Source organism: Anolis sagrei, chromosome 2, assembly GCF_037176765.1.
Source record: "Anolis sagrei isolate rAnoSag1 chromosome 2, rAnoSag1.mat, whole genome shotgun sequence".
NCBI lineage: Eukaryota > Metazoa > Chordata > Lepidosauria > Squamata > Dactyloidae > Anolis > Anolis sagrei.
Genome location: NC_090022.1, coordinates 177,602,459 through 177,674,547, shown reverse-complemented (window position 1 = coordinate 177,674,547; position 72,089 = coordinate 177,602,459). Strand labels below are relative to the sequence as shown.

Below are 72,089 nucleotides of genomic sequence, written 5' to 3'. Positions count from 1 at the left end.
AGGCGCGATGTCTCCTGAGGCCATGGACAGGATGTATCCTTCCAGACACTGCCAGTTCCATACATGGAAGCTAACTGCAATGGAAGCTGAAGCTGACTTTGGGAGAATATCTTGCATCACCTCCATTAGCAGCAGATGATTTGTGGGGACAGGAAAGATGACGTGGCACAGACAACTGTGACCTCTAGCGGAAAAAAAGTACCAAGGGAATTGGGACAAACTGACCTTGGAAATGTTATTGTTTTTTGAAAGCACAAAGCAATTCATTATTCATTGTTTGCAGGGAAAAAGAACTAATGTGTCACATTTGAATTGTTTTTAAATCCCAAACTGAGCCCAAATCCCTGAAATACATTTCACGGTCAGAAGCAAATACTTCCCATTCATTACACCAATGCTAGTCTGTATTATGTTATTATCCAATTTAATACTGCTGCTCCTTCTTAGCCCCTGAAGTCATCTATTACAGGTAATAGATTGCTTTGGGGTCTAACAAATAATATATTACTATAATACATTATGATATTAAAAATAATATATTGCAGGAGTTGGTGTAGTTGGGGCTTTGATTCTGGAGAACAGGGTCCGAATTCCTGCTCGAAAGCAGAAACCAACTGGTTGACCATGGACAGGTCATACTCTTAGCCAGGCATGTAGCCTGGGGGGGGGGGGGGGAGAGGCTTGAGGGGTTCGCGAAAAGGCCTTACTGGTGCATTATTTAAACTGTTATGTTTATTCATATCATGATCTGATCACCATACTCAATATATCCCATATGCATGGGGGTATTGGGGTAATGATACAAAAGGTTTGCTAGGGTAGACCCTCTTTCACTCACTCAGCCCCCCCCCGAAACCCAGCCCCCCGAACCCCCCCTGAAAAAAACTCAGCCCCCCCCCCCCCCCCAAATCGAAATTCTGGCTATGGGCCTGCTCTTAGCCTTAGGTCCCTTCCATGCAGCTGAATAAAATCCCACATTATCTGCTTTGAACTGGAATATACTTACTTTTTACCTAGGCGATCCCTCGTTGAACGAGTAGAATAGTCTTCCATGATCAGTATTCTTGTGGATCCGTAGGTGACTGTGGAGCCCTATTCTTGACCTGCATCTTCTCCCACAGTGAGGGCATTGGTTTCCAGGTGGAAGGTGGTCTCGGTCGGGGTTGACTTGATGCGCCTTCCTCCTGGCACATTTCTCTCTTTCACCCTCCATTTGTGCCTCTTCAAATTCTGCAGCACTGCTGGTCACAGCTGACCTCCAGCTGGAGCGCTCAAGGGCCAGGGCTTCCCAGTTCTCAGTGTCTATGCCAGAGTTTTTAAGGTTGGCTTTGAGCCCATCTTTAAATCTCTTTTCCTGCCTACCAACATTCCGTTTTCTGTTCTTGAGTTCAGAGTAGAGCAACTGCTTTGGGAGATGATGGTCGGGCATCTGGACAACACAGCCGGTCCAGCGGAGTTGGTGGCAGAGGACCATCGCTTCAATGCTGGTGGTCTTTGCTTCTTCCAGCACGCTGACTTTGTCCGCTTGTCTTCCCAAGAGATTTGCAGGATTTTCCGGAGGCAGCGCTGATGGAAGCGTTCCAGGAGTTGCATGTGACCTCTGTAGACAGTCCACGTTTCGCATGCATATAGGAGGATTGGGAGGACAATAGCTTTATAGACAAGCACCTTGGTATCCCTACGGATGTCCCGTTCCTCAAACACTCTCTGCTTCATTCAGAAAAATGCTGCACTCGCAGAGCTCAGGCAGTGTTTTATTTCGGTGTCAATGTTGACTTTGGTGGAGAGGTGGCTGCCAAGGTAGCGGAAATGGTCAACATTTTCTAATGTTACACCATTAAGCTGTATCTCTGGCATTGGAGAGGGGTTGGCTGGTGACTGGAAGAGCACTTTGGTTTTCCCGATGTTCAATGACAGGCCGAGCTTCTCGTATGCTTCTCTGAAGGGGTTTAGAGTGGCTTGTAGATCTTCTTCTGAATGCGCACAGATGATGTTGTCATCAGCATACTGGAGTTCTATAACAGATGTTGTAACCTTGGTTTTGGCTTTCAGTCTGCTGAGGTTAAACAGCTTGCCATCTGTTCGATAGATGTGTCCTCATTTTGCAGACATGTGTGACAAGAGTGACAATTATCCTTCTGCCCAAGATACATGATGGTCCTTTGTGTTCCCATTTTTCACACATGTGCAACAGAGTAGAGCAGGAGTCCTCAAACTAAGGCCCGGGGGCCGGATACGGCCCTCCAAGGTCATTTACCTGGCTCTCGCTCAGGGTCAAACTAAGCCTGAAACAACTTGAAAGCACACAACAACAACAATCCTATCTCATCTGCCAAAAACAGGTCCGCACTTCCCATTGAAATACCAATAAGCTTATATTTATTTAAATTGTTCTTCATTTTAATTATTGTATTATTTTAAAGTGTTTTTTGCACTACAAATAAGATATGTGCAGTGTGCAAAGGAATTCATTCATTTTTTTCTCAAACTATAATCCGGCCCTCCAACAGTTTGAGGGACTGTGACCTGGCCCTCTGTTTAAAAAGTTTGAGGATCCCTGGAGTAGTCATAGAATCATAGAGTTGGAAGAGACCTTGTGGGCCATCCAGTCCAACCCCCTGCCAAGAAGCAGGAAAATCGTGTTCACATCATGCATCATCCTTCTCTCCAAGATCCACGATCAAATCACCTGTCTCTCAGCACCCTTCTACACTGCCATATAAAATCCAGATTATCATCTTTGAACCGGATTATATGGCAGTGAAGACTCATATAATGGTTGGAGTGTGATTTTGGAGAACAGAGTTTGAATCCCCACTCAGTTATGGGAATCTCCTGGGCGACCTTGGACAAATCACACTCAATCTCAGAGGAAGGAAAGGCAAACTTGCGTGCCAGCTGCGTCTGTACCGTGGTCCACGCTCTCATTACATCTAGGATAGACTACTGCAATGCACTCTACGTGGAGTTGCCTTTGAAGACTGCTCGGAAGCTTCAAATAGTCCAACGAGAGGCAGCCAGGTTAATAACTGGGGCGGCATACAGGGAGCATATAACTCCCATGTTATGCCAGCTCCACTGTCTGCCAGTTTGCTACCGGGCACAATTCAAAGTGCTGGCTTTGGCCTATAAAGCCCTAAATGGCCCCGGCCCAAATTCCCTTTCCAAACACATCTCTCCCTATGAACCATCGTGAAGATCCTCCGGGGAGGCCCTGCTTTCCTTCCCGCCATTGTCACAGGCACGATTGGTAGGAACGAGAGACAGGGCCTTCTCGGTGATTGCTCCCCGGTTATGGAACTCCCTTCTTGGTGAGATCAGGTCGGCCCCTTCCCTCCTGTCCTTTAGAAGGATGGCAAAAACTTGGCTGTGGGACCAAGCTTTCAGGACGGAAATAAAGCAACAATAGAAAAGATTACCAGGCCAATTAGATTTGACATGGATGACTAGGACTGTTTTAAATGGTGTATTTTAATATTTTGATAAATGTTTTAATGTTTATGTATGTATATAAGAATTTGTGTCCCGGCATTGAATGTTTGCCGTATATATGCTGTGCTCCGCCTTGAGTCCCCTTCGGGGTGAGAAGTGCAGAATATAAATGTTTTAAATAAATAAATAATAAATAAACTCCCACTGCACAAGTCTTGCCAAGAAAAGATCTTGCAACAACAAAGTGAACCTATCAGAGTTTTCTTAGCTGGATTTATTCTGAAGGACCTTTCCATTGCCTATATGTAAGGCTGAGGCTGCATCTACACTGTAAAATTAGTGCAGTTTGACACCACTTTGACTGCTTTGCATTGTTTCTCAACCTGGGGGTCAGGACCCCTAAGGGGGTTGTGAGGTGGTGTCAAAGGGGTCACCAAAGACCATCAGAAAACATAGTATTTTCTGTTGGTCATGGGGATTCTGTATGGGACGTTTGACCCAATCCTATTGCTGGTTGAGTTCAGAATGCTCTTTGATTGTAGGTGAACTATAAATCCCAACAACTACAACTCCCAAATGTCAAGGTCTATTTTCCCCAGACTACACCAGTTCTCACATTTGGGCATATTGAGTATTTGTGTCAAGTTTGGTCAAGATTCATCATTGCATGAACTCACAGCACTCCTCTGGATATAGGTGAACTACAACTCCCAAACTCAAGGTCAATGCTTACCAAACCCTTCCAGTATTTTCTGGTAGTCATGGAGTTGTGTGTGCCAAGTTTGGTTCAATTCCATTTTTGGTGGAGTTCAGATGGTCCAGATCCATAATTGTTTGACTTCACAGTGCTCTCTGGATGTAGGTGAACTACAACTCCAAAACTCACGGTCAGTACCCACTAAACCCAGTATTTTCTCTTGGTCATGGAGTTCAGTGTGCCAAGTTTGGTTCAATTCCATAGCTGGTGGAGTTCAGAATGCTCTTTGATTGTAGGTGAACTATAAATGCCAACAACTACAACTCCCAAATGTCAAGGTCTATTTTCCCCAGACTACACCAGTGCTCACATTTGGGCATATTGAGTATTTGTGCCAAGTTTGGGCAAGATCCATCATTGCATGAACTCACAGCACTCCTCTGGATATAGGTGAACTACAACTCCCAAACTCAAGGTCAATGCCCACCAAACCCTTCCAGTGTTTTCTGATGGTCATGGGAGTTCTGTGTGCCAAGTTTGGTTCAATTCCATTTTTGGTGGAGTTCAGATGGTCCAGATCCATAATTCTTTGACTCCACAGTGCTCTCTGGATGTAGGTGAACTACAACTCCAAAACTCACAGTCAGTACCCACCAAACCCAGTATTTTCTCTTGGTCATGGAGTTCAGTGTGCCAAGTTTGGTTCAATTCCATCGCTGGTGGAGTTTGATTGTAGGTGAACTATTTGATTGTAGGTGAACTATAAATGCCAACAACTACAACTCCCAAATGTCAAGGTCTATTTTCCCCAGACTACACCAGTGCTCACATTTGGGCATATTGAGTATTTGTGCCAAGTTTGGTCAAGATCCATCATTGCATGAACTCACAGCACTCCTCTGGATATAGGTGAACTACAACTCCCAAACTCAAGGTCAATGCCCACCAAACCCTTCCAGTGTTTTCTGATGGTCATGGGAGTTCTGTGTGCCAAGTTTGGTTCAATTCCATCGCAGGTGGAGTCCAGAATGCTCTTTGATTATAAGTGAACTATAAATCCCAGCAACTACAACTCCCAAATTACAAAATCAATCCTCCCCCCAACCTCACTAGCATTCACATTTGGGCATTTTGGGTATTTGTGCTCAATTTAATCCAGTGAATGAAAATACATCCTGTATATCAGATATTTACATTACGATTTATGACAGTAGTAAAATGACAGGTATCAAGTAGCAACGAAAACCATATTATGGTTGGGGGTCACCACAACATATGGAACTGCATTAAGGGGTCACGGCATTAGCAAGGTTGAGAACCACTGGCTTATGGAATCATGGGAGACATAGTTTTACAGCATGTTTCGCCTTCTCTTCCATAGAGTGTTGGGTGCCTGGAGAGTATGACTTGAGCAGGGTCCACCTAACTGAGTTCCAGGCAAGGATATGAACCTGGGTTTCTCAGGTGCTTTATGCAATGCTGAAGCTGCTTCTCTTTCTCATAGACACACTGCATAGAAACGTGCCACAAGCAACTGAAGAGCCCGGAGCTGTCTGCTCCTTCTGGCACAAAGCATATATACCTTCAATCCTAGACAGTTGTGTATGGGGCCAGTTTTTCCAATTGCCAGAATCCATTACTGAAAAAGCTTTTTCTTGACTTTAATTCAAGCTGCCAGTGAGAGGTGATGCATTTCTATTATTTCCTATGATGAAGCCAGCAAGGGCAAACCACTTCAGAATAAATTCTCTCAAGAAAACCCTGTGATATATTTTTTTTATGACTCAAAGACATGTAACGACAACATATAGAGAAAAGGTTAAGCTTAGCCTTTATCCTCTGCGTGCAAATAGCAATGTTTTCTATTTCTACTTTCATTTACGTAGAGGAAGGAGCAATATTCAGACAGGCAGTCTTTTCTAGAGTTGGCACCACTGGCTTAAAACAAAACAGTAAAACTCTTCCCAGATCTGCCGGAGATGCAAACGGACTTGGTTCATATTTATCTCTTTTGGACCCAAGTTTGTTTCATGCCCAGTTGAAGGTGAGGCACTGAATGTGTGAAGGTGCTCAATAAAGAAGACTGGTGTTAGAAGCAACACGGTCTGTAGCCATGGCCCATCCACACATGCACGTCATCTCGCTTGACACTGCAGTCATCCCTATATTTATGTAGTCTGCTGCTTGGGAGCCACGTGCTCCAGTTAGTCTCATGTTTCTCGGCTAGCTGATGCAAGCGTGCCATCTATGGACCACAAGCTGCACAACACACACTCTCTGTCCATTACTATATAGAGATGCATTATTTTTCGTCCTCTCTATGTGTATCTAATAGTATGTGCCCTCAAGTTGCTTGTTGACTTATAAACTTCATCGGCAAAGAATACTCAGAAGTTGTTTTGTCATGTCCTTCCTTGAGAATATAACGTAGTATTTCTATGGTATATTGTCGAAGGATTTCATGGCCGGAATCACTGGGTTGTTGTAGGTTTTTTCGGGTTATATGGCCATGTTCTAGAGCAGTATTTCTCAATCCGAGGGTCGGGACCTCTGTGGGGGTCGCAAGGGGATGTCAGAGGGGTCTTCAAAGTATCATCAGAAAATGCAGTATTTTCTGCTGGTCATGGGGATTCTGTGTGGGAAGTTTGGCCCAATTCTATCATTGGTGGGATTCAGAATGCTCTTTGATTGTAGGTGAACTATAAATCCCAGCAACTACCATACCCAAATGTCAATGTGTATTTTCCCCAAATTCCACCAGTGTTCACATTTGGGCATATTGAGTATTTGTGCCAAGTTTGGGCCAGACCCATCATTGTTTTAAGTCCACAGTGCTTATTTATTTATTTACTAGCTGTACCCGCCATGCGTTGCTGTGGTTAACCTTCCCTCCCTCTTTCTCTCCTTCTTTCCCTCCTTCTTTCGCTCTCTCTTTCCCTCCCTCCCTCCCTCCCTCCCTCCCTCCCTCCTTCCTTCCTTCCTTCCTTCCTTCCTTCCTTCCTTCCTTCCTTCCTTCCTTCCCTTTTCTTCTTTCATCCTCTCCTTCCTTCTCTAACTCTTTCCTTCCTTCACTTTTTGCTTCCATCCTTCCTTCTCTCTAGTCGTTCAAGAAAATTAATAAATTTTGTGAAATGACCTAAACAAAACTGAATGATTATGGTATTTTATTTATTTATCATGTCAGGCAACTGTACAGTTGTATTACATTTTTTGACAGAACAAACAAACAAGCATACAAAAGACACAGAGTTTGCAAGCTTGGTAGTTGATTAAATGTCCTTTGACCAGTATCTGGCTACTTGGAGTGCTTCTGGTGTTGCTGCAAGAAGGTCCTCCATTGTGCATGTAGCAGGGCTCAGGGTGCATTGCAGCAGGTGGTCAGTGGTTTGCTCCTCTCCACACTCGCATGTCGTGGATTCCACTTTGTAGCCCCATTTCTCAAGGTTGGCTCTGCATCTCGTGGTGTCAGAGCGCAGTCTGTTCAGCGCCTTCCAAGTCGCCCAGTTTTCTGTGTGCCCAGGGGGGCATCTCCCATTTGGTATCAGCCATTGATTGAGGCTCTGGGTTTGAGTCTGCCACTTTTGGACTCTCGCTTGCTGAGGTGTTCCAGTGAGTGTCTCTGTAGATCTTAGAAAACTATTTCTTGATTTAAGACGTTGACATGCTGGCTGATGCCCAAACAAGGGATGAGCTGGAGATGTCTCTGCCTTGGTCCTTTCACTATTGGCTGCTACTTCCCGGTGGATGTCAGGTGGTGCAATACCGGCTAAGCAGTGTAATTTCTCCAGTGGTGTAGGGCGCAGACACCCCATGATAATGTGGCATGTCTCATTAAGAGCAACATCCACAGTTTTAGTGTGGTGAGATGTGTTCCACACTGGGCATGCATACACAGCAGCAGAGTAGCATAGCGCAAGGGCGGATGCCTTCACTGTGTCTGGTTGTGATCCCCAGGTTGTGCAAGTCAGCTTTCGTATGATATTGTTTCTAGCACCCACTTTTTGCTTGATATTCAAGCGGTGCTTCTTGTAGGTCAGGGCACGGTGACTCCCAAGTATTTGGGTGTGCTGCAATGCTCCAGTGGGATTCCTTCCCAGGTGATCCTCAGAGCTCGGGATGCTTGTCTGTTCTTGAGATGAAAAGCACATGTCTGTGTTTTAGATGGATTAGGGATCAGCTGGTTTTCCCTGTAGTAGGCAGTAAGAGCACCTAGAGCTTCGGAGAGCTTCTGTTCAACCATCTCAAAGCTCCCTGCTTGAGCAGTAATGGCACGATCATCAGCATAGATGAAACTCTCTGTCCCTTCTGGCAGTGGCTGGTCATTTGTGTAGATGTTGAACATGGATGGGGGAAGCATGCTCCCCTGAGGCAGGCCGTTCTTCTGTTTCTGCCATCTGCTTCTCTGGCCCTGGAACTCAACAAAAAGCTCCTGTTTTGTAGAAGGTTTCCTATGAGGCGGGTGAGGTGGAAAACTATTACAGGCCCCACAATGAAGACCCATTTAGTGAGCAAACTCTTCAGGCAGCGCAGAGCATTGTGTCCTCCATCTCTAAAGCCAAGAAAGAACAGTGGATAAAGCTGATCACAGAGGTCGACATGGGCAGGAGCAGCCAGAAGGCATGGAGGCTGCTAAGATGATTGCGCAACGACCCCTCACAAACTAATACTCATGCCAACATAAAGGCAGATTAGATAGCACACCAACTCTTGAAGAATGGGAAACCCAACTTTGCCACCAAACTAAGAAAGAAACCAATAGCCAGACAACAAGATATTGAGAACAACAACCTTCATGAACCCTTTACATCTACTGAATTGGACATGGCTTTCAATAAATGTAAAAATGGCAAAGCAGCTGGCCTGGATAACTACGGATGGAACAAATCAAGAACTTTGGTCCAAAAGCAAGGTGCTGGCTGCTGGAGCTGATGAACAACTGCACTGCATCCTGTCAGATCCCCAAAATCTGGAGGAAAGCAAGAGTTATTGCCATCTTGAAGCCAGGCAAAGACCGTAATGACCCAAAAAGCTATAGGCCAATCTCCCTGCTGTGCCACCTCTACAAAGTTCTGGAGAGACTTATTTTGCATAGAATTATGGAAAAAACAGACCCATGTCTGATCCCACAGCAAGCTGGCTTCAGAAAAGGCAAAAGCTGCACATCGCAAGCAGCTGAACCTGACCCAGCACATAGAAGATGGCTTTGAAAGGCAGCAGATCACAGGAGCTGTCTTCATAGACTTGTCAGCAGCCTATGATATTGTGAACCACCGCCTCCTCCTGAGAAAAATGTATAATATCACAAAGGACTATCACCTCAACCGCCTCATAGGAAACCTGCTACAATGATTATGGTTAAATCAGAAGAGTTTTTGAAAAAGCCAAATTTAAGAAATTAAATTGGGCTCCAATATTAGAGGCACGGAAAGTTTGGCTTTTAATCAAATAATTATATATATATAAAAGCAGGAAAATGGGAACCCAAGAGATGTAGATGGAAAATATTATTACTATTAATATTGTATATTTGCATTTTGTACTAGGCACCCACCCAACATTTCAGAAACTTTGTGAAACAACATTAAATAATAAGATTGAGATGGGTTATAAAAATTTGATTGGTTGTATAGAATGATATACATTTGATGTAATACAAAAAGAGGGAAAGCATGAAAATAATAAAATGATGTAAATACTAACTTACTAACAATTTAAATGAAAATTGTAGACTTTTCTTCATAATACCGTAATGAATAATTTAAAAGATTAAATGTGAAGCAATCTGCTATGAAAAATTAAGATCAATTTCCATTGAAGAACTCGAAAAGAATATCTGAAGATCATATTTATTTATTTATTTGTCGTGTCAGAACAACCAGTCAAATTATATTACATTTCTAACAGAAACAAAGCAAACAAGCAGATTACAGAATTTGTGAGTATGAGAGTTGATTAAATGTCCTTTGACCAGTATCTGGCCACTTGGAGTGCCTCTGGTGTTGCTGCAAGAAGGTCCTCCCTTGTGCATGTGGCAGGGCTCAGGGTGCATTGCAGCAGGTGGTCAGTGGTTTGCTCCTCTCCGCACTCGCATGTCGAGGATTCCACTTTGTAGCCCCATTTCTGAAGGTTGGGTCTGCATCTCGTGGTGCCAGAGCGCAGTCTGTTCAGTGCCTTCCAGGTCGCCCAGTCCTCTGTGTGCCCAGGGGGGAGTCTCTCATTGGGTATCAGCCATTGGTTGAGGTTCTGGGTTTGGGCCTGCCACTTTTGGACTCTCGCTTGCTGAGGTGTTCCAGTGAGTGTCTCTGTAGATCTTAGAAAACTATTTCTAGATTTAAGTCGTTGACGTGCTGGCTGATACCCAAACAGGGGATGGGCTGGAGATGTCTCTGCCTTGGTCCTTTCACTATTGGCTGCTACTTCCCGGCGGATGTCAGGTGGTGCAATACCGGCTAGACAGTGTAATTTTTCCAGTGGTGTAGGGCGCAGGCACCCTGTGATAATGCGGCATGTCTCATTAAGAGCCACATCCACTGCTTTAGTGTGGTGAGATGTGTTCCACACTGGGCATGCATACTCAGCAGCAGAGTAGCACAGCGCAAGGGCAGATGTCTTCACTGTATCTGGTTGTGATCCCCAGGTTGTGCCAGTCAGCTTTCGTATGATATTGTTTCTAGCACCCACTTTTTGCTTGATGTTCAGGCAGTGCTTCTTGTAGGTAAGAGCACGGTCCAGAGTGACTCCCAGATATTTGGGTGCGCTGCAATGCTCCAGTGGGATTCCTTCCCAGGTGATCTTCAGAGCTCGGGATGCTTGTCTGTTCTTGAGATGAAAGGCTCATGTCTGTGTTTTAGATGGGTTGGGGATCAGTTGGTTTTCCCTGTAATAGGCAGTAAGAGCACCTAGAGCTTCAGAGAGCTTCTGTTCGACCATCTCAAAGCTCCCTGCTTGAGCAGTAATGGCACGATCATCAGCGTAGATGAAACTCTCTGTCCCTTCTGGCAGTGGCTGGTCATTTGTGATCTGAAGATCATGAGACAATGTGAGGAGACACAAGAAGATACAACCAATGGAATTAATTCTAAAATTGTTAGAATCTTCAGTATTTGATGAAATATGTGTTAAATAATTAGAAAGGAAGACTTAGTTGTAACAATGATAATTTTGTAAAAGGACTCCCCATATCCCAACAACCCCCACCCTCTTTGTTTTCTTCTTGTGATATATTAGACATTTGTAAAGATGTAACTAATTAATAACAAATCTATTGTCCCCAATATTTTCTTTTTCCTTCCCTTTGTTCCTTATCCACTAGGATGTGGACAAGATACTTGGAGGAATGAGGCCTACCACATGCATCTTAGACCCCTGCCCATTCTGGCTTTTGAAGGAAGCCAGAGGGGGATTGGCCGAGTGGGTAAAGGTGGTGGTGAATGCTTCCCTTCGGGAAGGCAGCATTCCAGCGAGCTTAAAACAAGCTATAATAAAACAGCTGTTGAAAAAAACCATCACTGGACCCCACTCAATTCGTCAACTATCGGCCAGTTTCCAATCTCCCCTTTTTGGGCAAAGTCCTGGAACGTGTGGTGGCTTCACAACTCCAGGTATTCTTGGAAGACACTGGTTATCTGGATTCGGCACAGTCTGGCTTTAGGCTGGGACATGGTACCGAGACAGCCTTGGTCGCCTTAGTGGATGATCTACGCTGGGAGCTAGACAGGGGGGAGTGTGTCCCTGTTGGTGCTGCTGGACCTCTCAGTGGCCATCAATACTGTCGACCACGGTATCCTTCTGGGATGCCTCGCGGGAATGGGTCTTGGAGGCACTGTTCTGCAGTGGCTCCAGTCCTTCCTAGAGGGTCGATCTCAGAAGGTGTTGCTGGGGGACACCTGTTCTGCCCCACAACCATTGTCTTGTGGGGTTCCACAGGGATCAATATTGTCTCCCATGTTGTTTAACATCTACATGAAGCCGCTGGGAGAGATCATCCGGAGTTTCGGGGTGCGGTGTCATCTGTACGCAGATGATGTCCAACTCTGTCACTCCTTTTCACCTGCTACTAAGGAGGCTGTCCAGGTCCTGAACCGGTGCTTGGCTGCTGTAATGGTCTGGATGAGGGCTAACAAATTGAAATTGAATCCAGGCAAGACAGAGGTACTCCTGGTCAGTTGTAAGGCCGAACAGGGTATAGGGTTACAACCTGTGTTGGACAAGGTCACACTCCCCCTGAAGACGCAGGTTCGCAGCTTGGGTGTGATCTTGGACTCGTCGCTGTGCCTGGGACCCCAGGTTTCAGCGGTGACCAGGGGAGCATTCGCACACTTGTGTGCCAGCTGCGCCCGTACCTTGGGAAGTCTGACTTGGCCACAGTAGTCCACGCTCTGGTTACATCCCGTTTAGACTACTGCAACGCTCTCTACGTGGGGTTGCCTTTGAAGACTGCTCGGAAGCTTCAAATGGTCCAGCGCTCGGCAGCCAGGTTGCTAACAGGAGCAGCACTCAGGGAGCATACAACTCCTCTGTTGTGCCAGCTCTACTGGCTACCAGTTTGCTACCAGGCACAATTCAAAGTGCTGGCTTTAGCCTATAAAGCCCTAAACGGTTCTGGCCCTACTTACCTCTCCGAACGCATCTCCTCCTATGAACCGACTAGGACACTAAGATCATCTGGGGAGGCCCTGCTCTCGGTCCCGCCTGCATCACAGGCGTGCTTGGCAGGGACGAGAGACAGGGCCTTCTCAGTGGTGGCCCCTCGGCTGTGGAACGCCCTGCCTGCAGATATCAGATCGGCCCCCTCCCTGCTAGCGTTTCGGAGGAAAGTGAAGACCTGGCTGTTCGAACAAGCATTTGATTAAAAACAGTATAATTGAACATAGGAATACAGAATAATGGATGACGAGACGGGATTCTGATTTTACTGTTGAGGTGCTAATGATTGTTATACTGATGTTAATGATTTATGTGATAATTGTTTTTAATTGCCCTATACTTGTTTTGTGATATTTTGTACTGATGTTGTTCACCGTTTTGAGTCGCCTGAGGGAGCATTCTGAAGGAGCATTCTGAACCTCACCAATGACGGAATTGGGCTAAACTTCCTACCCAGAACCCCCATGACCAACAGAAAATACTTAAGGCCATCCAGTCCAACTCCCTTCACCAGGACAAGAAAACGCAAACAAAGCCCTCCTGACAAGGAGTCATCCAGCCATAGATATAGATAGATAGATATGATTCACATACACAAGAGAGATATAGTATGATATATTTGAAAGGGACCCCTAAAGAAGGACAATAATATGTTACATGTTCCAGAGTAGGCAAACCAGGCGATCTCTACTGACAAAGAAACAACAAAAAGTACTGTTTATCCACAAGCATAAAGGAATTACATATATTAGAAACCAACACTTTCTCATTACTTTATTTTCGAGATCACCAGACTGGGCCACAGCAATGCATGGCAGGGGACGGCTAGTAGTAGTAATAATAATATCTGCCTGTGACAAAAAAACTGGTGGGATTATAAGCCTGAAAAGGTTACACAAAATTATTACATCAAATTATTCTGGGACTTCCGAATTTAGACTAACAAGAGTTTTGGAGCACACGACCATGGAAAAAACCAAGGATGGATTGTCAATGTTGCTATTCCAGGTGACAGTAGAATTTATGAGAAGCAACTGAAAAAGCTTACATGATATGAGGATTCAAAGAACTGCAAAGACTCTGGCACAAGCCAGTCAAGATAGTCCCAATGGTGATCAACACACTGGGTGCAGTGCCTAAAGACCTTTAAAAACAATAGGCGCTGACAAAATTGCCATCTGGTAGGGGGCCACCACTGAGAAGGCCCTCTCTCTCTCGTCCCCACCAACCGCACTTGAGACGGTAGTGGGACCGAGAGGAGGGCCTCCCCGGAAGATCTTAGAGCTCGTGCCAGTTCATAGAAGGAAATGCGATTGCGGAGATAGATGGGCCTCAAACTGTTTAGGGCTTTATAGGTCATGACCTGCACCTTGAATTTGGCTCGGCCACTTATTGACAGCCAATGAAGCTGTTTTAATAAGGGTGTTGTTGTTGTTGTTCATTCGTTCAGTCATCTCCGACTCTTCGTGACCTCATGGACCAGCCCACGCCAGAGCTCTCTGTCGGCCGTCACCACCCCCAGCTCCTTCAAGGTCAGTCCAGTCACTTCAAGGATGCCATCCATCCATCTTGCCCTTGGTCGGCCCCTCTTCCTTTTTCCTTCCACTTTCCCCAGCATAATTGTCTTCTCTAGGCTTTCCTGTCTCCTCATGATGTGGCCAAAGTACTTCAACTTTGTCTCTAGTATCCTTCCCTCCAATGAGCAGTCGGGCTTTATTTCCTGGAGGATGGACTGGTTGGATCTTCTCGCAGTCCAAGGCACTCTCAGCACTTTCCTCCAGCACCACAGCTCAAAAGCATCGATCTTCCTTCGCTCAGCCTTCCCTAAGGTCCAGCTCTCACATCCGTAGGTCACTACAGGGAATACCATGGCTTTGACTAGGCGGATCTTTGTTGCCAGTGTGATGTCTCTACTCTTTACTATTTTATCGAGATTGGACATTGCTCTCCTCCCAAGAAGTAAGAGTCTTCTGATTTCCTGGCCACAGTCTGCATCTGAAGTAATCTTTGCACCTAGAAATACAAAGTCTGTCACGGCCTCCACGATTTCTCCCTCTATTTTCCAGTTGTCAATCATTCTTGTTGCCATAATCTTGGTTTTTTTTAATGTTTAGCTGCAACCCGGCTATTGCGCTTTCTTCTTTCCCCTTGATTAGAAGGCTCCTCGGCTCCTCCTCGCTTTCGGCCATCAGAGTAGTGTCATCTGCATATCTGAGGTTGTTAATGTTTCTTCCAGCAATTTTCACCCCAGCTTTGCATTCATCCAGCCCCGCACATCGCATGATGTGTTCTGCATACAAGTTAAAAAGGTTGGGTGAGAGGATGCAGCCTTGCCGGACGCCTTTCCAAATCTTGAACCAGTCTGTTGTTCCGTGGTCAGTTCTGACTGTTGCTACTTGGTCCTTGTACAGATTCCTCAGGAGAGAGACAAGGTGGCTTGGGATGACCATCCCACCAAGAACTTGCCACAATTTATTATGATCCACACAGTCAAAGGCTTTAGAATAGTCAATGAAGCAGACATAGATGTTTTTCTGGAACTCCCTGCCTTTCTCCATTATCCAGCAGATATTGGCAATCTGGCCTCTTGTTCCTCTGCCTTTTCTAAACCCAGCTTGAACATCTGGCAACTCTCGCTCCATGTATTGCTGGAGTCTTCCTTGCAGGATCTTGAGCATTACCTTACTGGCATGAGAAATAAGAGCCACTGTACGGAAGTTTGAGCAGTCTTTCGCGTTTCCCTTTTTTGGTATGGGGATATAAGTTGATTTTTTCCAGTCTGGTGGCCATTCTTGTGTTTTCCATATTTGCTGGCATATGGCATGCATCACCTTGACAGCATCATCTTTTAAGATTTTAAACAGTTCGGCTGGGATCCCGTCGTCTCCTGCTGCCTTGTTGTTAGCAATGCTTCTTAAGGCCCATTCCACCTCACTCCTCAGGATGTCTGGTTCTAATTCATTCACCACACCGTCAAAACTATCCTCGATATTATTATCCTTCCTATACAGATCTTCTGTATAGTCTCGCCACCTTCGCTTGATCTCTTCAGCTTCTGTTAGGTCCCTGCCATCTTTGTTTCTGAGGGTGTTGTATGCTCCCTATATATCTCAAGATTATCTGGCAGTGCAGACTCATATAAGAAAACCTGGGATCAGATCCTGAGAGATAGGGTTTGTCTGGAAGGGCCCTGAAGGGTACACTGCTCCTGGACTTGGAGGCTCAATTTCCTTGGCGGTGATGCTGCCTTCTTCTCAGAAGGGCCTTTCCTCCAGCCACTCCCTTCTGCCTGTGATTCCCTTACAAGGCAGGGCCGGAGAGATGCTGGAAGGGAGGTGAAGGAGGGAAGGAGAGGGAGAAGAGAGGCGGGTCTGGCTGGCAAAGAGGGAAGGAAGGAGGGAGGCAAGAAAGAAAGAAGAGGGCAGCCTTGGGTTGCTTGGAGCATGGGCTGACTGCGGAGGGCGCCCAAGACTGCCAGCAGGTGAGGAGGCAGAGGGAGGGAGTGGGGCACCAATGGGGGGAGGAGAGGAGGAAAAAGGAAAGGGTGGGGAAGGGGAGATGGGTAAGGATGGCGTGGCATGTTGCCCCCCCTCCCCGTGCGCGCGCACATCCCACGCAAGAGGCAGAGCGCGAGAGCCACGCAGCCCACTCCTCCCACCGGTCTGGGAGCCGCGCAGGATGCGGACGCCCGTGGAATGTAAACGAGACCGGATTGCAGTGGAAGCGCGCTGCGTGGAGGAGAAGGAGGAGGAGAAGGAAGAGAGTGAAACTCTTCGGACAGGTAGGTAAGGAGGGAGGGAGGGAGGGAGCAGCACACCTGGCGGAGGAGAAGGAGCCCCCAGGAGGAAGGTGAGCCAGGCTGAGCGGGCGCCTCTTCCTCAGAGAGAGGTTTGTTTACTAACATCACCATCATCATCCTCACCATCATTATCTTCACCATCGTTTGTACCATGTTGTATTTATTGTTGCCCTTGGTAGTATAGAATCTCAGACTTGGAAAAGAGCCATCCCAAGGGCCAGCCAGTCTCACCCCCTTCGGGAAAAGCACAATCAAAGCACCCCCGACAGATGGCCATCCTTTACTTAAAAGCCTCCTTGGTGGCAATGAGAGCCCAGACAGCTACTTCATCGAAGCATAGACTTGGATTAGAACCATGCCAGGGGCCATCTAGTCCCACCTCCTTCAGCTCTGCAGGAAAAGCACAATCAAAGCACCCCAGACAGATGGCCCTCCTCTACTCCTTGGTGGCACTGGCAGCCCAGGCAGCTTTCATTGAAGCATAGCATCCCTGACTTGGAAGAGAGCTATCCAAGGGCCATCCAGTCCCAGCCCTGCAGGAAAAGCACAAAAAAGCACCCCAGACAGATGGCCATCCTCTACTTAAAAGCCTCCTTGGTGGCACTGGCAACCCAGACAGCTCCTTCATCAAAACATAGCATCCCTGACTTGGAAGAGAACCCCAAGAGCCATTCCACATCTTCACCCCTGCAGGAAAAGCACAATCAAAGCACTCCAGACAGATGGCCATCCTCTGCTTAATATCCACCGAGGTGGCACTGGCAGCCCAGGCAGCTCCTTCATCGAAGCATAGCGTCCCCAACTTGGAAGAGAACCCCAAGAGCCATCCCACATTTTTATCCCTGCAGGAAAAGCACAATCAAAGCACCCCCGACAGATGGCCATCCTTTACTTAAAAGCCTCCTTGGTGGCACTGGCAGCCCAGGCAGCTCCTTCATCGAAGAATAGCGTTCCTGACTTGGAAGAGAACCCCAAAAGCCATTCCACATCTTCACCCCTGCAGGAAAAGCACAATCAAAGCACCCCAGACAGATGGCCATCCTCTGTTTAATATCCACCATGGTGGCATTGGCAGCCCAGGCAGCTCCTTCATCAAAACATAGAATCCCAGACTTGGAAGAGAGCTATCCCAAGGGCCATCCAGTCCCAACTCTTTCAGCTCTGCAAGAAAAGCACCATCAAAGCACCCCCGACATATGGCCATCCTCTGCTTAATATCCACCGAGGTGGCACTAGCAGCCCAGGCAGCTCCTTCATCAAAGTATAGAATCCCAGACTTGGAAGAGAGCTATCCAAGGGCCGTCCAGTCCCAGCCCTGCAGGAAAAGCACAAAAAAGCACCCCAGACTGATGGCCATCCTCTGCTTAATATTTACCGTGGTGGCACTAGCAGCCCGGCAGCTTCATCATCATAGCATAGAATTCCAGGCTTAGAAGAGAACCCAAGAGGCATCCAGTCCCAAAACTTCAACCCTGCAGGAAAAGCACAATCAAAGCATCATGACAGATGGCCATCCTCTATTTAAAAGCCTCCTTGGTGGCTTTTAAGGCAGCTCCTTCATCAAAGCATAAAATCCCAGACTTGGAAGAGAACCCCAAAAGTCATCCAGTCCCACCCCTTCAACCCTGCAGGAAAAGCACAATCAAAGCACCCCCCGACAGATGGCCATCGTCTACTTAAAAGCCTCCTTGGTGGCTTTTAAGGCACCTTCTCCATCCAAACATAGAATCCCAGACTTGGAGGAGAACCCCAAGAGCCATCCAGTCCTACCCCTTCAACCCTGCACAATCAAAGCACTCTTGACAGATGACCATCTTCAACTTAAAAGCCTCCTTGGTGGCATGGGCAGCCCAGGCAGCTCCTTCATCGAAGCATAGCATCCCAGACTTGGAAGAGAGCTATTCGGGGGGGGGGGGGGGCATCCAATCCAACCCCCTGCTGCCCTGCAGGAAAACACAAGCAAAACACCCCTGACAGATGCTTAAAAGCATCCCGGTTTACCTTCGAAGCTAGATGGGGTGGTCGGAGATTGCAACCCAATGGGTGTTTCCCCGTACAGTCAAAAATAACCCCACACTCGCAGCACAATAGGAGTGTGTATATATGTGGAAAGTCCGGGAGCACACTTTGTGTATTTCTCCACCTTCAAGTTACCTGTTGACCTATGGGTAGCGAAATTTCCCAGGGTTTTCTTCCTCAGAGGGGTTTTTGCCATCCACGTCCTCTGAAATCTAGCCTGCTATGTCTGGTATTCCTTGGCAGCCTCCCATCCAAGTATTACCCAGAGCGGACATTTCTTAGAGTCCAAGATTAGACCGTGTAAAGGTATTTTGGACCTTTACTGGAGCATAGACCTTAATGGGTTCTCAAGCGAACTGCCACCATATGCACAATGACAAACTTTCTGTGGGTCTAGGCTACCTTGAAGGCTTGGTGCTCATTGATGAGTAAAGATTGGGTATCTCCTTTGCTGCAGATGAATCCATGTGTATTTCTGTGGATCTGTATGTGTGTGTGAGAGAGAAACAAAGCCGTTCCTCCTCAGCTTGTATCCAAAACAGGTGGATGCATCATTTCCCGAAAAGCTGGATTTGCCTATATGTGAATGTGCAATGTTTGTTTAATTAATCTGTTTTTGTTGTCAAATGCACTCACGAGGCTGGCTTGCCTTGGACTTACGTGGTAAGGCTGCCAGGCTGTTTTTCCCATCCTTGCTGCTCCGATCTGTCCACTCGTACCATTCATCCTTCCTTCTGTCCACATCATCTCATTTCATCCCTGCTCTGTTACCTGGAATTTATTTATTTATGACATTTAAATAGTCCCGAAGGGGACTCAGAGCGGCTTACAAGGTATATATTACATACAATATATTATATTATTAGAATAGTACAATATCAGCATTAAACATTGCTATATTGCACCATACCACTATATCGTAGCAATATTACATGTAATATAAATATATAATTATAATATATTATTATTATATTGCATTACATTATAATATTATAAATATTATATGTATACACAATATATTATATTATATTATTATATTGCATTACATTATAATATTATATATATTATATGTATACACAATATATTATATTATATTATATTATATTATATTATATTATATTATTAGAGTTGTCCCCTGGCCCCCTCCATTCTCTCAATCTATCACTTTGCCCAGTCATTTTCTTGACTGCATCCGTCCCCACGTGTCCCTCTGACATGCTTATCTGCCTCATCTATAGAAACGCTGCTCTCCTTTAGCTAATGCCCCATCGTCTTACATTTGCCCCAGCTTTCATGCTTGCCTCCATTTCCATCCATCTGCCTCTCTGCTATTACAAGCCAACGTTTTGCTCCATCATTTCCCATTCGTACCTATTTATATCATACGTCTGTCTCCGTACCGATCTTTACAACATCAGGTCTCTCTTCCATGATGGTACACAAACACATGCATGAGCTTCCACGTTTTCTCTGCTCTTGGTGTTTGTACCAGAGTCGAGTGCTACATACGATATATATAATGCATAGAGAGATAGAGAGAGACGTGTATCCCTGGTTATTTGATTCATCCTTCCATGTAGACTTTCAAAATTATGTGAATCGGCATCTGTATGTATGCTGTCATATTTTCTTAGCATACAATAACACATCTGCGTTTATAAGATACGGCTGGTATGTTACAATTTCCATAGCTCTCCCTTCCACACTGCCCACAAAATAGCATTTCAAATGTATTGTCGAAGGATTTCATGGCCACAATCTCTGGGTTGTTGTAGGCTTTTTCGGGCTATATGGCCATGTTCTAGAGCAGTGGTTCTCAACCTGGGTGTCGGGACCCCTGGAGGGGTCGTGAGGGGTTTTTAGAGGGGTCGCCAAAGACCATCAGTAAACACAACATTTTCTGTTGGTCATGGGGGTTCTCTGTGGGAAGTTTCGCCCAATTCTATTATTGGTGCGGTTCATAATTCTCTGATTGTAGGTGAAATATAAATCCCAGCAACTACAACTCCCAAATGGCACAGTCCATTTTCACCAAACTCCACCAGTGTTCATATTTGGGCATGTTGAGTATTCATGCCGAGTTTGGTCCAGATCTATCATTGTTTGAGTCCACAGTGCACTCTGGATGTAGGTGAACTACAACTCCAAAGCTCAAGGGTCCACCAAACCCTTCCAGTATTTTCTGTTGGCCATGGGAGTTCTGTGTGCCAAGTTTGCTTCAATTCCATTGTTGGTGGAGTAAAGCATGCTCTTTGATTGTAGGTCAACCATAAATCCCAGCATCTACAACTCCCAAATGACAAAATTAATCCCCCCAACCCCACCAGTATTCAAATTTGGTCCAGTGATGAACATACATCCTGCATATGTATTAGATGAAGGGCTAGAAGGCATGATCATCAAGTTTGCAGACGACACCAAAATGGGAGGGATAGCCAATACTCCAGAGGACAGGAGCAGGATTCAAAACGATCTTGACAGATTAGAGAGATGGGCCAAAACTAACAAAATGAAGTTCAACAGTGACAAATGCAAGATACTCCACTTTGGCAGAAAAAATGAAATGCAAAGATACAGAATGGGGGACGCCTGGCTCGAGAGCAGTACGTGTGAAAAAGATCTTGGAGTCCTCGTGGACAACAAGTTAAACATGAGCCAACAATGTGATGTGGCGGCAAAAAAAGCCAATGGGATTTTGGCCTGCATCAATAGGAGCATAGTGTCTAGATCTAAGGAAATAATGCTACCCCTCTATTCTGCTTTGGTTAGACCACATCTGGAATATTGTGTCCAATTCTGGGCACCACAATTCAAGAGAGATATTGACAAGCTGGAATGTGTCCAGAGGAGGGCGACTAAAATGATCATGGGTCTGGAGAACAAGCCTTATGAGGAACGGCTTAGGGAACTGGGCATGTTTAGCCTGAAGAAAAGAAGGCTGAGAGGAGATATGATAACCATGTATAAATATGTGAGAGGAAGCCACAGGGAGGAGGGAGCAAGCTTGTTTTCTGCTTCCTTGGAGACTAGGACGCGGAACAATGGCTTCAAACTACAAGAGAGGAGATTCCATCTGAACATTAGGAAGAACTTCCTGACTGTGAGAGCCGTTCAGCAGTGGAACTCTCTGCCCCGGAGTGTGGTGGAGGCTCCTTCTTTGGAAGCTTTTAAGCAGAGGCTGGATGGCCATCTGTCAGGGGTGATTTGAATGCAATATTCCTGCTTCTTGGCAGGGGGTTGGACTGGATGGCCCATGAGGTCTCTTCCAACTCTTTGATTCTATGATTCTATGATTCTATATCAGATATTTACATAATAACAGTAGCAAAATTGCAGATATGAAGTAGCAATAACTAATTTTTTGCTTGGGGGTCAGCACAACATGAGGAACTGTATTAAGGGGTCATGACATTAAGAAGGTTGAGAACCACTGTTCTAGAGGCATTCTCTCCTGACATTTCGCCTGCATCTATGGCAAGCATCCTCACAGGTAGTGAGGTCTGTTGGAACTAGGAAAATCACCTCTCAACGAAAGATTGCCCCAGGCACCAACAAGCCATACCAAACAACTGCCAGCTCATCAAATGCTAATCAAGGTGGTCAGTTGAAATATTCACACCTAGCTCCAACAGACAAGAGTTCTTTGCCCCACCCTGGTCATTCCACAGATATATAAACCCAGTTTTCCTAGTTCCAACAGACCTCACTACCTCTGAGGATGCTTGCCATAGATGCAGGCAAAGGTGGTCCCAGTGGTGATTGGCACACTGGGTATGGTGCCTAAAGACCTTGGCCAGCACTTAAACACAATTGGCGCTGACAAGATTACCATCTGCCAGCTGCAAAAGGCCACCCTACTTGGATCTGCACATATTATTCGCTGATACATCACACAGTGCTAGACACTTGGGAAGTGTCTGGGGTGTCATCCAATACAATAGCCAGCAGAGTGATCTTGTTTGCTGTGGACTCATCTTGTTGTGTTACAAATAATAATAGTAATAATAATTAATATTATTATTATTGTAATTATTATTATTATTTCTATACTGCCCTATCTCCCCGAGGGGACTCAAGGCAGTTTACAACAGAAAACTGGCAAACATTCAATGTTGGCATCACATAACAAACAGATCAAATCATAAACAAAAACATAAACAACATCAGGTGTTCTTATAGCACAAGTAAAAAAAATAACAAAATTAGAAATTTATATATATACAGTAAATCAAACATCTAGCACCTGTTTACTAATAGATCTAATAATAGCAAACAGTTAAAACATTAAATGTGAAAAGGAATTTACAAATGAAAGTGCATTGCATCCAAAACCAGTCGCTGTGTTCTGAAAACTGTCAAAAAATTAAATAATAAGCAATGAAACAATTGACTACTTGCTATCCTTTCCTAAGATCCAAAATCCGCTTCCTAAGTGGTTTGAATTTCCTTGCTTAATAGTAGGACTAGTCCTATTCCTTCCTGAAATGCTGTTAAATTTACTTATTCACATTACAACCTACTCAAAGGACATTTACCCATCATAAGGTAAAGGAAAAGGTTTCCCCTTGACATTAAGTCTAGTCATGTCTGACTCTGGGGAGTGGTGCTCATCTCCAATTCTAAGCCGAAGAGCCGGTGTTGTCTGTAGACATCTTCAAGGTCCTGTGACCGGCATGACTGCATGGAATGCCGTTACCTTCCTGCCGGAGTGGTACCTATTGTTCTACTCACATTTGCATGTTTTCGAACTGCTAGTTTGGCAGGAGCTGGGGCTAGCGCCAGGAGCTCACCCTGTTTATTTTACTGCAATTTGTATTTTTGTACTGTAATTTGTTGTTCGGGCTTGGCCGCATGTATGCCGCTCCGAGTCCCCATTGGGGGAGATGGAGGCGGGGTATAAATAAAGATTATTATTATTATTATTATTATTATTATTATTATTGTGGATCCAAACTTCTGACTTTTCAGTTAGCAAGTTCTGCAGCTCAGTGGTTTAACCCGCTGTGCTCCCGCATCCTCTCATATTTATACAATATCTTGGCTACAAAATTCATCTCCTTCTTCTATCCTATACTAAGATCTATGGGTCTCATAAACCCCTCGGTCCCTTTTTGTGGACCCTCAAAACACCAAAAAGGGAGTGGTTTTCCATCCTCAAATGCTAGAAAGTGTCATAGTTTTGCTCTTCTTCCCCTCCCAAAGACAAATACTTTGGCCAAGAATGAAATGAGAAATCATCTCAAATCACTTCTGGTGGTGTGACAGCAGTCTCTGCTTAGGTGTCATGACCGTCTCCATTTCTAGGCGACAGGATCATTTTTCACACACAAAGTGTGCTTTGTAGCTCTGCAAAAGGAACATTTCCAGGCTGGCATGCTACAGGTGATACATACATCCCACTAATCAAGAATGTGCAGCCTCAGTGCACCCATTCACATTCAATAGGAGTCAGAGGCATTCTGTGTTTAAGCGCAATGTGCTTGTTTTTAATTCTGTGCCGGGGTGGCCGCTGTAGTGAAGCTTTGTGCAAAGCAGACAAGAGAAGTGGCACATCTTTGCCAGTCCTGTGACGAGGCTAGGCTATGTTTTGGTAGAGGGCAAGCAAGTTTTTGCTACTGCAGAAACCTCATTCTCCAGGTCCGTCACATTTTAGTCTTTCCTTCCGGGAAAGGGATGACACTGCTCTTTGTCTATAACTATCCTTGTCATTACACATCAAACAAGATGAGATGGTGACAAAAGCGGGGGGGGGGGGGTGTCCTATTATTTAAAGCAGGTGATCTGTGTTTCTCTTGTTCTTCCATTTGCTTAGAGCAGGAGTCCCCAAGGCCATTTACCTGCCCCCTGCCCTAAACTTGAGACTTAGGGTTGCCCAAAATCTGAAACAACTTGAAGGCACACAACAACAACAACCATCGTCATTAGCATGACTATCTCATCAGCCAAAAGCAGGCTTACACTTCCTCTTAAAATACTGGGAAGCCTATGCGGGTAAAAATGGTTCTTCATTTTAAATATAACAACAACAACAACAACACTTTATTTATATGGATCCCCCTATGGCACAGTGGGTTAAACCCCTGTGCCGGCAGGACTGAAGATCGCCAGGTTGCAGGTTCAAATCCAGGGAGAGGCGGATGAGCTCCCTCTATCAGCTTCAGCTCCTCATGTGGGGACATGAGAGAAGACTCCCACAAGGATGATAAAAACATCAAAACATCTGGGCGTCCCCTGTGCAATGTCCTTGCAGACAGCCAATTCTCTCACACCAGAAGCAGCTTGCAGTTTCTCAAGTTGCTCCTGACACACACACATACATACACACACACACACTAGCTGTCCCCTGCCACGCGTTGCTGTGGGCCACTCTGGTGGTCATGGGGGTTCTGTGTGGGAGATTTGGCCCAATTCTATCGTTGGTGGTGTTCAGAATGCTCTGTGATTGTAGGTGAACTATAAATCCCAGCAACTACAACTCCCAAATGACAAAATCATTTTTTTAGTGAAGAACATACATTGGGCTGTTAGCTGTCTTGTGTCGAAATTTGGTGTCAATTCGTCCAGTGGTTTCTGAGTTCTGTTAATCCCACAAACGAACATTACATTTTTATTTATATAGATATCTATATTCCACCCTACCTTCCCAAGGGACTTAGGGCAGACCACAGTACACATACACAGCAAACATTCAATGCAGTTTTGGATAGACAATATAGAGACAGATAGAATAGAAAGGAGGTATGTTGTGTCGATGTCAACATCCAGCCTTTTGGCACTTTAGAAGATTGTACTCAAATCCAGCCACAGGGGGTGCTGTTGCTCCATCCTCTATGATGAAGAGCCATCAGGTCTTCCTCCTTCCTTTTGATCACCTGGCATTTTCTTATTTCCCCCCCTTTATGGTGTGTAAAATACCTCTCCTGCTTGTTTTAGTGGTACCTAATTTCTCCAATTACATCTTGAGCTGTTTTCAAACTGCTTAGGTCAATAGTAAGCTGGCGTTGACAGTCGACAGCTCATGCAGAACTGGGCTTTGAACTGGCAACCTTTCGGTTGGTAGATCTTATCATTGCTGGTGATATACCAGTTGTGTTGTTCTTTTATTTATTTGTACTACAAATAAATATGTGCAGTGTGCATAGGAATTCATTCATATTTTTGTTAAACTATAGTCTGGCTTCCCAACAGTCTGAGGGACTGTGAACCAGCTCTTGGCTTAAATAATTTGAGGATGCAGTTCTTGAGCAGGGGTATCCAAACTATAATATGGGAAAAGCCCTAGAAGAGGAAGCTTTTCATGCTTTTCCTCTATGATTTATTCCCAATCTATATTGCACAGCCATTAGGTAGAGGAGATGCTTGGAACAAAATATCTATCTGCACCATTAAGGCTAGCCAATAGGATTCAGCACCTTGGAAAGTGCCTTTGAAGCTTGAATTGAATTATTATTAGTATTGATTTCTCTATAGACCCCTGGACTATAGGTTAATTCATCTTCAGTAGCAAGGAGACTCAGGCCCCTTCTCCCCTGCCATATAAAATCCAGACTGTCTGCTTTGAACTGGATTATATGGCAGTTTTTTTTTGTCATGTCAGGGCAACCAGTCAATTATATTACATTTCTAACAGAACAAAGCAAACAAACAGACAAAATACAAAATTTGTGAGTTTGGTAGTTGATTAAATGTCCTTTGACCAGTATCTGGCCACTTGGAGTGCTTCTGGTGTTGCTGCAAGGAGGTCCTCCATTGTGCAAGTGGCAGGGCTCAGGTTGCATTGCAGCAGGTGGCTCTCCACACTCGCATGTCATGGATTCCACTTTGTAGCCCCATTTCTTGAGGTTGGCTCTGCATCTCGTGGTGCCAGAGCACAGTCTGTTCAGCACCTTCCAAGTTGCCCAGTTTTCTGTGTGCCCAGGGGGGAGTCTCTCATTTGGTATCAGCCATTGGTTGAGGTGCTGGGTTTGAGCCTGCCACTTTTGGACTCTCGCTTGCTGAGGTGTTCCAGCGAGTGTCTCTGTAGATCTTAGAAAACTATTTCTAGATTTAAGTCATGCTGGCAGTGTAGACTCAGGACTGAAGACCAACAGGTCAGAGGTTTGAATCCGGGGAGAGCACAGATGAGCTCCCTTTGTCAGCTCCAGCTCTTCATGTGGGGATATGAGAGATGCTTCCCACAAGGATCGTAAAACATGATGATGATGATGATGATGATAATTTTATTTTTATACCCTGCCTCCATCTTCCCTAAGGGACTATGGGCAGTTTTCAAAGGGACAAGCCCAGGGAGCACAAAGTTAAAATCACAATGCAATAAAATAGCATCAAAACCAAATAAAAAACATTTATATAAATAAAATGTAATGTTAGTTCATGCTACCATTAGAACTCAAAAACCACTGGGGGAATTGATACCAAATTTGGACACCAGACACCTAACAGTCTAATTTATGTCCTCCACTAAAAAAATAAATGATGTTGTCATTTGGGTATTGTCGTTGCTGGGATTTATAGTTTACCTACAATCAAAGAGCATTCTGAACTCCACCAATGATGGAATTCGGCCAAACTTAGCACACACGGCTCCCATGACCAACAGAAAAAACTGGAAGGGTTTAGTGGACATTGACCTTGAGTTTGGGAATTATAGTTCACCCACATCGAGAGCACTGTGGACTCAAACAATGATGGATCTGGACCAAACTTGGCACGAATATTCCATATGCCCAAATATGAACACAGATGGAGTTTAAGGGAAATACACCTTGACATTTGGGAATTGTCGTTGCTGGGATTTATAGTTTACCTACAATCAAAGAGCATTCTGAACTCCACCAATGATGGAATTCAACCAAACATGGCATACAGGACTTTCATGAGCAACAGAACACACTGGAAGGGTTTGGTGGGCATTGACCTTGAGTTTGGGAGTTGTAGTTCACCTACATCCAGAGAGCACTGTGGACTCAAACAATGATGGATCTGGACCAAACTTGACACAATAATTCCATATGCCTAAATATGAACACAGATGGAGTTTGGGGGACATAGACCTTGACATTTGGGATTTGTAGTTACTGGGATTTATAGTTCGCTACAATTAAAGAGCATTCTGAAACCAACAAATGACAGAAATGGGGCAAACTTCCCACACAGAACTCCCATGACCAACGGAAAATACAGTCCAGTCCAACTTTCTTCACCAGGGCAAGAAAATGTAATCAGAGTCCTCCTGACAAAGAGCCATCCAGTCATAAATATAGATAGATAGATATGATTCTCACACACACACACAGATATAGTATCATAGATTTGAAAGAGACCCTTAAAGAAGGACTATGATATGTTGCATATTCCAGAGTAGGCAAACTAGACGCTCTCCACATCAACACTGATAAAGAAACAACAAGAAATACTGTTTACTCACAAGCATAAAGGAATTACATATATTAGAAACCAACACTTTCTCATTACTTTATTTTCCAAATCACCAGACTGGGCCACAGCAACGTGTGGCAGGGGACAGCTAGTATCACAATAAAACATAACATCATTAAAACAGTACCATATAGAACGATAAAAGTGCTGAGTTCAGAGGGCTCTGGGTTTGTGTAAATTCCTAAGGGAAAGTGCAAAATTCAAAAGGCAGGGCTGGGAGGATAATATTCACGGGCATTAAAATGTCAGGATTGTAGAGCGGAGGGCCAGGCTAAAGTGCTGAAACTTAGGTAACATTGGGCCAGTTCTTTGGAATTGCCTAGTCAAAGGCATAGCAGAACATCAAAACATCCAGACATCCCTTGGGCAAACATCCTTGCAGACGGCCAATTCTCTCACACCAGAAGCGACTTGCAGTTTCTCAAGATGCTCCTGACACGAAAAAAAGAAACCATACCCCAAAAGGTTTTTATGAGACTATAGGCCATTTTCCCAACATGACTGGTGAGGCTGGGTATATTTCTTGAGTTCATCAGGCAGTCCATTACTATGAGAATTGTGCAAGATAATACCCTCCTCCAGTGAGGTATAAAATGCTTTACAGATTTGACCCTGATCAGTCATCCTCTCTTATTTTACAAATTAGTAAAAAGAGCATCTTTCCTAACAAGCCTTTCCTCCCCCATCTCTTGTGCATAAACAGCAAATCAGTTGTGACATTAATGCGTAATCTCTTTCTCCCCGCCAGCCATTCTTTTATCAGCGATTATCTTTTTGCTGTTTCTTGTAGATAACCTAGAACAATCGAAGCTGTTGTGAGCATATATGACATTAATGCCTCATTTTTATGCACACTCCTTGGTATTTGCAAGAACTGAAGAGGAATAAATACAAGTGCGGTATTTATATAATAGTTCCCTCTCCCCACTCCCTGGGAAGAGCTCTTCTATGTGTCATTTCTGCTGGCCAGAAACACAAACAAACAGATAGTCATTTCTGAATGGTTAGCTCCAGTACTCTGTTGGCAAAGCATCTTGTGGCATCTTCAAGAATAACAGATTTATTTAGCATGAGCTTTCCTAGATTAGAAACCACTTCTTCAGAAAGTCAATCTGGCTGTTCCTGTGCTTTATATAAGGGTCCTTCCACACAGCCCTATATCCCAGAATATCAAGACAGAAAATCCTATAATATCTGCTTTGAACTGGGTTATCTGAGTTGTTATAGTCCTAAATTTCAGGGACTCTGCAGATAGGTGGCTTCTTTTGGCTGCAATCATAGGGCAAGCCACCTGTCAATTATAGTTAGGTTCCCTGGTCCCACCCCCTTTTTCGGTTTTGGTGGGAATAGGAGCCATTTTGAGTTCAGTCCACACAGAGAAGCTTTCCATGCAGGACATAATACCAAGAGCTCCTGTAGAAAGCTTCATCTTCTACAGCTTGGCCGGGGTTATACAGCCTTACAGCTCCTTTGCGGAGGGACTTCAGTCAACCATCACTGAAACCTGAACTCCTTTTCCCCTGAAAGTCTACAAAGCTCTGCTTGGTAAGGGTCACTCGCCGAAGCCAGAAGCAGTTGGTACCGGATGCAAGGGCTCCACGCCAACAGAGGCAAAGACAGACTGCCCAGATTAGAAGTTAAGGATTTCCCTATTAGCTAAAATGCAGTTTATGAAGATAGTGCCTGTTCCCTGTGGACAAGATTGAGAGAGAGCCAATAGGCTGTTAAGAAAGCCTTAAAGTACCTGTTTGTTTTCATTAATAAAGAACTTTGTTGAACCTTTAAGCAATCTAAAGACTCTGTTTAAGGAAATCCAAAGGCCTTTAATCTGAGGCAGCCCCGGCGTCCCGTTGGGCACACAGAATGTATGTCCTGTCTACAGTCATGCACAGGCCCAGCGTGCGACAGCACACCCACTAAACTACAAATCCCAGAAGGAGCATTCTCTAGTGTGATAAGGGCTCAGGTCATATGAGATCATTCATCCCAGAAATGTGTGTTATTCTGTGGCAGCAATGGGGACCACACAGTTTTCCAAATGTTTTTAGTCTAAAATTCCTAGAAGTTCCGATAATCAGACAATGGTGAGAAATGCTGGGAGTTGTAATTTAGCAACAACTAGCAGACCACAATATTTTTGCTCCTGCTCTACAGGGACTTGCCTGGGTGTTCTCAAATGGCCAGAGAGGATATCAACAGCTAAAGAAACCAGAGTCTTGACCCAGACATTCAATTGATGGATGTGTTGCGGTGGATTGTGGTCCCTGGTGAACAAAATCCGTTTTGTGTGTTGCTGGAGATTCTCTGTTATTTCTATGTTCCAGAACCGACCCTTGGGATTAAAAACAGCTTCTCAGGTTCAGTTAATCCTGTTTCACTTCCTGCCTGACATTTCATTTCTTATCAGTGGGTTTTTGATTAGGTCTGCTATTTACAGATCTGCTCCAAAGCCAACCGTCATTGTTATCACAGACTGTTGTGGCAGGATGGGAACCGTCTCCATGGGATAGAGCAACCGTTGGGAGATAGAGTCAGGCACGCCAAAGAGTTTGTCTTAACCGAGTGACCTTCTCCCTTCCCGATCACTTCATGGAAGGACTTAGAGAGCTAGCGAAGGTTGTTGGGGACTCATTGGTGACTTTCCTGCCTGAAAAAGTGGGCCTCAGGTGACAGATTTTGCAACATCACTAAATGCAGTGAAGCGTGAGGCTATTGGGTGAGATCAGGGCAATTCTCCTGAGATTTTGCTGCCTGTGTTAAAAAAAACAACAACAAGACAGTATTTTTTGCAAGTGGAACAACAACAACAAAACTTTATTTATATACTGCTCTAGTTCCCCGAGTGGTTTCCAAGTAATATCATCAATACATACAAAGCAAGCAACATAAACATAAAATTAACAGAAAAATATAAGCATAAACAATCACAAAAGCACATCTATATTTAAAATAATCCTGCCTGTTCAAGGCAATTTAAAAGACTAGGCCAAGGCTAGTGCAATTTATAGAGGGCCTGGGAAATTAGGTGCAATGCTATAAAAGGCAACAATAATAGGTAAAGTTTATGGCTGTTCATTTCTGGGACCTAATAGGAGCCAGTAACCTGAGTAATTGGTAGAAAAAGATATGGCCATATTCAACAGTATCTAGGCTGAGCTAGAACTAGTCATTCTCAAAGGCTTGTTTAAACCACCAGGTCTTCAGGCTCTTATGAAAGGAGGGGAGGGATGGGGTCTGTCTTATTTCTCTAGGAAGGGGATTCCAGAGGCGGGGGGCCACCACCAAGAAGGCCCTCTCTCTCATCCCCACCAGCCATACTTGTGACGATGGTGGAAGCGAAAGGAGGGCTTTCCCAGAAGATCTTGTACAGTACAATGGGGCTTGGTATCTGCTGGGGCTACGTTTCAGAACACTACATAGATACTAAAATCCATGCAATTATATAGATAGTGTAATAATGCTATGTCGATAATCACATAGTATAATAATGTGCCTTAAGGGCAATTTTAAGGTTGGCCATTTGTATTAAAAAAATATTTTCAGGCCGTGGTTGGTGGACTCCTTAGAAGTAGAATCTGTAGATAAAGGCCCCTTCCACACAGCTGTATAAAATCCACATTGAACTGCAATTTATTTATTTATAGCATTTTTACCCCGCTCTTTTCACCCCCCCCGGGGGGGGGGGGGGGCTCAGAGCGGCTAACAAAAGGCAACAATTTGATGCCACAATCAATAACACAGTATAAAACCTTAAGTACATACAGAATTAAAACAATAGCAATTAATTAACCAAATTATCATAACAGTCATTAAAACAGTCATTAAAACAATACGCAGTCTGCAAACCCACTGATAGAACAATAAAACCGTATCCTCATACATATCGTCTTGCCAGTCAATTTCCAGTCAAAGTGCTGCTTTATGTTTATTGTCTGAAAGCCTGGTCCCAAAACCAAGATTTTAATTTCTTCCTGAACGCCAGGAGGGATGGAGTTGATCGTATTTCATTAGGAAGCAAATTCCACAGGCGGGGGGCTGCAGCTGAGAAGGCCCTGTCTCTCGTCCCCGCCAGCCGCATTTGCGATGTTGGTGGGAGCGAGAGCAGGGCCTCCCCAGATGATCTTAAATTACGAGGTGGGACATAGAGGCAGATGCGTTCGGACAAGTAAGCTGGGCCAGAACCGTATAGAGTTTTATATTGCAATGTGGACTCAGATAAACCAGTTAAAAGCAGATATTGTGGATTATCTGCTGTGATATTCTGGGTTGTATGACTGTGTGGAAGGGTCCTCAGTGGGCTGACAGGAGGATTATTTCTTCAGTGTCCTCAAGGGAAAACTGTCGACTACTATATCTGTGTTGCTAGAGGCAGTTGCCCCACTTGTCCAAGGGTAGGGCAATTCTTTCATCTGATGTATAAACCATATAGATTATCTGGAAATTCCCATGTCTCACTCATTTAAACTAGGGGCCTCGAACTTTTTAAGCAGAGGGCCAGTTCACAGTTCCTCTGATTGTGTGTGTGTGTATGTGCGCGGACAGACTATAGTTTGAAAAAACATATGAATGAATTCCTACGCAAATGGCACATATCTTATTGTAGTGCAAAAACATTGAAAGAACAATACAAGATTTTAAATGAAAACAATTTTAACCAACATAAACTTACCAGTATTTCAATGGGAAGTGTGGACCTGCTTTCAAGTTACGGTAATTAGGATCGTTGTTGTTGTGTGCCTTCACATCATTTTAGAATTAGGGCGTCCCTAAGTATAAAGTTTAGGATGAGAGCCAGGTAAATGGCCTTGGAGGGCCACATCTGGCCCGTGGACCTACATTTGGGGACCCTGATTTAAACAATCCTTGAAAAGTCGAGCAAATGGAACAGAGAAGTGGAGACTATTTACAGTTTTCTCCATTGAGCACCACAGTGTTTTGATCTGGTCCTAAGCTGTTTTCTGTATCTCACGACCAAGAGGAGCAACCAAGATGTTTCCAGCCGAGGGAGCCGTGGGAACGGGCTGACCCCCTTTCTGTGATCTCTGTGCGTGCGTGCGTGACTCTGTGTGTGACATTCTTCTCCTCCTCCTTTTCCTCCCAACATCTCTGTTTTCAGCTCTTTCTGCGCTGCCCCCTCACAGCTGTCCACGATGCCACTCGGGAAAGGCTGGAAGAAAAAGGTGGAGGACATTTCCAGTGTCTACGACATCAAAGAGAAGCTTGGCGCGTGAGTGAAGGGAGACCTGGCAGGAGATGGGTGGGGTGGCACCGGGTGCCATGTGGCGCCTTGCCTGTTGCCCTCAGTTTGCGTCTGGCGCTTGCACTTGTGGAGTACAACTTCCAAAATCTGCCAGCCAACATTCTCAGTGGGAATACTAGATTGGAGATCCTGGAGACTATAGTTCAAAATAATAGCTTTTCCAAGCTCTGATTTTACCTTCTAATCCTTCCTATATTTCTGCTGATCGTCTTCTTCAGGAACCAGTGCCAGTCTCCTCTCTTTCTATGCAGGCCCCTTCTACACTGCCATAGACAATCCTGATTATCTGCTTTGAACTGGATTATATGGCAGTATAGACTCAGAGAATCCAGTTCAAAGCAGGTAATGCGGATTATCTGCTTTGATAATCTGGATTATATGGCAGTTTCCCTTCCTATCCAGTCACCCTTCACATGTGTGGGTTTCACTTTTGAATCTTCATGGTTTTGATTGATATGTTCTCTTTAGGAATCTCTAGATCCTCCAGTGTGATTGTTTAATCAATTCCTACCAAAGCTTACTATAGAGTTGTGCTGGAGGACATATATTTTCCTAGAGAGAATACTTCTCTGGGTATTTGTTGGTCCTCCAGATTAATTCAATGGTTACTTCTGGGGTAAATTGGCTACCAATTTTTGCTCAAGATGCCTCTTTGAGTATTCGTAGGACCGTGTGATTCTATGGTTAATGTTTAGTAGAAGTAGACCATAGAGTTGTACTGGAGGACATAGAGATGACTAGGGAGGTGTTTTCTCAGGTTGAAATAATATTTTTTTAAAAAATGCATTGTTCCCGCTTTTACGAAGGTCTTGTGCCCCTAACTCAGCAAATGTGGATGAATAACTGTTATCAATTTAAACCTGAAGCAAAAGCAGCAGAGAACCTAGTTGCACCTTTAAGACTAGCAAACGTTGCAGACTTGAGAATTCCACAGGAAACCTGCTTCTTTTTGATTTTTGCAATAGACTAGTATAGCTAAACTCAAGCCCCTTCAACACTATCCTATATCCCAGGATCTGATCCCAGATTATCTGCTTATCCCGGACTAGCCGTCCCCTGCCACATGTTGCTGTGTCCCACTCTGGTGGTCATGGGGGTTCTGTCTGGGAGGTTTGGCCCAATTCTATCGTTGGTCGGGCTCAGAATGCTCTGTGATTGTAGGTGAACTACAAATCCTAGCAACTACAACTCCCAAATGTCAAGATTCTATTTCCCCCCAACTCCACCAGTGTTCACATTTGGGCATATTGAGTATTCGTGTAGAGTTTGGTCCAGATCCATCATTGAGTCCACAGTGCTCTCTGGATGTAGGTGAACTACAACTCCAAAACCAAAGGACACTGCCCACCAACCCTTCCAGTATTTTCTGTTGCTCATGGGAGAACTGTGTGCCAAGTTTGGTTCAATTCAATAGCTGGTGGGGTTCAGAATGCTCTTTGATTGTAGGTGAACTATAAATCCCAGCAACTACAACTCCCAAATGACAAAATCTTTTTTTTTTTGAGTGAAGGACATACATTGGGTAGTTAGGTGTCTTGAGTCTAAATTTGGTGTCAATTCATCCAGTGGTTTTTGGGTTCTGTTAATCCCACAAACGAAGATTACATTTTTATTTATATAGATTATTTGGCAGTGTAGACTCAAAGAAGATAATCTGGGATCAGATCCTGGGATAGAGGGTAGGGTCGATCCAGCCTCAAAGAGATTTCCATTCACGTGATCAGACTGTGATTCTTTTTTTTCCCCACCTTGCCCCCTGAGCACAAATTTGGTAGTGTGGGCAAATGCAGCTGTATTTCTTCAATTCTATAAACATAATAATAATAATAATAATAATAATAATAATAAGTCCTAGACGCTTGGGAAGTGTTCGACTTGTGATTTTGTGATACAAAATCCAGCATATAGATCTCATTTACTGTGACATACTGTGCTTGTGTCAATAATAATAATAATAATAATAATAATAATAACAACAACCTTCTTTATTTATAACCCGCCACCATCTCCCCAAAGGGGACTCGGGGCGGCTAACATGAGGCCAAGCCCCAAAATAATACAACATAGTTAGACACAAAACAACAGAGAAATACATCATAACAAAATATATAAAATAACAAATAAAATAAATATAAAATAGCATAGTAAAATCACATCTCAGAATCATGGGTGCATCTAATGTATGTTGCTGTTGTTGTTGGAACCGAAATTAACGGGTTTCTTACAATCAACGGCATCTCAGAATGGAAGAAATATAGTATAGTAGTGCACACATTATAAACACATTGGCAAAAAGATGCTTTCCCCCTAGGCAAGCGGGCAGGAAAAGGTGACTTGTCTTGCTTTGCATTGTGCTAACATGTCGGGGATTTTCACACTACCCACTCATTTTAATCTGCTGCCCCAGGGCTATGGTATCTCACATTCAGCAGCCTCATCTTGGAGACTCTGCGTTCGATCTCAGTCTGTCTCTTAAGATGTACAAGAAGCAGCTGGGTCCCTTCCCCAAGAAAGCACTTTGGCAGAGAGAGTCAAGAGACCCCAGGAATTCTACCTTCCTTTGCATATGGCCTTCCCCATTGGCTGAGAAAGGCTCCCAGGCATCTCTGATGTAGAAGGGACAATAATAGATCTGGAGCCCAGGGAAATGAACTGGAGCCAGAGCAACCCATGGGTTAACCCTTTCCAAACCGAGATGCCAAATCCTTTCTTTTCTCTACACAGAAAACATCCATTGGCAGATGGGACGGAGAGGGTGGGACAGAAGCATCTTTTCAATTAAGCCATGGCTCCCAAGTTGTGGACTTGGTCGGGGATGAGGGAAGTTGTAGTCCCACAACTCTGGGAGATGTTGAGTGCATCTACATCGTGGAATGAATGCATTATGCAATCCTGGCAGTTGTGGCTTTGCAAGGTATTTCGTTTTCTCTGCCAAATAGTGGACCAGCTCCCAAGATTCAAAACACTGAGCCAAGGCAGTGCCAAACTGCATTAATTCTACAGTATGGACACTCCTGTTGACAGCAATGGTTGGCCAAAGGCAACACACAATGAACAGCCCTATGTAGATCTACACTGGAGGGCTTCCTGGGAGTTCTAGTGGCCAATTTTGAAATGGTCACTAGAGGTTCTTCATTGTGCCATCAGATCCCCTGGTGGCACAGGGGTTTAACCCACTGCGCCACCGGACTGGATGCCGACAGGTCACAGGTTCAAATCCGGGGAGAGCACGGATGAGCTCCCTTCTCTCAGCTCCAGCTCCTCATGTGGGGACATGAGAGAAGCCTCCCACAAGGATGGTAAAACATCAGAAACATCCAGGTGTCCCCTGGGCAACGTCCTTGCAGTTGGTCAATTCTCTCACACCAGAAGCAACTTGCAGTTTCTCAAGTTGCTCCTGACACGACCAAAAAAGTGCCATTAAAAATACCATGATTACATGAAGTAGGTCGCAGGTTCGAATCCAGTGAGAGCATGGATAAGCTCCCTTCTGTCAGCTCCAGCTCCTCATGTGGGGACATGAGAGAAGCCTCCCACAAGGATGGTAAAATATCAGAAACATTCTGGCGTCCCCTGGGCAACGTCCTTGCAGTTGGCCAATTCTCTCACACCAGAAGCAACTTGCAGTTTCTCAAGTTGCTCCTGACATGACAAAAAAAGGGCCATTAAAAATACCATGATTCCTTGAAGTAGGTTGCAGGTTCGTATCCAGGGAGAGCACGGATGAGCTCCCTTCTGTCAGCACCAGCTACTCGTGTGGGGACATGAGAGAAGCCTCCCACAAGGATGGTAAAATATCAGAAACATCCGAGCATCCTCTGGACAATGTCCTTGCAGTTGGCCAATTCTCTCACACCAAAAGCAACTTGCAGTTTCTCAAGTTGCTCCTGACATGACAAAAAAAGTTGTGCCATTAAAAATACCAAATCAACTTAATGCTTGATTCCATGAAGTAGTGAAGTACTAGCTGGCAAGGCTGTTACTATATGCAGTTTTGTTGCCCAAATGATCTCAGGGTGCATCTAGACCAGGCAGGCCCGTAGCCAGGATTTTGATTCGGGGAGGGCTGAGTTTGATTGGGGGGGGGGGCTGAGTCTGAGTGAAAGAGGGTCTACCCTAGCAAACCTTTTGTATCGTTACCCCAACAGCCCCATGCATATGAGATATATTGAGCATGGTGATCAGATCATGATATGAATAAACATAACAGTTTAAATAATGTACCAGTAAGACCTTCTCGCAGACCACCATGAGAATTTCAGGGGGGGGGGAGGGGGCTGAAGCCCCTCAAGCCCCCCTCCCCCAGCTACATGCCTGAGACCAGGGGTTCTCAAACAGCCGCGGAGCCCTTTTTGAAGCACAAGTTTTTTTGTGGAGCTCCAAGAAATATTTATATATATTACATTACATTACATTATATATAATGTATATATATCAGACGTGGGATGGCGCCAGAGGCAGATAGATGGGGAGTGTTTGTGTAAACTAATTCACACAGTGCAAAAAGGGAAATAAAGAACAATGCAATATTGAAAATGAAGAACAATGTTAGCCAACACAAACTTAACAGTATTTAAGTTGAAGACCCCCAGGGCCATCCAGTCCAAATCCCTTCTGCTATATAGGAAAAGCACAATCAAAGCACCCCCAAATGATGGCTGCCCAGCCTTTGTAACAAGAATAAGAATAGTAATAGCAGAAACCCCAAAGGCCATCCAGTCCACCCACCTTCTGTTGTGCAAGAAAAGCACAATCAAAGCACTCCTTGGCTGGTGGGAGGGAAATCGTTTTGGAAGAAAACAAAGTGAGTGAGGGTTCTGGATGGCGAGAGTATACATGTTACAAAGAGCACAGTTTGAGAATCCCTAATCTAGACTGTAGAAGTGGTGCAGTTTGATGCCACTTTAACTGCCATGGCATCATGGGACTTATAATGTGATGCAGCATCCTTTTTGGCAGAGAAGACTACAGAACTTGTAAAACTAACATTTATTTATTTACACTATTTCTACCCCGCCCATATCAGCTCGAAGGTGACTCAGGGTGCTGAACAGTCGGCACAATTCGATGCCATATATAAAATACATACATCAATAAAAATTGGAAAAAAAACACATCACAATGTATCTAAAAGGATAAAAAGAGTGAACAATAAAAATTATACCATAGCATCGAGTCAAGACATTTAAAGTGGTCTTAGAATGCATTAATTCCGCAGTGTAGGTCCCTCAAGAGACTACATTAATAATATAATTTTATTCGTGGTGATACCTATTTCTTGTTTTCCTCCAACTGTCTCAATTTAGCAGAGACACACTCAATTAATCTTCTGCTACCTGACTTTTTCAGCTGTTTATAAGATTTTCCAGATTCTTTTATCTCATCCCTCTTTCCCTTTTTTCATCAATATATTGGCAAATTGAGTTTAAAGTGCCATGGTGGTGTTGTACTCCATTAAGTCAGCATGGGGAAAAAGGAGAAGAGGAGTCAGAGATTTGCCCTTCGCAGTCGAATCAGGCAAAAGCAAACCGCTGCAGCCTCTCTTAACTTGGGTCTTCTTCCTTTATAACATTTGCCACCTTTGACCCACCTAATGCCTTTGTCTGACAGGGGGGCATTTTCGGAGGTCGTCTTGGCCCAGGAACATGGATCCCAGCGACTTGTAGCTCTCAAATGTATCCCCAAGAAAGCCTTGAGAGGCAAAGAAGCAGCTGTGGAAAATGAAATTGCTGTACTTAAAAAGTAAGTAAGTCAGTGAAATGAAAATGAAAATGAAATTGCTGTACTTAAAAAGTAAGTAAGTCAGTGGGTTCCTGTGTGTGTGTGTTTTTTTCTTTATCTGTCCTTCTGGAACCTTAAATGTTTGGCAACCAAAAGCAAACATTACTTGTTAAGACCCCCCCCCCCCCCCCCACACACACACACACATTCTGCTATTGTAAATAAAAGGAATAGGGTGGTACAATACCCAAAAAGTTTTACTAGTTATGTGTTCTTAGAGATGTGAATGTGCAGCAAGAAATAATTATTTCCCTCTGGGGGTTTTTTCCTTGGGAAAAAAATTGAAAAATGAATTGCAGTGTTGAATCAAACGTTTCAGTCATAGTGTCATATCCCCCCCCCCCAAATCCTAAAAACTATTGAAACAGGAATACTTGCACGAAACATGTGGAAGGAAGGAAGGAAGGAAGGAAGGTAGGTGGCAATGTACAGTTTACTATTGTGTTGTCGAAGGCTTTCATGGCCGGAATCACTGGAGTTTTGTACGTTTTTTAGGCTGTAAGGCCTTGTTCTAGAAGCATTCTGATACTCACAACCTCTGAGAATGCCAGCCATAGATGCAGGCAAAACGTCAGGTGAGAATGCTGCTGGAACATGGCTATACAGCCCGAAAAACTTACAGCAACACGGTTTACTATTATTGCAATGCCTGGGCTTGGTTTTCTTTTCTCAGTTCTTTTCATGAGGATGGGTGTTTAGGTCTGCTTGACAATAAGGAAGACTAAAAAAAGGCTCATTTCCTTCTGTTTTACTAGTGTTTCTTCTGTTTTTATTGGGATTTTTGCCCACTTTTAGTGCATGGCAAAACCAAAAAATTCTTTAAAATTCAGGACTATGAAGCTTGATTTTAACACAATATAATTATACATAATACATGTTATGGCAACAAGATTATGGCAACAAGAATGATTGACAACTGGAAAATAGAGGGAGAAACCGTGGAGGCCGTGACAGACTTTGTATTTCTAGGTGCAAAGATTACTGCAGATGCAGACTGTGGCCAGGAAATCAGAAGACGCTTACTTCTTGGGAGGAGAGCAATGTCCAGTCTCGATAAAATAGTAAAGAGTAGAGACATCAGACTGGCAACAAAGATCCGCCTAGTCAAAGCCATGGTATTCCCTGTAGTCACCTACGGATGTGAGAGCTGGACCTTAGGGAAGGCTGAGCGAAGGAAGATCGATGCTTTTGAGCTGTGGTGTTGGAGGAAAGTTCTGAGAGTGCCTTGGACTGCGAGAAGATCCAACCAGTCCATCCTCCAGGAAATAAAGCCCGACTGCTCACTGGAGGGAAAGATACTAGAGACAAAGCTGAAGTACTTTGGCCACATCATGAGGAGACAGGAAAGCCTAGAGAAGACAATTATGCTGGGGAAAGTGGAAGGCAAAAGGAAGAGGGGCCGACCAAGGGCAAGATGGATGGATGGCATCCTTGAAGTGACTGGACTGACCTTGAGGGAGCTGGGGGTGGTAACGGCCGACAGGGAGCTCTGGCGTAGGCTGGTCCATGAGGTCACGAAGAGTCGGAGACGACTGAACGAATGAACAAAATACATGTTATGTTCCTAAAGTAACAAAGTGAATTCCAATGTATAAAAGATCCTAAGGTTAAGGAAATATAATAGAAAAAAATTGGTGTGATTTTTCTAGAAATGTTGCCTTTCTAACCTATATTCTAAAAAAGAACCAGAGATTCAATGGCTATCCCACTGTTGCCTGTTTTGTTGAATGTCATATTCCCACATAAACCAAACAAGTTATAGCTTTGACACAAAGCTTTAGTCTGGCTTTGAATGAGGTGCCTTGCAGGATTTTGAGTGAAGCCCTTCCCAGTGATAGCGTAACTTTTACCGTGGGCCCTTGGTATCCACTGAGATTTTGTCCTGGGATGCCATGTGGATACCAAAATCCTTGGATGCTCAAGTCCCATTATACACAATGGCATGGTAAAGTGGTATCCCCTAGACAAAATAGTAAAACCAATGGTTGCTCTCCGGAATTAAAAAAAATCAAGCTGCGAATGGTTGAATCCATGGATGCAGAATCCATTGATATGGAGGGCAGACTGTACCACGATTCTCATTTTCATTCATGCATCTTTAGGTTTTATTACATTCAGTCAGAGTAGAAATAAGGATTCAAAAATATCATCCCTTTCCCCATCTCTTATTTTTTGTCAACTTCTCTGGTATTACAGGATTCAACATGAGAACATTGTGGCTCTGGAGGACATTTATGAGAGTCCTACTCACCTGTACCTGACCATGCAACTGTGAGTAGTGGCTTCTTGCATTGGGAATTTTACAGACTGGGTTGGAGGATTGATCCAAGATTGTATGAAAGGTGACTGAGCCTTTCTCATAGCACAACTACTATGTCTGCCAATTCCATACTAATTTTTTATTTAATTTGCTTCTGACACGATAAATAAAAATAAGGTAGCATGGAATTGGCATTATATTACAACCAGAGGTAATTTTCGACGGTAAGCAAACAGTATTTTGCGCCCCCCCCAAACCAATCACTGATATATATTTTCTGTTCATCGTGGGAGTTCTGTGTGGCATATTTGGTTCAATTCCATCATTGGTGGAGTTCAGAATGCTCTTTGATTGTAGGTGAACTATACATCCCAGTAACTACAACTTGCATACGTCAAGGTCTGTTTTCCCCCAAGAGCATCTCAAGAGCGCCCCCAGGCAAAATCAACTATACTGCAAATGCTTACTTTGCGTAATGGGTTGAGCTGCCCCTGATTACAACAAGGAGAAGGACAACCTGCTGGCCATGAGTCATGGTTGGCCCCTGGTTGATTTTTAGACCCTTGCCACTATCCCTATGGTATCTTACTCATTGCAGATGTAGCAAAACAAAACACATAAGGGATTCAGTGATGGGGTCGCATATGCCTAATGTTGAAAGGAAATGACAGTTTTGCAATGATAGTGAATTTCATTAGAAGTATGCCAGCTGGAGGTATATTGCACACCGTCTGAGTCTTATTCCATTCCTTTGAGAGACTTCAAAGTGATTTGTTTTGATCTGCAAAACTCATCAAGGCAGGATTAAACAAATAACTCTGAGTAATGTCTTATATGTGCCAGATTTGGGGTCCAACATAATACACACTCAAGCCCTCACAGGATGGGATGTGACTCACAGACGTTACTAACCCTTAGTTTATATCTCTGTAGCCAAAAGGTTTACAGTTTGAACAGGCACCATGGGGTAAACCCTAAGGTTAGAAGAGGACTAGGAGCCCCTGGTGGCACGGTGGGTTAAGCCCTTGTGCCGGCAGGACTTTTTTTTGTCATATCAGGAGTGGCTTGAGAAACTGCAAGTCGCTTCTGGTGTGAGAGAATTGGCCGTCTGCAAGGACGTTGCCCAGGGGACGCCTCGATGAATTGATGTTTTTATCAACTTTGTGGGAGGCATCTCTCATGTCCCCGCATGAGGAGCTGGAGCTGATAGAGGGCGCTTATCCGCCTCTCCCCGGATTCGAACCTGCGACCTGTCGGTCTTCAGTCCTGCCGGCACAGGGGTTTAACCCACTGCGCCACCAGAGGCTCCATGCCGGCAGGACTGAAGACAGACAGGTCGCAGGTTCGAATCCTGAGAGAAGCCTCCTACAAGGATGGTAAAACATCAAAACATCCGGGCGTCCCCTGGGCAACGTCCTTGCAGATGGCCAATTCTCTCACACCAGAAGCAACTTGCAGTTTCTCAAGTTGCTCCTGACACAACAACAAAAGAGGACTGAAAGGGCTCAGGAAGCAAAAGCACTTAGAGCAGTGGTTCTCAACCTGTGGGTCCCCAGGTGTTTTGGCCTACAAATCCCAGAAATCCCAGAAATACATTGCCATATAATCCAGATTATTATCTGCTTTGAACTGGATTATATGAGTTTACACAGCCATATAACCCAGTTCAAAACCATCTGAATTCAGAAACTGGATTACATAGCAGCGTAGATTGAGATGGGGAAACCAGGAATGTTTCTCCCACAATCCCATGGCCATGTTGTACTACTATGTTAATGTGAGTAGCAGGTAAGAACATTTGATGTTGCCATTTCTGTGCAATGGAAAACAGTAATGAGACCCAGCTCAATCCAGTGCCACCTTGTGACTAAACTTGAGAATTGCATTATCCACACAAAGTTAATATTAGGATTTCTTGAATTTGAGAAAGGGTGTTGTACATTTCCGTCAGATTAATCTTGGTACTGAGAATTATTCAGGATGCAACGTCATTGTCTCTCTGCCCTACAGGGTGACAGGAGGAGAGCTCTTTGACCGTATTATTGAGCGGGGCTACTATACAGAAAAGGATGCTAGCCAGCTCATCCGGCAGGTATTGGAGGCTGTGAACTACCTACATGAGCTGGGCATTGTACATCGGGATCTTAAGGTGAGACTGCAGAGGACACGGGGATGCTTTGGAAGCTGCCTATGGATCCAGAGTTTGGAAAGGTTTATTTCTGGAGGATTCACAGGATCCTCTAGAATTGGCATAATTCGTTTTTCAAAACTCTACTTCTGTACTTCCCTTTGACTCTCCCACCTTTTAATTCTGCCTTGAAAATGCTCTCCATCTCAATGTCATATTCACATGATTTCATGTGTCTGTAGTGAGTAACACACTTGTTTGCTCAGCATGTGTCCTTGAAAATCATGCATGCACAACCCAATTGTTTCATCTTCAAGGACCTTCAGCAGAGCTAATACACTGTGTAGCCCACATTTAGTGGGTTTGAAATCCAGAGAGTAGCAGAAGTTACCCTCTGGGTGATTCAAGGCGGTTTCCAACAAATCAGTAGATATAAAAACATAATACAGATTAAAACAAAAGCAATAAAAACAACATCATTAGCGTCTCATTATCAAGCATTGTCCAGTTCCATTGTCAAATCATTCGTTTTCCTATATTAGCTACTCTGCATTTGTAAACACTTGCTCGAACAGCCATGTTTTAACTTGCCTCTGAAACGTTAAGAGGGAGGGAGCAGATCTAATCTCCCTAGGGAGCGTGTTCCATAGCCGAGGGGCCACTACTGAGAAGGCCCTGTCTCTCGTCCCCGCCAAACGTACTTGAGACGAAGGTGGGACCGAGAGCAGGGCCTCCCCAGATGATCTTAGAGTCCTCGATGGTTCGTAAGGGGAGACATGTTTGGACAGGTAAGTTGGGCCAGAACCGTTTAGGGCATTATAGGCCAAAGCCAGCACTTTGAATTGGGCTCGGTAGCAGACCGGCAGCCAGTGGAGCTGGCGCAACAAGGGGGTTGTGTTCCCTGAGTGCCGCTCCTGTTAGCAACCTGGCTGCTGTTCGTTGGACTAGTTGAAGCTTCCAGACCGTCTTCAAGGGCAACCCCATGTAGAGAGCATTGCAGTAGTCTATACGGGATGTAACCAGAGCGTGGATCCTAGCTTCCAGAATCCTCACCAGCACAATCTTGATTATGTTGGTGGGGGAGATTTTGGCTGTTTTAATCCAAAACATTATTTTTTATTATTAAAAAAAATCAATTTATAGAACAAAAAAGAAGAAAAAGCAAAAAAAAGGGGGGGGGGGTTATTGTTAGTAGATTAAACCATGACAAATATTAAATATGTTGCAAAAGAAGATGGAAGGGGGTAAAGAAAAAGAGGGACTATTATCTATGGAGTTTTCTTAATGTCCTTATTACATTGCACTTTTTATTAGAGCTTTTTTCCCTTTTTAATGCAATTATTTATTCATATCAGTTATAAAGATTATATAAAATTCCAATTTTTTCTATTTCTAGTTTCAACAGAAATTGGTACTGGAGACTATTATTTTTATAGAGATGATGGAATGGGAAGCTTGGTGGGAATGCCTTTTGATAGACTACACAAAGTTTGTGAACTTCCACACAGCTGTATAAAATCCACATTGAACTGGATAATATGGCAGTGTGGACTCAGATAATCCAGTTAGATATTGTGGATTCTCTGCCTTGATATGGCTATGTGCAGGCCTGTAGCGAGGGGGTGATTTTAGGGGTTCAACCCCCCCCCCGAAATGTTTCAGATTTTTTTTTAAAAAAAACCTGGTTAAACAAATCCCCATGCTAAGTCTATGAGATGCAAAAAATTAAGAATCCTTCCAGAACTGTAAGCACTATCTCAAGCAAATATTGACAATTTATTCACACTGTCATTACTTGCAGCAATAGCCGATGTAGTGAAGCATCCAAGTTGGGGGGGGGGGGTGTTGAATGCTCTCATTAAGGAGGCCAGACTTGGTGGAGGTGGTTGACAGGGGCGGAGCTGCAGGCTATTGAAGGCTGCTCTGCCCCCTGCTGTGCTCTTTGCTTCAGCGTGAGCTAGGAGGCAGGTTTCAATCCCACCCACCCCAAAATTTTCAACCCTCCCCGAAATTTTCAACCCCCCCCTGAAATTTTCAACCCCCCACCCCCCAAAAAATTGTCAACCCTCCCTGAAATTTTTTTCTGGCTACGGCCCTGGCTATGTGGAAGAGCCCTAAGATCTGAGGGATTCAGATTCTCCATTAGCCTTTGAAAATCTTTGCTCGCTGCTTCCCAGCTTCACCTACCTTCCATGTTTTCTGGAGAGATTGATAAGAGATGACTCCACATGTACACTGTTCCAAAGCCAAATATATCAGTGTGATGCAGGTAACTTCATTCTGTTTTGTTCTCCCTTCAGCCTGAAAATCTCCTCTATGCCACTCCATTTGAGGATGCCAAGATTATGATTACAGATTTTGGGCTGTCCAAGATTGAGGCTGATGGGATTATGTCCACCGCTTGTGGTACACCTGGTTATGTGGGTGAGTGTGGCCTTGAACAAGGATAACATTATTGTAGGTTGGGGAAGGGAGTACACAAGATGGTGTTTCTCTTGTAGTATATCTCCTGCCTCTTCTGGTGAGGTCCTTCTTTTTAAGTACGTAAAAGCAGAAATGCAGGAGATCAGCAGAAGTGCAATGTAGTGGTTTGAACATTAGACCATGACTCTGGAGACCAGGGTTCAATTCCATGTTCAGCCATGAAAACTACTGAGTGTCCTTAGGTGAATCCCACACTCTCAGCCATAGAAAATCCCGTGGTTCAACCACTTTAGAGTCATAAATTGGAAACAACAGGAGGGCACAACAACAACTCAAAAGTACTTCCTTCTGAATACATTGGGAGCATCGCTATGAAGAGGGAAGCTCACCTTGAATGTGGGAGCATAGTCGGTGTAGAAGTGAAGCTTGAGAGATTCAGGTTCATGTTCTGTATTGAAACTGTCTGGGTGAGCTTTAGCCAGTCACTCCAGCTCTCAGCCTCTCCTAACTCACATGATTTCTGCTGTGAAGATCAAGTGGGAAATATCAATCAATCATAGAATCATAGATCTGGATGGCCTCATGGGCCATCCAGTCCAACCACCTGCCAAGAAGCAGGAATATTGCATTCAAATTACCCCTGACAGATGGCCATCCAGCCTCTGTTTAAAAACTTCCAAAGAAGGAGCCTCCACCACACTCGGGCAGAGAGTTCCACTGCTGAACGGCTCTCACAGTCAGGAAGTTCTTCCTCAAGTTCAGATGGAATCTCCTTTCTTGTAGTTTGAAGCCATTGTTCCGCGTCCTAGTCTCCAAGGAAGCAGAAAACAAGCTTGCTCCCTCCTCCCTGTGGCTTCCTCTCACATATTTATACATGGCTATTATATCTCCTCTCAGCCTTCTCTTCTTCAAGCTAAACATGCCCAGATCCTTACGCCGCTCCTCATAGGGCTTGTTCTCCAGACCCTTGATCATTATAGTCACCCTTCTCTGGACACATTCCAGCATGTCGATATCTCTCTTGAATTGTGTAAATCAATCTTTATTACTATCCAAAGACCCAGTTTTGCTCAGCAGGGAAAGTGCACAGCAGATAAACATATATATTCATTTATCATGCCAGGAGCTAACCAAAACAGTTGTATTGCATTAAAAACAAACAAACAAAACACAAAGTTTGCAGACTTGGTATTCTATTAAATGTCCTTTGACCAGTAGCTGGCCATTTGGAATGCCTCTGGTGTTGCTGCAAGAAGGTCCTCCATTGTGCATGTGGCAGGGCTCAGGTTGCATTGCAGTAGGTGGTCTGTGGTTTGCTCTTCTCCACACTTGCATGTCGTGGACTCCACTTCATAGCTCCATTTCTTAAGGTTGGCTCTGCTTCTTGTGGTGCCAAAGCACAGAATGTTCAGCGCCTTCCAAGTCGCCCAGTTTTCTGTGTGCCCAGGGGGGAGTCTCTCATTTGGTATCAGCCATTGATTGAGGTTATGGGTTTGAGCTTGCCACTTTTGGACTCTTGCTTGCTGAGATGTTCCAGCGTGATCATAAACTGACAAGACCACTTAAAAACAGGACGAATGCAATGCTAAATGCATACGAAGAAGAGTAAAATTTCAACCTGGGTCTAATACAGGAAGTTGTCTTATCCTGGCTACCTCAGAGAGAAACTTGGCAATAGCCAAGGTCACATGGGGGAAATTGTCATTTAGTAAAAACTTTACATGGAATTGGGTTGATCTCCTAGGTAGGTTGCTCAGTAGTGGGTTAATAAGATGTAGCTGAGCCTGTCTGTAAAAACTGCAGCACAATAAGATGTGATACATATATTCAACATCTTAGGGCCCTTCCACACAGCCTTATATCCCAGAATTATCTGAGTGTGGACTCAGATAACCCAGTTCAAAGTAGATGCTGAGAGATTTTCTGCCTTGATATTCTGGGATATAGAGCTGTGTGGAAAGGCCCTCAGTTATTACACCATCAAAGACTTGCATTGTATGGGACTCCTGCAAATCTACCTCGAAGCACTTCGGATGGGAACACATTGCACCTTGTTTTGAAGAATAGACAGTGATACTTGGGCACTTTCAAGTTCTTAGGATAATTTGCTTCATGGAGAGACCCAGCATACTATATACTTAGGGCGCTTGAGGAACAAGAAACATATGAGTGAGAATGAAGCTCACAGAAAGGAATGTCCTGCAGTTTTTGATAGTGGAAGTGGGAAGTAGGGATATAGTATGCGTCCCACCACTTGATGGAGCCAGCATAGCATAGTGGTTCATGCACTGAATTACAACTCTAGAGAACAAGGTTCATAACCCCACTCAGCCATGAAAACCCACAGGGTGACCTTAGGCTACTGACACACATTTAGCCTCAGAAAACCCAATGATAGCTTCAACCTAGGATCTCCATGAATCAGAAATGACTTGAAGGCATGTAACAACAACAAGGTATATAAGTACACACACACCAGCGCTTGGGCTCATTGAAGGAAAGAAGGCATATTACTGCAACACTGAGGGCAAGTGCAAGGTTAGGAGACCAGCAGTATGTCACAAGGGATTGTAGTGTTGGTGGGGCAGGGTGGTCTACCATCCTGTAGGAGGGATAAATTGAGATTTACAATAAAGAACCCTGAACTTTCCCTCACTCTTGGCCATTGTATCTTCTGTAGCCCCTGAGATCCTGGAGCAGAAGCCATATGGAAAAGCTGTGGACTCCTGGGCACTTGGCGTCATCTCCTACATCCTGTGGGTATCTTTTCAATTTCCCTGTCACATCCGTAGCCTTAGAAGTGGCCTCTGTTTTGTTGTCTATACTCTGTGGGCATGTGATCTTATGATGCCTTTCACTCTGCTCCTCTGCAGGCTTTGCGGATACCCTCCTTTCTACGATGAGAATGACTCTGAACTTTTTAACCAGATTCTGAAAGCTGAATATGAGTTTGATTCCCCCTACTGGGATGATATCTCCGAGTCAGGTGAGTGGAAAATCTTGGTGGGGAGAGGGTTGTGGTCAAGGAGGTTGTTTTGAGAAAGATTGTTTTGTTTTGGAACAAAGAGGGACAAGGTGAAAAAGAGGTGCCACGGAATTGGAGGATAGAGTTGAGTGGAAAAAGTGCAGAAAGGAAAGGAAAAAAGAGGGTTGATTGTATGTGTGCATGTTTGCATCAATCTGACACTATAAAACCCATGCTGCAGAAACAGTCAAATGTGGCACTATCTTGGACCTTTCTTATCGTGATTGTAACCAACCACCCCTTAGTATTTTCTGTAGATTGAACGATTTTATTTTAATCCTCTCATTTCTAGTTTCTGATAGGAAATATAGACTAGAAATGTTTGGGCATTGTCCCTCAACAGTAGGAATAGCTGGTTAGTATTCTCTCAACCAATGCTCTCCAATATTTCACAAACAAAAATTGATTCACGTGAAGCCATTCAATATCAGAGTGTGGTTAGATGGCAAAAACCTGGTGGTTTTTTTTGTTTTGTCATGTCAGAAGCGACTTGAGAAACCGCAAGTCGCTTCTGGTGTGAGAAAATTGGCTGTCTGCAAGGTCATTGTCCAGGGGACGCTTTTGATGCTTTTACCATCCTTGTGGGAGGCTTCTCTCATGTCCCCGCATGAGGAGCTGGAGCTGATAGAAGAAGCTCATCCGCGCTCTCCCCGGATTTGAACCTGTGATCTGTCAGTCTTCAGTCCTGCCGGCACAGGGGTTTAACCCACTGTGCCACCGGGGGCTCCAAAAACCTGTTAATGAGGATGAACACACAATCTAGGAGAGTTTGCAGCAGTTTGCTCTTCTTTGAGCTTATTGGGAAGGATACACTTTTTTCCTTTCCTTTTCCCTGAGTGAATTGAGTAGAAGCTACTTTTGCACTTTGAATTAAGTTTATAGCAACTTAAGTAATGTAAGCACAAAAAGGGAAAGTGGAAGGAGACAAGAGAAACCAGGACACTTTAAAAATAGCTAGAAAAGTGGGACAACAAGGGATAAATGTTGGGGCATGTATTGGTCCCAAAGTTGTAGCTGCTGTGTCATTATTTTAACAATCCCAAATAGGCATGTGCCAAGACATCTGATGTACTTAGTCATCAATCTGTACTTTATTAGTTGCTCAGAGGGTCTGTTTTATAGTTTTGAGATTCTGAGAAACTTCTTATTGCATCTAATATAAATGTTGAAGCTCAGCCTGTCATTAAACATTGAGAAAACCAAAGTGCTCTTCTAGCAGTCACCAGCCAGTCCCTCTCCAGTGCCAGAAATACAGCTTAATGGTGTAACATTTGAAAATGTTGACAATTTCCACTGCCTTGGCAGCCACCTCTCCACCAAAGTCAACATTGACACTGAAATTCAACACTGCCTGAGCTCTGCAAGTGCAGCATTTTTCCAAATGAAGAAGAGAGTGTTTGAGGACCGGGACATCCGTAGGGATACCAAGGTGCTTGTTTATAAAGTTTGTCCTCCCAACCCTGCGAGACATGAACCGTCTATAGACTTCACATGCAACTCCTGGAACGATTCCATTAGCGCTGCCTCTGAAAAATCCTGCAAATCTCTTGGGAAGACAAGCGGATAAATGTCAGCATGCTGGAAGAAGCAAAGACCACCAGCACTGAAGCAATGGTCCTCCGCCATCAACTCCGCTGGACCGGCCATGTTGTCCGGATGCCCGACCACCGTCTCCCAAAGCAGATGCTTTACTCCGAACTCAAGAACGGAAAACGGAATGTTGGAGGACAGGAAAAGAGATTTAAAGATGGGCTCAAAGCCAACCTTAAACACTCTGGCATAGACACAGAGAACTGGGAAGCCCTGGCCCTTGAGCGCTCCAGTTGGAGGTCAGCTGTGACTAGCAGTGCTGTAGAATTTGAAGAGACATGAATGGAGGGTGAAAGAGAGAAACGTGCCAAGAGGAAGGTGTGTCAAGCCAACCCCGACCAGGACTGCTTTCCACCTGGAAACCAATGCCCTCACTGCAGAAGAAGATGCAGAGCAAGAATAGGGCTCCACAGTCACCTACGGACCCACCGCCAGAACACCAAACTTGGAGGACCATCATCCTCGGACTACGAGGGATCGCCTAAGTAAATGTTGGTGATCTCCCAGTTGCCATTCTTATCTGGATGAAGCGTCCCAAGAACCGAACTCTATTATTAGAGATAACAATTAGTATATTGCTCAGATATTAATTTTCCTGAAAAGCCTTAGCCATGGCCTGGTGGTAAGGAATGTGCCAAGGCTCAATGCCCGGCATCTACTAGTAAGACTAGGAAAGCATCCTGCTCCAAATCCCAGCAGAAGGCTTTTGCTTGTTAGAGTTCATAATATTGAGCTAGGTGATATAGCAGGGCAACGTTCTGTATTTTTCTTAGTACTTGCAACAAAACAGTTTTTGGAATTATCACTTCCAGCCAGTGTAAGGTTGTGAAAGTTGCAGTGTTAAAAAAAAATCCTCAGCATTGCCTTGCATTCTTCAAAGTGGGAGCACAGTATAGGGAGCACTTTCCTTCCCTATACTACTTTTGCCTCTTATTTGGCAACTGGAAAATGCAAGAGACCCTGTTTGACCCAAAGAGTGTCAGTTGTTGATCTTTGAGAGATGGAGAAAAAATCAATTATGGTGATTTTTTTTTCCATGGGTTTGGGTTAGCATGAGGTTGCAGACATAATAGCCTGAATATCTTTGTGCACTCAGATCTTTTGTCGGCTATGTGTGCTCTGTGTTGGTCTGGCTGTGTTGTTCCCTACCTGTCAAATGGTCACATGGATGGCGTTTAGCCATAGGCTGCTGTCATCCTCAGACAGTCAACAGAGCATGGCAGTGAGAATGGGCCCAGGCTGGAGCACTTCCGAAAGTCATGGATCTTGCTTCTAATATCCTCTGAAAGCCATCAGTTTTAATTTCTCTTCTTGCTGTGGGTCTCCACTGGGAAGATTAGAAAACAAAAAAGGAGAGGAGAGAAAATGAAAATGAATGGGAAAATGAAAGGAACTACATCTTGGAACTAAAAAAGATGGCGACGGACACACAGTATAATACAAGCAGACAAAAGTAAAACATCCTGTTCGTCAAGCTGGGTAACTCCCTTTTTCTTCCCTGGGCAAAGGAATTTCTGTTATCTCTGTCTCAAGGTTCTTTCTCTCTCTGCCTCTTAATAACAATTCTAATACACAGCTGAATCCATCTTTGAAGACCAATATTAATATATTGTAATACATTATAATACTAATACAAACACATTGAAAACATACATACATATAAAATAACTATAACTACTCTGACAAGCCAGTAGGAGAGGAGGAGAAAAAGAAAAGAAAGGGCAATCAATTCCTTCTATGGCTCTGTTTTATCCACCATGCATACAATCCTCAACAGATTTCCCACCAGAGAATATAATACAGCCCTGAATAGGACAAATGGTTCCCAGCCCCTGTTGTGTGCTATCCAGAAAACAATGTCAGGTATCTTTTGGGTTGTATGCTTACCTTGGGAATGTGATCATGCAAGTCACAGGGGTCTGTTGGCTTACCAGAAGAGGTGAACATCTGCTACTGTCTCACTGATGTTTTGTAGTAAATATCCCTCGATTGTTTGCCATTGGCTGTCCTGGATAGGATTTCTATGGGCCTTTCCAGACAGGCCGTTATCCCAGGGGCATTCACCTTTAAAAAAAATGCAGATGTTCCTGGGGCCTGTCCACACCCACCCCAGAAAGTGGTGTCCAGATGTTCTTCCAGGATTGGCCCTGTATAACAAGATGGAGGAATATTTGGGGGGGGGGGATATTTAATCCCACAAGCTCTGCCACCAAAAATATGAAAGATGTAGTGACTTTGTTTGGGAAATAAAATGAACCCCCAAACAAAAGGCTGTAATAGAAAGCTAGCACTTCCTTCCTGGCCAAAAAAACCCTTACTGAAAGAGCACTGGCACACACCAACTTAGAAGTGCTGATAAGCCCTTGGCTTACTTGAGATAACTTGTGAAAGAGTGTGATGGTGATAGCCCTCCGGCTTGAGTTTCAGAGGTACCCTTTAAAGTTAGTTCTTTACAACATATGCTGTCATCATTAAGTTCTTGATTTCTGCTTAAAGCTGCTTTTAAACCTTTAAGCACAGAGGCACACTTGAGTCAGATGTGATGAACAATAAACAATGAAGTTTATTTACAAGAACAGGAACAATGCAGGTACTAAGTTTGACTGTTACAGAGATTTGTCTTGGAAAGCGTGCAGTTATGTAAACAGTTCTGACTTTGTTACCCAATAAACTCTTCTTTCCCCCTCCAAACAAGAATCCTGACAGGATAGATTCTCTGACAGCACAGATAGTCCTAACCTGGATCTATCTCCCTGTTTCCCAGCTACCTTCCTAATAGCTGTAAACCCCTCACTAGCTGTTTCTGCTAGCAACTCTGGCCAATCTCAGGCCTTTTCCTAACCCTCTACACCTCTCCAATCTCCAAACACCCTTTCCCTTCGACACCCAGGTTCAGTCTCCTGACAGGAATTTAAAAACCTTTCTTTAAAGACATTTTTCCCCCTTTTGCCAAGTTATGCTCTGCCCACTCTAACTTACCCAATCACATTCCTCTCTCATTTCCCTCCAAAAGCCACTCTTACTAAACATGCCCCCTCCAGGAAATGAATGACAAAATGGACTCATAGGAAATTCACTACACCTTGCAAGACATCAGGAGACCCTCTCTTCAATACACAGTGGCATCCATCTTTGCAATACATAGAAGCACATTTAAAACACATACATAACTAAAATAATCCTGACATACCCCAAGCTTCTTTTAAAAGTAAGGAAAACTTACTCAGCCTCCATTACAGTCTTGCCAGAGCTCTTCTGGCATGTAGAAATGACGCTGCAGGGGGGGGGGGGCGACGGAGGGGTGTTGATGGTGGAGGAAAGTCGCCCCCCCCCCCCCTCCGCTCTACTGGCACGTCATTTCTATGCGCTGGGAGAGCTCCTTGCCATTCTGTCTAAGCACAACTTCTCTTTTTAGGGTCAGGAAGTGATTTCTATAATTTTGCACAGAAACCACCTTGTGGGTCCAACACATCACACTGTGTCAACCTTGAAAGTCCTTCCTGATCACAAGAACATTAACTTCGCTTCCCTAATAATTTAGCCGAAGATTGAATAAAATCACACTTGCTGAGCCAGCTTTTGATTAGCTGGCGTGAATATTTTAATTTCATTTGTCATGCTGGTTGCATCTCACAGCTGAGGGTCTTCTCCCAGAAAGGCCTTTATAGTATGCTAGTCTTCACCCAAAATCTGAAAGATGCTTGTCTGGTAACAAAGCAGTAGAGCAGCTTGTATGTTCGGTCATGTACAGTGCTGGTTATGGTTCAATGTTGCCATATATTTCTCTCGCTAAGTTCTTTCTTACAAATGATTATGGGTGATATATATCACTATTATATTTGTTTCTATCTAGCCAAGGATTTTATCCGACACCTTCTAGAACGTGATGCAGAGAAACGATTCACCTGTGAACAGGCTCTACAGCACCCATGGTAAGTCACATTGGAAGGTGTGGTAATTTCTTGTTGGATGGGAATACATTAAAGTCCCACCTAATTGCAGAATTCAAGGGAAAAATGATCTCTGGGAAAATGTTCCTGATTTGAAAGTGTTCTTTCCTGTTTAATTGTGCAATACTTACTTTGAAAGTACTTGTTATCCTCCAGAAACTTTCTTTCTGTGGCTGCCATTTTAAACATATCAATGTGCCATTTAACCTTTTATATGCCCGGTGGCGCAGTGGGTTAAAGCACTGAGCTGCTGAGCTTGTTGATCGAAAGGTCGCAGGTTCGATTCCGGGGAGTGGTGTGAGCTTCCGCTGTCAGCCCTAGCTTCTGCCAACCTAGCAGTTCGAAAACATGCAAATGTGAGTAGATCAATAGGTACCACTCCAGCGGGAAGGTAACGGCGCTCCATGCAGTCATGCCGGCCACATGATCTTGGAGGTGTCTACAGACAACGCAGGCTCTTTGGCTTAGAAATGAAGATGAGCACCACACCCCAGAGTCAGACATGACTGGACTTAATGTCAGGGGACTACCTTTACCTTTTTATGCCATTTTAACCTTTTGTTTAGTAAGCCCTTTTTGTGTTTATATGATAGAACCAATTATGAAATGACATTTATAACCTAGGAACAAACATCATGTTACATAGTGTCATTTTCCAGACTGATTGTATGCTTCCCCTGAGCTGGGGCTGTGCTGCAAATGCCTAGAGAAGATAGCTCTAGGAATTTCTTTATCTTCCAATGCAATTCTATGGTATGCTAAGATTGGAAGTCATTCATTTTAATAGTGTTTCCGAACTATCCATGGTTTTTAAAGTAATAGTTTTGTGTCCAAATGGATACCAAGTCATAACGTTTGGACTTGTAGTGAAGACAAATGGACACATAGACTTTAATCAGTGAACTACAGGATTTTCATCCTTGTGTCAATGTCTTCTTCATTATATGAAGAAGACATTGAACATTGGGAAGAACTTCCTGACTGTGAGAGCCGTTCAGCAGTGGAACTCTCTGCTCCGGAGTGTGGTGGAGGCTCCTTCTTTGGAAGCTTTTAAACAGGCTGGATGACCATCTGTCAGGGGTGCTTTGAATGCAATATTGCTGCTTCTTGGCAGGGGGTTGGACTGGATGGCCCATGAGGTCTCTTCCATCTCTAGGATTCTATGATTCTATGATATGTCTGCATGTGCATACATGGGTCTTTAAGTCACGTCACAACTTAAAGTGGGCATGTTTAGCCTGAAGAAGAGAAGGCTGAGAGGAGACATGATAGCCATGTATAAATATGTGAGAGGAAGTCACAGGGAGGTGGGAGCAAGCTTGTTTTCTTCTTCCCTTGAGACTAGGACGTGGAACAATGGCTTCAAACTACGAGAGAGGAGATTCCATCTGAACATTAGGAAGAACTTCCTGACTGTGAGAGCCGTTCAGCAGTGGAACTCTCTGCCCCGGAGTGTGGTGGAAGCTCCTTTTTTTAGAGGCTTTTAAACAGAGGCTGGATGGCCATCTGTCAGGGGTGCTTTGAATGCAATATTCCTGCTTCTTGGTGGTGGGTTGGACTGGGACCCATGAGGTCTCTTCCAACTCTATGATTCTATGAGCCCATGAAGTTCACAGAATTTTCTTAGACAAGGACTGCACAGAGGTGGTTTACCAGTGTCTTTCTCTGAAATGTAGCCAACAACAACTGTATGGATTGGTGGTCTTCCATCCAAGTACTCATCAGGGCTGACTCTGCTTAGCTTCAGATGGCTTCTACTACTACTACTACTACTACTACTACTACTACTATTACCTCCTTCTCCTTCTCCATTTCCCTTTCCTCTCCTTTCCCTGTTACATTTATGTTTTATCCAATTTTTCTAAGAGGACTAGAATTCTTATTTAATTTGAGTCTTTTTTTAGCAGGAGGAAGGCTAAGCATTGCCAAGATATTGATGTTTGTAAATGTATTTGCAGTTGTGTATCGATGTTTTCCTCGTTAGTTAAACAACTTTTAGCACAATCTGAATGTCATATTTGTATGTAATGGAAAAGCTTCTGTTTATGAACCTTTTGAATGCGAGAATGGACGCCCAAGAAATTATTTATTTAAAATGCCACTGCTTTAGGACCTATAAAGGCATGAAAAACGAGACTGACAAATCTTTATTTTCTAGTCACACAACATTTATTTATTTATTTATTTATTTATTTACAGCATTTTTACCCTGCCCTTCTCAACCCCCCCCCCCCCCTGGGGTGTGTGTGTGTGGACTCAGAGCGGCTAACAAAGGCAGCAATTCGATGCCACAAATCAATAACACAGTATAAAACCATAAATACATACAGAGTTAAAAACAATAGCAATTAATTATAACCAATTATCATAACAGTCATTAAAACAACAAATCCATTGAACAATAAAATTGTATCCTTCTTGCCAATCCATTTCCAGTCAAAGTGCTGCTTTATGTTTATTGTCCGAAAGCCTGGTCTCAAAACCAAGATTTTAATTTCTTCCTGAATGCCAGGAGGGATGGGGTCGATGGTATTTCATTTGGAAGCACGTTCCACAGGTGGGGGGCTACAGCTGAGAAGGCCCTGTTTCTCATCCCCACCAGCCACATTTGTGATGTTGGCGAGAGTGAGAGCAGGGCCTTCCCGGGATGATCTTAAGTTACGAGGTGGGACGTAGAGGCAGATGTGTTCGGACAAGTAAGCTGGGCCAGAACTGTATAGAGCAGTGGTTCTCAACTTGGGGTCCCCAAATGTTTCTGGCCTACAACTCCCAGAAATCCCAGCCAGTTTACGAGCTGTTAGGATTTCTGGGAGTTGAAGGCCAAAAACATCTGGGGACCCCAGGTTGAGAAGCACTGGTATAGAGCTTTATAGGCCAAAACCAGCACTTTGAATTGAGCTCGGAAGTGGACCGGCAGCCAGTGGAGCTGACACAACAAGGGGGTGGTATTCTCCCTGTATGTAGCTCCTGTTAGTAATCTGGCTGCCGCCCATTGGACTAATTGCAGTTTCCGAACTGTCTTCAAAGGCAGCCCCATGTCGAGTGTGTTGCAGTAATCTATTCGAGATGCGACCAGAGCGTGGACCACCGTGGCCAGATCAGACTTCTCATGGTACAGGCGCAGCTGGCGCACAAGTTAGGCATGTAGCCGGGGGGGGGGGGGGGCTTGAGGGGCTTCAGCCCCCCCCCCCCCAAATTCTCATGGTGGTTCGCAAAAAGGCCTTACTGGTGCATTATTTAAACTGTTATGTTTATTCATATCATGATCTGATCACCATACTCAATATATCCCATATGCATGGGGGTATTGGGGTAACGATACAAAAGGTTTGCTAGGGTAGATCCTCTTTCACTCAGACTCACCCCCCCTGAAAAAAACTCAGCCCCCCCCCCCCCCCCCCCGAATCGAAATCCTGGCTACGGGCCTGGCACAAGTCTTAACTGTGCAAAAACTCCCCTGGCCACCGTTGAGACCTGGGGTTCCAGGCTCAGCGATGAATCCAGGATCACTCCCAGGCTGTGAACCTGCGTCTTCAGGGGAGTGTAACCCCATCCAACACAGGCTGTAACCCTATTCCCTGTTCGGTCTTTCAACTGACCAGGAGGACCTCTGTCTTGTCAGGATTCAGTTTCAATTTGTTAGCTCTCATCCAGTCCAACACAGCAGCCAAGCACCGATTCAAAGTCTGGACAGCCTCCTTAGTAACAGGTGGGAAGGAGTGACAGATTTGGACGTCATCTGCGTACAGATAACATCTTACTCCGAAACTCTGGATGATCTCCCCCAGCGGCCTCATGTAGATGTTAAACATCATCGGGGACAATACCGAACCCTGAGGGACTCCACAAGACAACAGTTGTGGAGTCGAACAGGTGTCACCCAATAACACCCTCTGGGACCACCCTCCAGTAAGGACTGGAGCCACTGCAGAGCAGTACCTCCAAGTCCCATTTTTGTGAGGCATTGCTTAATCCATGGGTCTCATCTGCAGATGTATGGCTCATTGTTTCAGTTGGCTTCAGAAAACTCATTTACCCGGAATGAAATCTTTGGCCAGATATTTGCAGCAAAACCCAAGCTAAAAATGTCTGCTGACGGAGGGGCCATTCCGACAGCTTCCCTCTGCGTTTACTTATGCTTACACCTCCTTCACACTTTTGTGCAGACAGTGTTAAAAGCTGGTAGGAGACAAGTGCATGAAGACGGTCACACATAAACATGCTCAGGGTGTGAATTGCACATCCATTTCCAAAGACGTGGGTGGAAATCTAATGGAAGCTTTCTCTCTGCCACTTGTGCATTTCAGGATTTCTGGGGACACAGCACTGGAGAAAGACATTCATGGCTCTGTTTGTGAACAGATCCAGAAGAACTTTGCTCGCAGCCAATGGAAGGTAAGGAGGAAGGTTTTACAGTTGCCCCTTCCACATTTGCGGGTTTAGGTTTTGTGACTTTGATGATTCATCTGCTGGAAGAGTCACAGTGGAGGTTTTCAGGATTGCTAGGGAGAACAGAGATTACTAGAAAAGCATGGCAAAAGTGGAAAATCAATTATCTATCTATCTATATTGATTCTTCTACTTTCTGGGGTCTCTTGCCCTTAATTTCCACAAAAGTAGAGGGCATACTGTATTTTCAACCTGAGATGCAGAAGAGATTTTTTTTTTGTGAACTTGATTTTAAAAATAACCAAAATAAAGCTTGAGCCTGAATATACAACAGAGCTGGGAACTATTTATTTATTTATCGTGTCATCAGCAACCATACCATTGTATTACATTTCTAACAGAACAAAACAAACAAACAGATTAAAAAAACACACAGATTTTACAAACTTGGTAGTTGATTATATGTCCTTTGACCAGTATCTGGCCACTTGGAGTGCCTCTGGTGTTACTATAAGAAGGTCCTCCATTGTGCATGTAGCAGGGCTCAGATTGCATTGCAGTAGGTGGTCTGTGGTTTGCTCTTCTCCACACTCGCATGTCGTGGATTCAACTTTATAGCCCCATTTCTTAAGGTTGGCTCTGCATCTCGTGGTGCCAGAGCGCAGTCTGTTCAGTGCCTTCCAAGTCTCCCAGTCTTCTGTGTGCCCAGGGGGGAGTCTCTCATCTGGTATCACCCACGGATTGAGGTGCTGGGTTTGGGCCTGCCACTTTTGGACTCTCGCTTGCTGAGGTGTTCCAGCGAGTGTCTCTGTAGATCTAAGAAAACTATGTCTTGATTTAAGTCGTTGACGTGCTGGCTGATACCCAAACAAGGGATGAGCTGCAGATGTGTCTGCCTTGGTCCTTTCACTATTGGCTGCTACTTCCCGGCGGATGTCAGGTGGTGCAATACCGGCTAAGCAGTGTAATTTCTCCATTGGTGTGGGGCGCAGACACCCTGTGATAATGCGGCATGTCTCGTTAAGAGCCACATCCACTGTTTTAGTGTGGGAACTATTACCTGTTTAGACAAACAGAATAGGACCACTACCTCTGCTAGTTGAGAGATTATGTGAATTGTAATGAAAACCTATTTATTTATTTAGAGCTTTTATAACCGGGTCTTCTCGACCTCTGAAGAGGGACTCAGGCCGGCTAACAGCAGAAAATTCATACACAGAGTAAACATAATAGCGTCCTAATACATTAATACAAATTACATTAAAATACAGATCATACAATATCATACAATTACAAAAGCCAGGTCGTCAGAGTAAAATCACAAATTCATCACCATCCGCCAGTGTGGGCAGCCGTTATTGACTCGATCCTCATTCTGCAAATGCTATATTCCAAAGCAAAGATTTTACCAGTTTTCTGAAGGTCGGGAGGAAAGGGGCAGATCTAATCTCCAATGGGAGAGAGTTCCAGAGCCGAGGGGCCACCACCGAGAAGGCCCTGTCCCTCGTCCCCACCAAACGCAATTGTGAAGGAGGTGGGACCGAGAGCAGGGCCCCTCCAGAAGATCTTAACAACCTTGATGGTTCATAGGGGAGAATCCATTCGGAAAGTTAAACTGGGCCGGAGTCGTTTAGGGATTTATAGGTCAACACCAGCACTTTGAATTGGGCTCAGAAGCTAATTGGCAGCCAGTGGAGCTGATGCAACAGAGGAGTAGTGTGCTCCTTGTACCCCGCTCCTGTTAGTCGTATGGCTGCCGCTCGTTGGACTAGTTGAAGCTTCTGGGCAGTCTTCAGAGGCAACCCCACGTAGAGAGCGTTGCAGTAGTCTATACAGGATGTAACTAGAGTGTGGACCACCATGGCCAAGTCAAACTTCCCAAGGTACGGGCGCAGCTGGCGCACAAGTTTTAATTGTGCAAAACCTCCCCTGACTTTAACCCATGTCTTGCCATTCTATCTGGACCCATTTTTACCTCTTCAGAGGCACATCATGTGATTTATTGCAAGCAAGGACTGTGTTATTACATTTCTGAACTGCTGTGCTCCTCTTCAGTGTTCTGACCATCTAAACATTAGCAAAGACTTCCTGACTGTGAAAACTGTTCAGCAGTGGAACTCTCTGCCCTGGTGTGTGGTGGAGGCTCCTCCTTTGGAGGGTTTTACCCTACCTTGTTCATGCCCAGCATTTTAAATGTTAATTATGACATTTGGCCTGGCCATAGGTTTTTTAAATGCTGTATGTTATTGTTTATTTTTTTGTTTTTGAGTTTTATTTTAACTGTTTTGAATTGATTATTTGTTATCACTTTTGTTTATTGATGTGCTGTGGGCTTGGCCTCATGTAAGCTGCACTGAGTCCCTTGGGGAGATGGTAGCGGGATACAAATAAATTATTATTATTATTATTATTATTACTACTACTACTCTGTTGCGCCAGCTCCACTGGCTGCCAATTAGCTTCCGAGCACAATTCAAAGTGCTGGTGTTAACCTATAAAGCCCTAAACGACTCCGGCCCAGTTTACCTGTCTGAACGTATTCTCCCCTATGAACCATCTAGGTTGTTAAGATCTGCTGGAGGGGCCCTGCTCTCGGTCCCACCAGCCTCTCAGGCGTGTCTGGTGGGGACGAGGGACAGGGCCTTCCCGGTGGTGGCCCCTCGACTCTGGAACTCTCTCCCACTGGAGATCAGAACTGCCCCCTCCATTCTGTCGTTCAGAAAACGGGTGAAAACCTGGCTATGGGGTTTGGCTTTCGTCGAGTGAATCAATATTTCTGTGATCGGATAGATGGCGATGAATGATGGGCAATGAATTCACTATGACGACTGACCATTGTTATTATGTGATTGCATTTTGCTATTATAACGTTTTAATTGAATATGTTATATGATGTTTTTAATGATTGTTTTGTGATTTTATTGTTGGAAACCCCCGATAGAGGGGAGAAGACCAGTATACAAAATTGCTAAATAAATAAAATAATAAATATAATTATTTTAAACAGAGGCTGGATGGCCATCTGTCGGGGGTGCTTTGAATGCGATTTTCCTGCTTCTTGGCAGGGAATGACCCACGAGGTTTCTTCCAACTCTAAGATTCTATGATTCAATGATCTCCACTTAAAAATACTCCATTCCATATTTAGCAATCTTTTCCTTACAACATTGAAATGTTGGTGGCAGGGAACACATATATACTTTTGCAAGGCTTGGCATTCTCCCAGATTTGCTAATACCCATGTTTTCTTCTTGGCCAGCACTTCTGGCCAGCGATGTTTGGTGATCTTTTTTGTCAGTGAGGCAGCAAATCCATATAAGGTTTCCGTTCAAAGGATTAAAAAAGGCTATGCCTGGTATGAAAGGTATTTTGAGAGTAAGGATCAGCACCTTGGACAGGTCTTTAGGTTTAGGCTCAAACCTGACCGGATTCATCACCCAACTGATCTAAAAACCAGTTTTGTTTGAACCCACGACCTGAATTTCCTGCTTGAAGGAGTTTTGCAGAATTGAAGCCTGTCTCCTGCATTTTTGCAGGCAAACTGGGTAAATGGATAATGGAAAAGGAATAGAGGGAGAGCATTGGTAAAGGCTGGCAACTTTCCCTCGTCCTTTTCTGGCTCTGTTTGTACATCTTTAATACAGGTCACTATGAGAAAGCATTCCTGCTGAAGATCTATGGTTTGTTATTATTACATCTCCATACCAGCAAAAACATTTAACTGCTCTGTTTCTGTAGACCTACAATCCTAAATTAAGATATTTTGCTTATTTTTCTGCTTTGGGGTTCACTAGTCCAACAAAACAGGCACTGATTTCCCCTTTCAATTTCCCATTTGGAACTATCAGCTTGGAAACCTTTCCCTATAGCTCTGCCTTTCAACACAGTTTAAGGAACAGAGGATTATAATAACTTTATAATAACTTTATTTATACCTCACTTACTTACTTACTTACTTACTTACTTACTTAGGCGATCCCTCGTTGGCTGAGTAGGATAGTCTTCCAGGATCAGTACTCTGATGGGTCTGTAGGTGACTGTGGAGCCCTATTCTTGATCTGCATCTTCTCCCACAGTGAGGGCATCGGTTTCCAGGTGGAAGGCGGTCTCGGTTAAGGTTGGCTTGATGTGCCTTCCTCTTGGCACGTTTCTCTCTTTTGCCCTCCATGTGTGCCTCTTCAAATTCTGTAGCACTGCTGGTCACAGCTGACCTCCAGCTGGAGTGCTCAAGAGCCAGGGTGTCTATGCCAGAGTTTGCCAGTTCTCGGTGTCTATGCCAGAGTCTATGTCAGTTCTCAGTGTCTATGCCAGACTTTTTAAGGTTGGCTTTGAGGCCATCTTTAAATCTCTTTTCCTGCCCACCAACATTCCGTTTTCTATTCTTGAGTTCGGAGTAGAGCAACTGCTTTGGGAGACGGTGGTCGGGCATCTGGACAATGTGGCTGGTCCAGTTGAGTTGATGGCGGAGGACCATCGCTTCAATGCTGGTGGTCTTTGCTTCTTTCAGCATGCTGATGTTTGTCCGCCTGTCTTCCCAAGAGATTTGCAGGATTTTCTGGAGGCAACGCTGATGGAATCATTCCAGGAGTTGCATGTGACATCTGTAGACCACGTTTCACAGGCATATAGCAGGGTTGGGAGGACAATAGCTTTATAAACAAGCACCTTGGTATCCCTACAGATGTCCCGGTCCTCAAATACTCTCTGCTTCATTTGGAAAAATGCTGCACTCACAGAGCTCAGGCAGTGTTGTATTTCGGTGTCGATGTTGACTTTTGTGGAGAGGTGGCTGCCAAGGTAGCGGTCAACATTTTCTAATGTTACACCATTAAGCTGTATCTCTGGTGCAGGAAAGGGATTGGCTGGTGACTGCTGGAAGAGCACCCCACCACCATCTCCCCAAAGGGACTCGGGGCAGCTTACAAGAGGATAGGCCCAAAAATACAGATTAAAACACACACAATAAAATAAAATAAAATCAACAACATCAGAAAAACAATTACAATCATAGTGCACATTTTAAAAACACTTTAATGGCTGAGAGATTAGGTGCTGAGTGTGGAAGGATCAGGAAATGTGCAATTGTTCCTAGATAGGGCCCAGGGAAAGTGCAAAATGTGCTTCAATTCAGTTCGGGTCACAGCTGGGAAGGTAACGTCCTTAGGTATTTACAGTAGAAGACTTTAGCAAAGGGGAACACTTACCCTTGACTCAAAATGTTTTCTGTTGATTTTTGCCAAAAATGCTGTACAAAAAGAATAAAGTGGGCTATTTGTGTCTATTTGACAACCCTTCTGTGTGTTTATCTTCCCACAGAGAGCAATCAATGCCACGTCTTTTTTGCGCCACATCACCAAGATGGGACCTGGTGCAGAGGGTGAGGAAATTGGAGAGGCCACGTCCAGAGGACAGCACGGGAAATGGTGACCAGAGAGGTGGGTGCAAAGGAGATGATGGGATCTTGGAGAATAGGATTGTGCGTACATCTTAAATAGCAATGTGTTTTGTAGAAAGCAGATGGAGCTTCCCCCAGTTTCAGAGATGGATTGTGACATTTTCTGTTGACAGCACAGAGTTGGAAACTATGCGTGAGGGCAGCCCAGCCATTTCTTCAAGGCAGAGATTTATTCTTATCCCGACTTCACATTCTTCTTCTCATGTCCTGGCCAGAGGCAAATTAAAAACAGGTCTTGAACAAGTGCCTTATCCTTTTAACTTTTTAAAAAGCTAGAAAAATTGACTCTTAAGTTATAATTCCTAATAATATATGTTTTCTCTAATCATTGTGTTTTCCAACTTGCATACAGCTTATGCTGGTGTGATTATGTATACAGCCTTCCAAGTTTCTTAAGAAGCAGGGAAACTTCTGCATGGTTCATCTTCTCTCAGTTTAGATGGAGGAAACCTCTGGCTACTTGCATGATTACAGTCCCATCAGTCAGTTGCACAGTGTGCACATATCAGTGCATGACTTGAGTGGAGAGCAGAGTCTACTACATCATAAACTGCTGTTGATGGCTACATTGACTGGGTTGGTAGCACCCAGCTTGTATTTTATTGTATTTTATTTGTGTTCTGTTGTATTTGTTGTATTGTATTGTTGGGCTTGGCCTTATGTAAACCGCCCCAAGTCCCCTTGGGGTAATGGTGGCGGGATATAAATAAAGATTATTATTATTATTATTAGTAGTAGTAGTAGTATTATGATGCTGGGTCATCTTATTGACAATATTCTCAGATGTACCCCGTATCACTAGATAGTTTTCTTCCATTTCCTGCTGCAGTTTGTGGCTCCAGGTGATGTAGTTTTAGTCTGGGTTTGGGACCCGCCTACTTGCGTGACCACATTTTCGTGTACAAACCCATACAATCTCTTAGATCAACTGGAGAGGCCCTGCTCTCGCTCCCGCCCCCTTCGCAGGCACGATTGGTGAGGACGAGGGAGAGGGCCTTCTTTATGGTGGCCCCCCGACTCTGGAACTCACTGCCCAAGGATATCAGGCAAGCCCCCACATTGGCAGTCTTTAGGAGGAGCCTGAAAATGTGGCTGTTCAAGTGTGCCTTCCCTGAATAAAGGAAACAATGCCATGCTCTGACCAGTTTCCTGCAAAATGTCCTCAGAAGCACTTTAACTACCCGTTGGGTTGCTCTCCCTACATTATACTTTAAAACCCTCCTTTTTAGATACATCCAACCTCTGTTCATGCCCAATGTTTATTTTAAAAATTTAATCTGTTACATCTGGCCCGGCCATAGGTTTTTAATTTTTTTTGTGTTATTGCCTATATGTGAGTTATATTAACTGTATTGTTTTATTTGCTTACAGCTTTGTTGTTTTATTGATGTGTTGTTGGGCTTGGCCTCATGTAAGCCACCCCAAGTCCCCTTAGGGAGATGGTGGTGGGGTATAAATAAATTATTATTATTATTATTATTATTATTATTATTATATTATGGAAGCAGCAGAAATGGAAACGCTGTATGGGAGACCCAATGCAGTAGAGCTGGGGAAAGTGACCTCAACTGGACCGCTGCTCCTATTTACTGCCATTCCTTATTTCACCTTGCTATACCAGCTAACACTGATGGGAATTCAATCACATTCCCCAGTTCTGCTAAAACAGGCAATTGCTATTCAGCTGGTAGTCACACTCCAGGACATGAATCCGACCCATGCTTCAATGCTTTTATAACCCCCGACACTTCTTCCCCCCTCTCTTGGTATAGTATACAAGTAGTATACTATAAAAAGCATAGTAAACAGACTTTTTTGATCATCCATCGGCCTTCCTTAGTCCAGGGCTTTCTGGATGCATTGAGCCACAACCACTTGATTCCACAACCCCCGCTATAAGGAGTCCTCCTCTGCAAATAATCTCTCTTTTACCTCGCACGAGTTTTTAATTAGTTTTAATTAGTTTTTCTTTTAATCATTATATGTAGCCCGCCCATTGTCATTGTGATTGTGCCTATTGTAATTTTATATTGTTATGTATTCACATGTTTTATGTAATTATGATGTTGTTTATTGTTCGTGTTTTCGGTTTTACTCTATTGTAATTTGTTGTTTGGGCTTGGCCTCTTGTAAGCCACTCCCCACTGGGGAGATGGTGGCGGGGTATAAATAAAGATTATCATTATTATTACTAGCCGTCCCCTGCCACGCGTCGCTGTGGCCCACATGGGGGTTCTGTGTGGGAGGTTTGGCCCAATGCTATCATTGGTGGAGTTCGGAATGCTCTGTGATTGTAGGTGAACTATAAATCCCAGCAACTACAACTCCCAAATGTCAAGATTCTATTTTACCCAAATTCCACCAGTGTTCACATTTGGGCATATTGAGTCTTCATGTAGAGTTTGGTCCAGATCCATCATTGTTTGAGTCCACAGTCGTCTTTTGGATGTAGGTGAACTACAATTCTAAAACCAAAGGACACTGCCCACCAAACCCTTCCAGTATTTTCTGTTGATCATGGGAGAACTGTGTGCCAAGTTTGGTTCAATTCCATCGTTGGTGGGGTTCAGAATGTTCTTTGATTGTAGGCGAACTATAAATCCCAGCAACTACAACTCCCAAATGTCAAGATTCTGTTTTCCCCAAACTCCCAGCAACTATAAATCCCAGCAACTACAACTCCCAAATGTCAAGATTCTATTTTCCCCAAACTCCACCAGTGTTCACATTTGGGCATATTGAGTATTCTTGTAGAGTTTGGTCCAGATCCATCATTGTTTGAGTCCTCAGTGCTCCCTGGATGTAGGTGAACTACAACTCCAAAACCAAAGGACACTGCCCAACAAACACTTCCAGTTTTTTCTATTGATCATGGGAGAACTGTGTGCTAAGTTTGGTTCAATTTAATTGTTGGTGGAGTTCAGAATGCTCTTTGATTGTAGGTGAACTGGTAGAGAGATTCCAACTGCGCCACCTGAAAATTGGCTTAGGTGTGGAGAGATCATCCCTGTCAGCTGCAGTGAGAGCAGAGACGGGAGTACCCCCAATCTCCACCACAATTCTGAAGAGGCAGATCAATTGGTGGTACAAAATAAGACAAATGCAACCACACAGACTCCCAGCCCTATGCCTTCTAGAACAAGAAAACCACAAAGAGTGGTCATCTTGGCTTAGCAGATTTGGCCACACAGTTAGTAGGTTAGGTTTTGCCCCTCACGAGTTAACAAATTTTGGGGCAAAGGTATGCTCAATTGTATACCAAAGAGCTCTCGACATTGCTGCACAAAATGATCTAATGAACATAGCGCAAGCTAGAGCCACTCCATACCTGGCCAAATTTAAATGTAATGTGGGCATGGAACCTTACCTCTCTTTTATACTTCCACTCTATCTTAGAAAAGTTTTTACCCGGGCTAGATTTGAGCAGCTCGACATTAAGTCCAAGTTGGGACGACATCAGAATATCCCCTACACGAGGAGAACCTGTGGGTGCCGTGAGGTAGATGCAGAAGTGGAGGACTCAGAACATTTTTTCTTAAAATGTCCCTACTACAACAGGATCCGGTCTTACTATCTAGAGCCTCTGCTGGAGAACCATACTTATTCAGAGAATAAGGAGAAATTGCACATCCTTCTTCAGGGTTCAGATAAAAACTCTATTTTAAAATTGACCCTTTTTATCCAAAAAGCGCTGGCCATCCGTGAGAAGATGGAAGCAGAGAGAGGCGACCTTGCTGCCATCAGCAAAACTCAAACTTAAAAACTTAATATGGACACGCCACTAGTTTTACCTACCCATGCCCCCCACTCTAACCCTATTTTAAGGAATTAAACAATTTTAATCTTTTAACCTTTTTATCTCGTAGTTGCTCAATTATTTAGGAGTGGGTTGACAGGCCAGTAGGCCATGATGCCTCGTATTCATATATGGTTTTACTGTATGTGTATGTTTTGTATGTTTTGATATGGTCAAAATTGACTAATCAATAAAGAATTGTATTGTATTGAGTCCACAAGTTTAGTTCAATTCCATCGTTGGTGGGGTTCAGAATTTCTTTGATTGTAGACAAACTATAAATCCCAGCAACTACAACTCCCAAATGACAAAATCAATTTTTTTGAGTGAAGGACATACATTGGGTTGTTAGGTGTCCTGTGTCCAAATTTCGTGTCAAATTGTCCAGTGGTTTTTGAGTTGTGTTAATCCCACAAACGAGCATTACATTTTTATTTATATAGATTATTATTATTATTATTATTATTATTATTATTATTATTCCTTAGGCATCTTGATTAGTAAGATGGGAGTTATAGTCCATGTGCATCTGTAAGGTGTCATGTTGGGAAAGACTGTGATATAGGAATGTGTAGGGCATTTGGCACTAGGATGAAAAGATGTGATGGGTCTGTGGACTGCATTAGGGTGAGGGTGGCTTGGAATGGGAATTTGATTGAAGTGAGGATGGAGTCTGGTTTCCAAAGCAGCTTCCTCTCTTTAACCTGTCTCTTGCTGTCCGCAGGTGCCTGAAGAGCCTGGGCCGCTGCCCTTTGCATGAGCTACCCTCCTGCATGCGGCTTCACAGCCACGACGCTGCGCCAGCACCCTCGCCCAAGGGGTGGGGGCTGTCCTTCCATTTCCTGCTCCCTCGTCTGGGGATATCTCTGCCCTGAGGGGCCCAGGAGTTTAAAAACAACAGCCAAGCTCAACCACCGTTCCAGCCTGCCCTTAGGGGGGCTCAGAGTCACCCTGCCTGGGACCGAAGTCCAATCCCCTGTGAGGCTGTGGACCCATCACAATCCTGCTGCGTTAACTCACCTCACATCCATCTATGTCTGTTGCAGAGGCTTGTAATGTGCTGGGAAATTGGGAGACATGGTAGTGGTGGTAGGGATGGGGAGGTGAAAACATCTACTCCTACCCCTTTCGGTTTTAATTGGCAATTCCTAAATCGATTTGAGACTACTTTTCTTCTCCCAAAAGAGTCACAAAATGGTAACTGGGATCTGGAGTTGAAAGATCCCTCCAAATAAAGATGGAACCGGGAAGAGTAAGAGGGCAGCCATCAGCTTGAATAGGCTTGATAAGTCCCAAATTCTGAAATGGATAGCAACACCCAAGTGAGTCAGAAGATCCAGTTGGGTGGCCACCTTGAAGACTTCAGGATTTGTATTTTGGGAAGACTACACCAAACTTCCCAGAGGTTGAGACAGATGCAAGATTTGAAGAGTGGGGGTGTGATTTGATAGTCCTGTTCCTGCTCTCCAAATGAATGTACATTTCTGTGCCTGGAGGGCAGGGTAGGTGTGCGGTTCTTCACTACGAACCAGGGAAGCACTTGCCGGCCAGTACTTAACAATACTCATTTTCCTTCCTCCATCCACTGCAGCCATTTGGTTGCAGCCATTGTTAAAATGTCTGTAAGGTTCTATGTTTCTGGGATGTTTTGTTGTATTGTATATGCAGTAGAGGCAGAAACAAAAAAAAGTTAGCTAAATATAAAAACATAGATTTTATTTCAAAAATAGCAGATTTTTTTAAAAAAAGTAAGATTGACTTCAGGCCAGGATTTCGTTTCGGGGGGAGGGGGGGGGGCTGAATTTTTTTCAGGGTATTTTTTTGGGGGGGGCTGAGTTTTGGGGGGGCTGAGTCTGAGTGAAAGAGGGTCTAGCCTAGCAAACCTTTTGTATCATTACCCCAATACCCCCATGCATATGGGATATATTGAGTATGGTGATCAGATCATGATATGAATAAACATAACAGTTTAAATAATGCACCAGTAAGGCCTTTTTGCGAACCACCATGAGAATTTGGGGGGGGGGCTGAAGCCCCTCAGCCCCCCCCCCCTGGCTACATGCCTGCTTCAGGCCCTTAGTATTAGGCAAGATTGTGGATCAAACCATCTCCTCGGCCCTTTCCAACCAACATTTGATGTTTTGGTATGCCGTGAAGCAGAGGCCATCCTTATGTTTGCTGACAAGAACTTCTGGTAGAATACTACATCTGTCTTCACCTTTGGTTGGTTTGGTGTTTCTGTGAAATTGAGTTGGACCAAGCATAGATGGAATTTGAGGGAAGGAGAAAGCCAACTGGATCATGTCATGACAAGATACAGGCTTCAGGATAAGTCAGGGCTACATGCATGTTGGAGTTTTCACTGACTGTACTCTGCTCCTTGTAGTAGAGGAGAACTTGCTTTGTGACCCAGTCTGAAAAAGATTTGGTTCCTCGAACGGAGCCCAGAAGTACCCTAGAAAAGGGTAGGCCAACCCCTATGTCCCCAGAAAGGATCATGGCTAGGAAGTGTGGAGAGGTCAGCCAACCTCTCTCCTTCGACTTGGTACCCTCTGCCACCTGTCCCTGCCCTCCTATCAGACTGAACATTTGCTTTGCTGTATTGCTCAGAGCTGGAAATTTTGTGTGTGGTTCTTGTGGGGACTGAGGGAGAGAGGGGTTGTTTCCTTCGTGATTCCCCTCCTCTCCCCAATGTGTGTCAATAAACAAGTGAAAACTGTAACAAGATATGGGAATGGCTATCGTTGTTTGGCTAGTCTGCGTGGCACCGTTTCCTCTCTCACTTGCACCCCCAGCTTCAAGATCCAGCAGGCTGACATGGACGCACAGAATCTGTGAAGCTGGTTCACATGCAGCACTGCCTCGTCATGTTCATTGTGTGAATTGTGCTCTACATCTTTCCTAAATAATTCCAGTTTTACAAGCCATCATGGCAAGGGACAACCCAAAGCATTTTTTTTTGCTTGAAGCAGAGGTCAAAAGGGACCCAACCCACAATTCCCAGGCCATATACAGGTTTATTTGACTGGGATGTGATTTTAATTTGAACTCTGACAATAACTTAATATTTATTTACTTACTAGCCGTCCCCTGCCACGCGTTGTTGTGGCCCATATAGGAGTTCTGTGTGGGAGGTTTGGCCCAATTCTATCGTTGGTGGGGTTCAGAATGCTCTGTGATTGTAGGTGAACTACAAATCCCAGCAACTACAATTCCCAAATGTCAATGCCGATGTTGCAATCACAGGTGCCAGCAGGATTGAAGAGAAACAACTGGAAAAGCTGACACGATATGAGGATTTAAAGATCGAACTGCAAAGACTCTGGCACAAGCCAGTCAAGGTGGTCCCAGTGGTGATCGTCACACTGGGTGCAGTACCTAAAGACCTTGGCCTGCACTTAAACACAATCGGCACTGACAAGATTACCATCTGCCAGTTGCAGAAGGCCACCTTACTGGGATCCTCACTCATTATTCACCGATACATCACAGTCTTAGACACTTGGGAAGTGTCCGGCATGTGATCCACTACAACAGCCAGCAGAGTGTCTGCTGTGGACTCACCTTGTTGTGTTTCAAATAATAATGATAATAATAATAATAATAATAATAATAATCTTCTTTATCTCTCCCAAAGGAGACTCATAACATAAAAGCATTAGCATACAATTTAAAATATACAAATATGCAAACATTAAAACGGAATTAAATATAAACAGTATTATAAAAATTCTCAATTAAAATCCAATAAAATATATTCAAGGTTAAAAACCACAGCACCCCCTGACTTGAGCTTAAAAACCTTCGTCTTTTAGATAAAGCATATTGCCTTGCTGTTTGATAGATACAGTACAACTCCTATCTCTACAGGGGCTTATCATGGAAATGTGAAAGTGTCCCTATTTAAATGAATGGCTTCTGGTGGAAGCATGCCATACAATTGCACTAAAAGACTTAGGCCTCTTCTACACAGCTGTATAAAATCTACATTGAACTGGCT

At 44.1% G+C, this 72,089-nt stretch overlaps 1 protein-coding gene across 4 annotated transcripts; it reads left to right on the top strand.

Moving 5' to 3' along the window:
• Positions 1-16,145: 16,145 nt before the first annotated feature.
• Positions 16,146-69,867, top strand: PNCK (pregnancy up-regulated nonubiquitous CaM kinase). Of its 4 annotated transcripts, none has more exons than XM_060763164.2 (12): positions 16,146-16,256; positions 33,148-33,258; positions 38,902-39,033; positions 41,269-41,343; positions 43,343-43,481; positions 45,761-45,884; positions 48,565-48,640; positions 48,758-48,870; positions 54,353-54,431; positions 58,757-58,844; positions 64,155-64,273; positions 68,814-69,867. In XM_060763164.2, exons 2-11 carry the CDS (start codon positions 33,182-33,184, stop codon positions 64,263-64,265), a joined length of 1,014 nt encoding a protein of 337 aa, XP_060619147.2. In that variant the 5' UTR covers positions 16,146-16,256; positions 33,148-33,181; the 3' UTR covers positions 64,266-64,273; positions 68,814-69,867. The 4 variants fall into 4 exon arrangements, with proteins under 4 accessions (XP_060619147.2, XP_060619145.2, XP_060619146.2 ...); XM_060763162.2 differs by lacking the exon at positions 16,146-16,256 and adding an exon at positions 16,390-16,560; XM_060763163.2 differs by lacking the exon at positions 16,146-16,256 and adding an exon at positions 16,466-16,556.
• Positions 69,868-72,089: the final 2,222 nt, after the last annotated feature.

Excerpts from the sequence above, each read along its gene's own strand:
- PNCK (XM_060763162.2), top strand. The coding sequence starts at position 16,454 with ATGCGGACGCCCGTGGAATGTAAACGAGACCGGATTGCAGTGGAAGCG. Across the intron at positions 48,871-54,352 it reads GGATGATATCTCCGAGTCAG|CCAAGGATTTTATCCGACAC; the intron begins GTGAGTGGAAAA and ends GTTTCTATCTAG. Across the intron at positions 58,845-64,154 it reads TTGCTCGCAGCCAATGGAAG|AGAGCAATCAATGCCACGTC; the intron begins GTAAGGAGGAAG and ends ATCTTCCCACAG.